The sequence below is a fragment of the Corvus hawaiiensis genome, chromosome 2 (genome assembly GCF_020740725.1).
Source record: "Corvus hawaiiensis isolate bCorHaw1 chromosome 2, bCorHaw1.pri.cur, whole genome shotgun sequence".
Taxonomy (NCBI): Eukaryota; Metazoa; Chordata; class Aves; order Passeriformes; family Corvidae; genus Corvus; species Corvus hawaiiensis.
In genome coordinates, this window is record NC_063214.1 from 86,445,747 (window position 1) to 86,517,835 (window position 72,089).

The 72,089-nt window shown below is 37.9% G+C and overlaps 1 long non-coding RNA gene across 1 annotated transcript; it reads left to right on the forward strand.

Moving 5' to 3' along the window:
* Positions 1–5,263: 5,263 nt before the first annotated feature.
* LOC125321684 lies at positions 5,264–57,379 on the forward strand. Its single transcript, XR_007201645.1, has 6 exons — positions 5,264–5,327; positions 19,098–19,157; positions 24,128–24,195; positions 39,874–39,957; positions 55,302–55,732; positions 57,166–57,379. It is a non-coding gene; the product is annotated as an uncharacterized LOC125321684 (long non-coding RNA).
* Positions 57,380–72,089: the final 14,710 nt, after the last annotated feature.

Genomic DNA, 72,089 nt, shown 5'->3' on the forward strand with positions numbered 1-72,089 from the left:
AAGAGAAAAAGAGAGAATAAGGTCTGGAAAATGATGTTTTGAAAGCCAGAAGAGAAAGAGGAAGAAGTGAAGAAGTTGATGACTAATAAGGAAAGGGAAAGAGGAAGACAGTGTGCACAAAAAGGAAGGACAATAAAGAGAAAGGTGAAAGAAGGAAACAAAAAAAAGGTGTAAGAGTATGGCAAGAAAAGGATAAATTAGATTACTGTCCTAATGGCAATTCATTTCATACTTATAGGTCCTGTAGGAGGGCTTTAGGAGCAATGACTTGGTGACTTGCTGCTCTTGCCCCAGCCAGAAGGAGAGCAGGCCCAGGCTTGGTGTTGCACAGACGGCCATAGGCTGAGGAGCCACCACTCTGCCCCATCATTTTCTATGTCGCCCATCACAAGAAAACTGATGGATATGGATATTCACTGCTGCTGTGAGGGTCCCTGAAGAGAGCCATTATCATGGCTTTTCTGTAGAAATCACCACCCAGCACAGGAAAAAGGTTTCACTGTACCTCTACACTGCTCTGGCCTGTCTATCCATTGTAATGTAAAGCAAGGAGAGAAATGCAACCCTTGTGGCAATTTATCCCTGGGAAAAGGCCAGAGCCATGTAGTACTTATGTACTAACTGAAGATATACAGGGTCCCTAGGTCTGCTGCTGACCCCCATATGTTTAGGTTAATTTAATTCATACCAAATATATAAGCAAATCTTTAATCTCACTTAATTCTGCAGTGAGGAGACTGAATCCAAGTTCAGACCCTGTGGATCAGCAAGCAGATGGACTTACTTATTTTACGATTGCAGTTATTTTAAATATCCGTATTTTCTGAGGTCTCTCATTTCACTAAAATATTCAGATTTTATTTAGAAGCAATTGGAAGAGTCCTTCCTTATTAGAAAATCTCATTTTCTTCCCCCTAGATGGAAGCAGTTGTTTCCTTAGTCAGACAATAAAAACTCAATTTTTGCTTTAACAGCATAAGCACTCTATATAAACTTCAGCTTTTTCACCACTCTATTAGTGAAACTAAAACATCTTGCAGAAGGAAAGGGAAAACTTACTAGGCATTCATTTTCCCTCCAGAGAAAAAGGTGCTTCATTCTATAGGATTTGCGTCTTTCTGAATGTTAAACATTTTAACAATGCAAACAACACTATCACCATCTTCACTAAGCAGTCTGATGATGCTGGAGTTTTATCAATAGCCCACCAGGAAAATCACCTTTTCTTTTGTGTCAACATTAACAGAAATTTTAAAAAAATCAAAACCAAAACCAAAAAATATTTTCTGTATACTTTTTATTCTGAAAATGTTCCAAAAGATAAGTTCACACCGAAGAAGGTCACCATTTGTGCACTTTTTGGTAATTTAGAAAACCATAAAATGATTTGGCTTCCTTAGATGGTGATTTTGACATTATGCAAGGAAGGAATATTCTCATGCTAATTGATAAACCTAAGCTATTCACAAAAGAAAGCTCCCTGAATAGTGCAAAAGTTGAGTTGCTAGTGGATTGAAGCGGGGGAGGGACAAAAGCTCGTTTAAAACTAGTTTTGCTATTCCAAGGTTTTATGAGTCTTTGTCTTGATTTTTACCTTCTTTATAAGTAAAAATATTTATTTTAGACTAAAACATGCTAAATGTCAGATTACGCAAGAAGGCACCTTGTGGTAAGCATAACAATCAAGTATAAATATTTGGAGAAATAATAATTAGTTGAGCCATGGGACAGCTTGAAACCAACTTTCATTGTATAGAGGTCTCATTTAATATGACAGCTGTTTTTTAAGTGCATTTGTGAGTTATGTTTTGCCTTCATAGAGAAGAAGGCATTTTTTATTGAGGGGGTTAGAAATAGTTATAATGTCTTATAACAGTAAATCAGAAAACTAAAGAAATATTTTTGAGGTACAAGTTTGGTTTAATATAAGAATCCACTACCACATGCTGTTCATTATCATAATAATTTTTGCTATTAGGATTACAGTACAGAAGTTCCACCATATGAAAGGTAAAATGCATTTATCTTGATACAGTGGAGGAAAAGTATTCTATTTTTTAATTAATAAAATGATAATGCTATCAAGTTGTAGACAAACTATGGGAAGATAGGGCAAATTGGATAAAGGGTCATCCTCACAATCATTCAGTCTACATACTAGTGCAACAAAAGGCCTCTGCAGCATTTTCTTCCCATTTAAGATCTAATCTGATGGCTTTAATCATTACTTGTCTTTTGTAGACACTGTTGCCCCTCTGTACATGGTAAATTTCAAACCTTGGTAATAATTGGGGAAATAAAGGATTGCTAATGCAATCAACTTTATATTCATAATGCATGAAAAAATTCCAACAGACTTGAATAAGCCCTGGATCAGGTCTATATTAAGGAACTCAGTATGATCAGGCCCCAGTCTTACTCACTGACTTCACTGCAGTCATTCATGATCCATGGAGTAATTTTTCAAAGTGCAAATAACTGCACTTAAATATAAGACAAAATATTACATTTTATTGTAGTACTTTCCCCTTACCTTCTCCCACATAGAATCATTGAATCATTAAGGTTGGAGAAGACCTCCAAGATCATCGAGTTCAGCACCACTATGTCAACTAAACCATGGCACTAAGTGCCATGTCCCGTTGCTTCTTGAACACCTCCATGGATAGTGACTCCACCACTTCCCTGGGCAGCCCATTCCAGTGCTTGACCACCAGTGACAAAATTCTTCCTGATGTCCAGCTGTAACCTCCCCTGGAGCAGCTTGAGGCAGTTTCCTCTTGTCCTGTTGCTGGTTGCTTGGGGGGAAACACCAACCCCCACCTGCCTACAACCTCCTTTCTGGTGTTTGTAGAAAGTGATAAGGTCTCCTCTGAGCCTCCTTTTCCCCAGGCTAAACAACCCCAGCTCTCTCAGCCACTCTGCTATATTTTTTATCTGAAATAAATGTGATTTCTCATTTGCAGCTGTGACTGATACACATTCAGTGGCCATTAGGTCCAGCAAGAGTGACTTCACAATCAAGTCATCAAATTATAATACTTCTCCCATTGAAATAAATGACAAGACTATATCTTAAATAAATGAAAGCAGGTTCTCAACCTGTATCTTTCACAAAGGAAGTATCTTTAAAAATAACAGACACGTGTACCTTAGCTTTTAAAGCACAGTTTATGGTTACTTTACATTATGCACAATTTTTGAAGTTAGAAAGCTGACAATAGCAACTGCTATACAGATGGCACATCTGATTCCTGGTATAACTGATTTTCAAACAAAAAGAGACGCTTTCAAAAAATAATACAGAGGATAAGAGATGATACCTATATATCGTATACAATACCTAGTGTATACATACACAATCAAATCCAGCTCACCCACTACTTCAGTAGTGGCGCTGAAGTTAATAGCATTAATCATGTAAAGAAGAGAGCAATTTCATGCTATACATAAACAGGCATAAAAGTTTATAACTGATTTGACATTTATCCTTGGCAGGGAGGATGAGGGAAGGAAGGATACCTCTTATCAGAACAGGCCAAGCTTTAATTCCTGAAGAGAAACACTATGGAATCCATCAAAAACTTAATTGTTCTGGGCCTAATTATCACTGGAGTTTCTGTAATTCATAATCAGTAACACTGGAAAACCCTGAATTCAATAAACTCCATGTTTCTCTACAGTACTTCAATCAATTTATGGCCAAAGCCAAAAAGATCCAAGACCACAACAGGTGCCATGAATGCTAAGAGAACTCTACCTGATCCCACTCAAAAATCTTTGGATCCAATGCATTGTAAAATAATGACAATTCTTGAACATATCTATCCAAGTTATTAAAAGTAACATTAAGAAACTCTCAAACACTTGAAAACAGAGCTACAGGACACATTTTCTCCTTGTCCTGAGAAGAAAATTACTTGACTGGAATAGTGCATGTCTAGTATGTATCTCGGAGTATTTTGTATGTGAAAGAATTGAGCATGTTGGTTTTGTGCAAAGAAGATCTAAGCTTACATAGACTCCATATTGTAATTTATTTTCTGCATCAACATGCAGGAATTCTGTGTTACTATTTTATGGGGAAATTACTAAAACAGGAAATTATTTTTTTACATAGGATTTATAATCTGTTTGAATATTTAGTGGGTAGCTCAGAGAATATTTATATGTATATATATATATATATATAAAAATACATGTATGCACACACATACCAAGGCTTTTAGGTCAGGTTGAAGCAATGCATAAATGAGAAACCTCTAAGTGAAACATCTAGTTCGTGGTTTCTCATACTGCAGTATACATGAACTTTGGGTGAACAGTTATATGCCCTCAACTGCTCTTGTACATAGATGTGAGGAACTGCTGCTGCTGTTGCCACTTTTTCACCACGGAGTCAACAGAGTCCTGACCCAAATTTTGCACCATATTTAATTCATGCCAGCCCAGACATTTTCCTTAACCAGTCCAGTGTTTTTGGCATTGCTATGTTTATGCCAGCCCAAACATCTTCAGTAGACTTTTAAAAAACAAATAAGAAAATAAAAACCTGAAGCAGGTTTGCATAGTTTTCTGGGGAGTGAGGGTGAAATCTTGGCCGTATTCTGCTAACAACAAAACTCACAGAGGTTGTTAATGATGCCAGAACACAACCATATAAGGCGTATTCTGATTGGTACAGAGGGGTAGTGTTCAAAGGAAAGCCTGAGTAGCTGAGTGCCAAAATAAGACTTAGAAGTTGAAAGATATTTTTGCTCACAGGCTCAAAACCCCAGTACAGTCAGCTAAAGGAAAGAACAAATAGGCTATCCATGGGCAAAATTAACCGAGACCTGCGACATTTTATTCTAGATGAGAGCTAAAACTTACTCTGCACTTTCCATTAATAACCTCTGCCTCTTTGAGCTTACAGAAAAAGAAAACCAGACAGCATACACTGGTGAGACAAAAAATTATTTACTGTTATAAACAAACATTACTGCCAGTATAACATTTCCCATTGAAGAAAAGATTCTCTTTTTCTCACTAATTTTTGCAATACTGGGCAAATATTTAACGTCAGTACCTAGGTAGGTATCCACTGCTTCTTTTCTAAGTACCATGGAAGAAGAGAATATCACAATTTAGCATCCAAACCCAGAGCTCTGTCACTGGGGAAGAGGCCTGAAAATTGATAGAAAGCTGGCACCAGCACAGAAAGCTGGTCACGGGAAATCTCTACGTAGTCACTTGCGCACTATTTCTGCCCATGGGTCCAAATCCAGCAGAAAGAACACCAGCTCCAGACTCAGAGCTCTTTGGGCAACCGGATCCACAATTTTAATGTAAGTCCTGATTTATTACCCTAATTCTACCTGAGCTTCTTACATAACTACATGGCTTCAGGATGCGAACTGGCTCATCCCTTTCTGGTTTACAAAAAACAACAGATGAAAGTAGAGCGTAGCTGAATACATAAATATGCCCAGAGTGCATCTTCAGGATCCTTTCTATGGCATTTTTTTCATGGAAAATGAGCATTCTTTTGAAGAAGTGCTGAACTAGCAAAGATAATAGCTGCAGGCTGGAAAGCCACAGAGGCCAACAGCAGCACAACCGCCCAACCAGTTAAACTGTTCTCCTATAACAAGAGCACAATATAGATTTGATGGAATGGGGTAAATGCATGACTAGGAATAAGAAGTTTCTTGGCTATTATGGATCTCTTCAGATAAGAAAGTATGTATTGACTGTTTGACTGGGGAAGCTTCATGGGACACTTTTTTCTCAAAGACACCAATTGCCATTTTTGCTGTTCTAATTGTTATGATTTAGTAGAAACTGTCAAACAGCTCAGCAAGACACAAAACCCAGACAGAACATGCACTTTGCCCTAAAAACCTTGAAATCTAAATGAGACAAGCAATGCTGTCCAGACCTATAATGTACTAATCCCCCACCAAAAGACATTAAGGTCAAACATTACAGTGCTTTTTGTTTGTTTGTTTCTAAAACAGCATTTAGGTGGTTGATTAGCATTGTAGAGCAGTTACTCCATCACTTATATCATTTGTACTTCATATACTCAGTATACAATGAAGGTATAAACTGCTTTAGAAAGAAAAGTATGTGTAGCAAGCAACAAAATACCTCCTTCATTTTAATTGTATGACCACAGCAAGGTTTCATTTCCTAACATTCAGCCTTCACATCTATACTGGTTTTAAGCTATGTTTTAGAAATACAGAAAGCACAAACACTAGTCAGAAAAATAAAATCTGAACAAGTGTACACAAAAAGAATAATTTTTATTGGGATCTTCTTTTTTTTAATATTCCCACACACACACTATTTTTGAAATTAATTTGGTTTGGGGTTTGTTTTGGATAATTTTAGACCAAAATAAATATTTATACATTTTTAATCATTTCTGCATACATTTCACAGTAAATCCAGAAAATATGCCATTTTAATGGTCACACTGAACAGCTAACTACCAGGAGAAATCAAGCCTGTCCAACCTATACGCGTGCAATTTCAGTTAATGCAAACATAGCAAGAGCTATAGGCTAAGCATGTGCAACAGTAACAGCAAAGTTAAGGACACTAAACTCCCTTACATGATAAGGCAAGCTTGAGGTTTGCTTTGATCCATAAGAGATGAGTTGTAAAAAGCACTTCTGTTCACTTCTGTTCCCCTGCTCAGAAATGAAGAATTCCTTTTGCTGCATTATGCATAACATCATTACAGACAAGGTACAAGTCAAGAGCAAGTGGTTCAGATATCCTACCAGCATACTAAAATAGCAGTGGGACTATAAAATTATTTAGGTACTATATTACACAGCTCTTCTTTAAATACCACTTACGCTGCCACATTTGCCAGGAATCTTTCTTTTTAAGTGTTCTAAATGTAAAGTTTCTGGTATCTGTTCCCTGGGGGCAACTTCAACTAGAATAGGCAGGTTGGTACAGCAGATGACTATCTGCTCCGTACAAACTAGGTCTGATGTACTCTGTAGTGATAAAAAGCTCCTTATCTGTTTGGATTCCAACCTAAAGGCAATTGCCATCCAGGTCTTACAGTGAAAGATAATGTGGTGTAATTAAAACTCACAACCTACAGATACAGCGTGCCAAACATCACTTGCTTTAGTCAGTACTGGACATTTTGGTTGCAAATTTACTGTGAAGATTTTTGTAAAAGAAGAATAAATCCTGTTTAGGCCTTTCCCTTTCCTTTTAACATTCACAGCCTCTCTCTCTCTCCCTCTTTCTCTCTCCCTTTCCCCCCACCTCCTTTTCTCTTTTCAGATACACTAGCGAGACACATTTAAAACACTTCATGAACATGGTCTATATATAACAGCCGTGGTTTTTGCATCCACTTGCAAACTTTCCCAAATTTATTCTAGGCACTTGAAGAATGACAGTTCAAACATTCAATGGAGATTTACTCAATTTTAGCAATAAAATTTAAAATCCAATTTCCACTTAGCATGCCAAAGCCTCGCACAATTTTTATGTGCTATTGAACTGGGTGAACTGGTAAATTAAACTGTGATTGAGAATGTTCTCAAACAGTGGGACGCAGTTGCCTCTGGGTATATGTGTGGTAACATTTTAGTTTAGATCAGGATGCGCTACTAAAGCAAATCTCCCAGTAGTTCCCACTTCCTGCACTTTGGTTCACATCATGTTTGGAATGTGCAAAATGAATTCCTTTCAGATAAAAATAAACCTGGAGGAGCAGTCTCAGTCTCAGAGGGTATCTAATGCACTTTGACTGCTAATGGGCCTTCTGTCTGCAGAAGTAAGCTAGAGCTAGGCAACAGTAAAACTGAAATGCAAAGACTTTGAATGCCAGTGTGGATGTGATCCTCAGCAGCAGATGTTTTCTGCCATAGATCTGTTCTTATTGGGCCTTCTCCTAATATAGGCATTTCCTAAATTGTCAAACCATTTCCTGGCACACTTTTGGCACTCCACACACATGCCATCCAGCACTCATACAAAAATTTCCCAAACCAGCTTGGGAGTATAAATATTCCCAGGACCATTTTCAACAGGCACTTTTTCATGCAGTCATCTAATTTCAGAGAACGATGGAATTTATTAGAAGCAACATGGTTTGTTTTCTAGTCCAGCAGCAGAGCCTGGGAACATTTTCAGGCACTTCTAATTCATTGGTATAGTGGTCCCTCACTACCATGCAGTTGTTAGTCTCTCATGCAGAAACCAAAGAGTGGACACTTTGGTCTCCACCTCCTTCCTCAGGTCCTTCAGGCAAAGGTAAGAATGACTGCTGCAATAAAGAAAAAAGGAGCCATGTGTAGAGCACCTCATGTCATATTCAGCTATTTTTTTCAGTGTTTCTATTATTCTTTCTCAAATCAACACTCTCTGACAAACTTATAGCTGTTAAGTCACTCTGTTAGTTGCTGTGACAGAGGTCAGTTCAGTCCATTCAAATATTTTGACTTCACCGTACAGAATTACAGAATGAAAAACATAACCAACCATACTTAAGAACTCGGGGATTTTCAAATGGGACTTGGAGTTATCTGTGTCCTCAGAGTCCTGTATGGACTAATCATCCTGCTCACGTCAGAAACAATACTGAGTTTTCAGTACACAGGCTTGCAAGACTAGCAAACTTCTACTAATTCTCAGTGGTCCTTCCGTGGTAATCAGGAGCTTCCCATTTGCATAGGCCTTTTTTGAAAGGTCTGAGCCACACAGATGTTAACACCCAATGAAAACCTCCCCAACTGGTAATACTCATTTATATTCACACTTTAAACTGTCTCCACACTGCCAAGGTTTGGTCTCATTATGACTCTCCTGGTGCCATCATGTATCACATCCATCCCACAGTCCTTCATAGTGCCCTATTTAACACTTCCTCAGCCTTTTGCCCAAAAGTGAGAAGCCTGACCCATCTCAGCCTTGCCACAGAGCGCTGTATCCCCCATGACAGCCTGCTGCTACTCACCCTGCAGTCACCATAGTGGGCTCTCCAGGCCCTTGGTTAAGTGCCTCAGATGTGATGCCTTTGAGATGGCACTGCAGACCTCTTCGTTTTGACAGACATTTGAGATGGACAGAAAGAAGAATGGTCTAGAGAGCTGAAACATATACTACATATCACGAGTCCCTGAGATCGTTATTTAGTTTTGTAACTTTGAATAACTAGTAGAGTTCTAGGAAGCATGGGATGGGATTTGATATGCTTTTTGAATCACATAAATGAAGTTTGTCAGCTTGACGTAGGGGCGCACTTTCAGCAATGCCTGAGGGACTTGGGAGCACAAGTCCCACTGACTTAATTAACGAAGCACATTAAAAAAAATAATGAAGGTGTTCATTTCCAAATATTTAAACCCAGGTTGAAACATAGGTGGTTTTCATTTAATTATATAGCTGACATTTGTTCATCCTGTGAAAGATAATGTCAGCATTTAACTATCTGTTAGCTGTTTTTATAACTCTCTTAATAAATTATCTTGTTCCAATTTTTTCCTTTATCTGTACTACCACAGTTACTGAGAATTGATTGCCATAGAGGCAGCTTATTTTTTGTATAAAGTACTTGATTTAGTAGCAGTAGTTATTTAACAACTAGTAATTATTTTCATTATGTGCTGGCTGCTTCTCATATTTATATTTTGATGCTGCTGCAGGAAACCCTTTTCTATTTAGATGGGGGAACCTATATATTTATACAGCCAGGAGATTCTGACCCATAAGCAGGTCTTTTCTATTCAGCTCCTAACCATTCATGAAAGAATTCATTAAATTTCAAAAGAGAATAGGAAAACAAACTGGCTTCTCCAGAGTAGCAAACGGTACAATTACAAGAACTCTATTTCAAGACAGACATAAAAAGCAATCATAAAGAATAGTAAAAATCATACTCCAGATGATTGTTTCCCATCCAGATGATGGGAAACAATAGGCTCTGTATTGTGTATATACTCACTTCTTCATCTTGTAGACTGATGACAATACAGGACGTGAGGCTGGAATTTAATCTGGAAGTTGTCATACATGACTTCAAGGTCATTATTATCTGTTTAATCTACTGAAGTACTAAAACACATTTATGCAAAACTACGTAATCCGTTAAGAAATGCAGGATAGTGAGACCACCCCTCATGTTACTTGTATACTTGGGCAGAAACACAGGTATCCCTGGGTTTGCCATATCATTATAGGACATTGCCACATTCCTCCAGAGGACAGTTCAGAGCAGAAGCCAAAAAAACCCTATGTCAACCTGCAAAACATTAGAAGCGTTTTTCAGGAGGCCCAGATGCAATTCCATGTGAGGACAGGAGGGGGCTGGAACAAAAGAGGAAAGAGGAATGCTGTTCTTCCTCCCCTTCCTGTGGAGCACAGCCCAAGTTGCTTTGTACTGCCCCTTTATGAAGGCTCAGCCTTTCTGCTGCCTCTGTATGGGAGAAACTTTACAGAGGCCACAGGAGAGACACAGGTTTATATGAGAGATGCAAGGCTAGCAAAACCAGCACAATGCGGCATCTCTCGGTGCATCTGTGTGGCCACGCAGACACTGCCTGCCTCCACGTGCCTTGGCCAAGCCCAAAGCAAGCATGGAGTTACACCAAAACCCAGAGGGGACACAAACTGTCAGCTGACACCAGAGGGCCTGGGCCTGCTGCACATTACAGTTGTAGACCTGTGTTTTGTTTGCTGCAGTAGTCAAGCTTAGACAGGATGTAAGCATGTCCTAGATACGCTGTTTCCATTTCCTGTTTCAAGGATGTACCATGTCCTGAGTTTTCCTACAGAACTGTGCCATGGGAAATTAGGAAGCAACTTAGCTCACTACATGATGTAGAGCATATACAGCTATTTTGCATCTCCTCTTGACAAACTGGATTTGTTTGCTTGTTCTGCCTTTCTCAAAGTTCAATCATTCTGCTCAGCTAAAACTCCCTTAAATACACCTCAGTTTTATTCTCAATGTAGACTGCAAGATTGCAAAAGGGATGAACAGGAGGCTTTGCTGCATCCAGACCTATTTGAAACTCAGCAGTTTCCATCCTCAGATTTTTATCAGTGTCCTCGGGTTTAGTTTCTAGGGGGTTGTCTCTCATGAAACTCAGTTTGAACTCCAGGCTTAAATAAACCAAAATAGCTCCAAGTGTAGCACAGTAAGAAAAAACCCTGAACCTTGGCATGTTAGATATATGTGACCATAAATCAGTCAATATTCACTCAAAATTAGCCAGAAGTTTATTTGAAAGGTTCACAACTTTAGCTAACCTTTATGACAAAGCTGGCAGAGTTTTCAGAATGTGTGGGTGCAGGTTTTATAATACAAGCTTTCACACCTCAAGTCATCACCTGCACTGTGCACTCTGTACATGCATTATAAAGCAAGCTCTGGTTCTGGGCTCTTTTACTATGAGATAAGACAGATACTCCAGCCCCTTGGAGTTGAGTTACATCTCTGAAAAAACATCCTGCTTAGAGCATTTATATGCTCTTCTTAAAAGAATGACTTGAATTTGCAATGAAATTCAAGCTTGTTCAGTGGATCATAATTCTCAGAACTTCAGACTTGCTTGGTAGACCATAATTCTCAGGAGCAGAGTGTGTATTTGGACTGGCTTTTTTATATAAATATGCCAACTCCAGGAAAAGGAAATAGAAAGTTTTAAAACTAAAACCAACATCACAGATTTCATTTGACTGCAAATACTCTTAGATATAAAGACTATTCTCTAAAAGCATGATGATTTCAGTTAAGTCCTTACTTTAACTTTCACGTTCATTTTTCTAGAGAAAATTGTTTCATTTTCAGAATGAACTTGCCTTTGCAGCTGCTTTTATGCCTGCAGCTTTGTGTAATCTGGAGTTCCACTTATTGAAGGCGGATGTTCTCTTGAGATTGGTCTCTCTCAGTTCCACACAACACCCACTTGACATTTGCTGAGGACAAGAAATAAGGCAAAGGATATAATATGGTTAAAAGTCAAAAGCTATAAATACTTTCAGCCTTTGAAACATTCAGCATCTTAATATGGTTACATACAAAGTTCAAGTAAAAAGCACTCAAGGTTCATTTTTCATGTGCTTAGTTTGTGCTCTGAACTAAAATAATATTCAGAGTTTGATTTGCTGATCATTTAATATATTTATGAATAGATATCAACACTGAAATGTGAAATCAGATTAATGTCTCTGCATTAATGTTAGGATTTTCACTGCTCTTGTAGCAGTTTCTCACATTGGCCAAAAACTACTCTAATAAATCTTTTATTTTTTCACAAACTGAGATGGCTGTTAACCATTCACCAACACTCAGATCTACAAATAGTCAAATATCCATCTTTTGTTCCTCTTAAAATCAAAATAATTTAGGCATCTTTAAATTTAAGTCCCTTAATATCTTTCTGGATGCAAACTCTCAGTTCCTGAATAAAGGTAAGGAGAAAAATAGTGAGGTTGGTAGAGTCAAGCACAGAGAGGGAACCAAGGCTAAGTGCAAGAAAGTCGTGGAGCACTGACAAATGGATTACATTATCACTGTTTGCATAACATGAACATTCCCCTTGCACACATGCACAATATGCAAAAAAGAATGTGAAAGATGGTCAGCGGTGCCTATTTAACCTTGGTCCCAATTTGATACCAATTTACCCTGCACCCACAGTGAAAGGGTCTTAGAGAAAGTGGCTAGACCGCAGATGTTTAAAGGCAGAGCTACACAAGGCAAATAGCCAGGGAAATTCTCTTGGGCCCTAAGGGGAAAAAAAGATAGCACTCATCTAAATTAGGTGGAGGTGTAAGTCATCCAGCAGGTGGGTGTGAGGAGGGAGTGGCTCATGCCTAAGTCTCTCCCTAAGAACCCAGCTGTCTACTGCCAGCACACTGCAAAGGTATTTAGGTGTCTACCACCCCTTCCAAGAAATTCAGTTTAGGGTCTATAATGCATCTAAGGTACCTACCTGAACTTTCGGTGTCATGGCCATCTTTCAAAATATTCTGGGAAAAAGAAATATCTTTTGTCCCTACATATTGTCAGACTCAATTCTTGAATTCTGGTACAATGTGGGAAATGATGGGCATTGTTTGAAGGGTAAATAGAAGCATTATATTCTTTGTGGTGTTAAGTAAGTTGTGCAACTTTGCTGGACTTGTGCCAGAGCTGAGCTCCAGTAGTTTATGGAGGAGCTCTGTTAGTTCTTGTAATGATAAAGCAGGCTAAATGAAGGAAGCATTCCTGTTTCTGGCAGGTACATTCCAAAACTGGCTGCATAAAATCTACTTCTGTGCAGATTCACCCTTGATAATATCTGAAAAAATATTTTTTTGTCAGCTACTGTATGTGTCTTTTCACTGGGTGAGGGTCTCTCAAAGATTCCTGGAATGTCTGGTCATGAAGTGACAGACCAAAGCTATTTGATCCCTCCATTCTCCTGTTTAAGATTGTACGTGCCATATTTAATACCAGTGATAAGATCGTACTTTCAGTTAAGCCGTGGCCATTGTACTTGAGAGTTAAGCATTTAACCACATAGTTTGTCTGGAGTGTTTGACAGCAACACTGCTCTTGGAAAGAGATTTCTGACAGAGATATTTTAGCCATCATTTTTATTATGAAACCAGGCTAGTGTCTCTCACTGAAAGCCATGCTAGGAAAAAAAAAAAAAAATTAGAATGAAGACGGTGAAAGGAAGTACACATCCAGTAGATGGCTGAGCAGCAAAAACCCACAGAGCTGAATCCCTGAGCAGCTGTTTTAGGAAGAAAATTCCTGGGTTTACTAATAGTGACTCAGTTCCAGTTCCTGTAAACGTGGAGAGCCCTACTTCAATTAGTCTGTCAGTGTTGTAAATTCAATAGCATGCTCACAGCAGGTCAAATTGACATAATGTTAAAACACAGGTCACTCTACTATGCTAAGACTCCCAGTGCTACTGACACTAGCTGAGATGACCTGGTGCTTGCATACCAGCAAGTGACACATTTTTAGAATAAGTCTCCAATATAAAGGGCTTTTGTGAGGGGAAAAAAAAGCTAATTAGTTACCTCAGCAGAGCAGTAGGAGGAATAGAATTCATTGTTTCTGTGAGACCACGAAAGTGCCTGTAAGGCTTTTTTTTTGTTTGTTTTTAATATATCTATATTGAAGCAATTTTTTCCTCAGTCTGGGTATGTGCAGTCTAAATCATTTTCTCCATATAGTAATTTTACTCTGCTGAGAGGCAGCATCACCTGGGGAGGGCTAAAGAACTGTATAAAAGCGAAGTCATTTTCTATGTCCAGTTTTTTCACTTAAAAGCTTGATAGTGCCCCTTTTTATCAGACTTTGTTTATTTGTTTGCTTTTGATTTCAAAGACTTTTTAACATATTTGGACAGAAAAATGAAAACAGCAAGGGTTTGATAATTGCAATCTTTTGCAATCAAATTTATGACATTTATAAATATAGATGCATGGATTAAAATTCCTAGACAATGGAATATTGTTATTGGCCAACATCCTAGGCTGCATACCTGGTATGCTGAGGTATAATCAAGCATTGGGTAGGGTTTTATGTGTGAAAGCAATGCTTGACTGGATTTAAATGGTTTTGATTGGAGCCGATATGATGCATAGTTGGACATAATGTTCATAATTGCCTATTTTTCTTGGCAAACAACAAGGTGCTTGATGATTGCTCTCTGAAATGTTCACATCTATTTCTTTGTGAAGTGTACCACAATTTAACAGGAATTCTAAACAAGTGTGTGTTGTAGTCCTCTGACTTTGAGAGAATGCACTCCTTATTGACTTAATGTCCTCATTACAGCAGAAGTGAATGTCTCCTACGTCAAAGTTGAATCTTGATCTGGTTTGAATGGCAATTTCCACAAATACCTTTGCTCTTTGTATTGTACTCATCTTTTTTCTACACACGCCCTAATAACCATCACCAAAATTCAGTCAAAACTGCAAGCACTCTCACGTGTGTTTCTCAGGCAGACTATTTTATCTTTTTTCATTGGTGTTTGACACAATCCAGAGGAGGTGTTTAGAGATAGGCATCACAGAACTCTAATGACTCCAGCCAATTTTACACAAATGTGCACATACACACACATTTTTGCTCCCCAAGACACAGCTCTGCTTCAGAAAGGCTAATGTACGCTACCTTCCTTGCAAAACTTCTTTCCAGGTTTAATGCAGAAACATTTTCCAGACAGGAATTAAGAGAAAGACAACTGTAGTCCTCTTCAAGCAAGGCTCCTACCATTGCAGTGACCCTGTAGAAGTACTTACAGGCCCTCTACAAATGTTGAGTATTCAGGAAGTCTTGCCTGTTCTGTTTTATTTTAGGTTTCTTTCAGAATGATCTGAGGTCTCTATTGTGTTTATTCACATTTGCCTCCTTGGATGTACCTCACAATGCTGTGATAAGAGGATTCCTCATTCACATAAATCTGCCACCTGTAAGATAGTGAAATGACTGCAATCAGGATATATGATCATTTTTTCCCCCCAATCCTCTCTGATAGCAGCTCTCAGTACTATTTGTTTCATCTCTCTTTTACATGCCCTTTATTTCACTTACATTGATGTCCTTAGTCCATGCCAGCCTGCTTTCTTGATCCCCTGCTCCAGCTTCTTCTCCCAGAACTGAAAAAACAGCTTACCAACTGTCCTACCCAATTTAGTACAATTCACACATTTTTCCCTGAGTTTGGACAAATCGCAGGTGTTTCCAGAGAGACAATATTTCACAGACCTTTGAGTTGGCTTGCGCACGTAGTCGTATCAGTCAATCTTTGATATAAATGCGAGAGCCCCAGTAGACACAGATGTCAGAAAGGATTCAACACCATAAGAGACTGCTCATGTGCAAAGTTGCTTGAGGAGAAAAGTTCCACTCAGGATTTGGTGGGACCTTGGCACTGAATAATCAGATATTACACATCTATTATGCTTCTCATAATAAGTAGGCAGAAACTCAGCATCTCTCCCCTACCTTCATAACTTAGAAGTTGCCACTTCCAGGGCAATGTGTCACAGGGTTTTGATAATTTTCTCATTTTTCATACAAGAGAGGCTATGGGGAGAGCTGACATGTAAAACTGCCCCTTGAGCAGAAGTGAAAAACCTGCCCGGCTGGAAAACCAGATCTCCTGTTCTTATGAGAGAGCATAAGACATCACGCAGTCCATCTCTTAATGAGACAATCAGTCTGAGCATCAGAGAAAGCCAAACATTCCTCAAAAAAAAGTCATTAAATTTCTACTGCTCTAATGCGAGGACTTCCTGAAGACTCTACCCTAATGAAGAGAAAGCAAGCAGACTGTGAATTTTACAGCATAAAAAGCGTCGGTCTAAAATGATGGAGGAGACACCATTAGGCTCCTGAAAAGATGGCAGTCAAAAGCAGTATTTCTGGACCATTGCCGGCTCACGAAGAACTGGGAGGCATTGCTGGCTGGGGTGCAAGAGCCATAGACTGAATGTCCCTCTGTGTTTCCCAACAAACAAACTTGCTTCCACACAACCCAAAATGATGAGCTGACAGAGGGAAATGTCTTTTTTGTCTCCATAATATTCCTCTTTTTAGGCCACCTGTAGGGAAAGAGGAAAGTCCCTGTTGTGTGGGGAGGAATTATTTCTTCAGCTAGCAGTGTGCTGGTGCCCCAGACACCATTTAGAGTATTTAGAGTGTGCATTTAGCTTTGCTAGAGTTGCTGCATTTGTGGTACATTCCTCAGTAGAGCTGGGGAGAAGGAAAGAGTTCCTAAAACCATCTAGTAATATAATTTCTAGTCATATAGCCAGAGAAACTTCATGAAATTTACTTATGGTAAAGCTGAAATTCAAACTATAATCTAAAATTCAGCAAATTTCCCTTTAAAAGACATGGACTTCACAGCCTTTCCATACTGGGATTTGGGTGATCTGAGATAGCTCTGCTCCAGTAGACCCTAAAAGCAATCAAATATTCCCCCACTCATTTGTCATATTTTTAGTGTGTGATAAATTAACACACTGAGAAAATTGAGCAAACCACGTTTGCTAGTGGTTTTAGACCTGCTTTCTTAAAGAGGAGTAAGAAGCTGTGCAAATACACTTGCTCCAGTGTGGTAAAGATGGTTGCAAATCAGATGGTTCAAAGCTAAGAGTGTCTACATGAGTTTACCACTGATTTAAGTTAATTAGTTTAATGAAAAGGTACAGATTTGCATAAAGATGAGCTTTCACCTTTCCTGCTCCCAAACAGCTGTGCTTAGTTCTGTTTTATGGATAAAAGGCAAAGGAGGAGAAGGAGAGAAGTGTCTTTGAGATAATCTTATTGGAAAGAAAGAAAACAAATGTATGCTGTGCTTACTCCAGCTAGTCTCCACCCCAGGAGTAATAGTTTGAAGTGAGCTTTTATATAAACAATAAACAAGTTATTCCTGGAGCATTTGCTTTGAGCTAAGACTGTGTGTAAGGGATTGGCTTTGAAATTGCTGTCAAAGTATCTACCTTTCAAAATTAGACTTTGCATCTCAGGTTCATTAAGATAGCCTTGAGCAAGAGTCTTTTATTCAACCTTTCTTTAAAGGTATGAAGCGTGAATTTGATAAGCAAAAATAACTTGAGTGCAGAATGTCTAAAAATGGAGGAATTAACCACAGTGATGTTTATGCAGCCTAGGAATGGATTTCAACACATCTCTTTAACACCTATCTTCTTGCGGTAATCTCTCCTTCCTGTTTGTATACTCTGTTCAAAAGATTAAAATTAAGGCTTCAAAATGGGGAAAAGATAAAATGGGATCTCTAGTACTGGTATACATCTCTTGTGAATCATTTGCCAATTTTTCTCCACAGAGAAGACAAACCTACCATCTTGTCCAAAGTTCGAGATATGTACTTGATAAGATTTTATTTTCTCCTCCGTTCTTCAAGTCAGCTTGAAATCAATCACTTGGACAAGATGCAAATTATTAATCTTGGATAAGGCTTGTCACGAGTACATGGAGCAGATATATATGTGCAGTAACAGCAAATCACACTGTTCCTGAGAGCATTTGATAATATTATAAACCAGGGCTTTCCATGGATAGTTATGAACAAGTACTGTCTGTGTACAATTCGACAGAAACCCCAGAGGAAAAACTGTAAAGAACATAAGCATTAAAACAACAAAAGCAGAATAAATAACTGAGTGAATTTCTTGAAGCATTAGTAACTTGACGGCATCTACTTATTCACAACAAAGCCAGGACAAGTTCAGTGTTTTCTGCTGCTGTACTAAATAAAAAGTTGATGCTAAGTCTCAATACTTAAGAACAAATGACAAACCTTTAGAAAGTGCTCTAGTTCTAAAATGTCAAAAAAAAAAAAAGAAAGTGATTTTCAAATCACATAGTGTAGTGTTTTCTTTTAAGGGAACGTGATCTCTGGTACATTTAATAAAAAGCTGCATAACAATTCTTCTTTAATTCCCTGTGATTTCACCTTAGAAATGACTGCTCTACTTCATTCACCTGCCATTACTTCTAACCACAAACATATTAAGTTATAAAAAGGAGACAAATCAAGTTGACAAATAATTTTTAAACATTTCTGGAAGGTGAGAAAAAATGAGTGAAGAGATAAATTTTCAGCTTTGAAGTATCTATCTCATAATTTTTATATTTTAATTTTAAAGGCTATAAAACAATACCATTTTTCACAAAATGGCCCTCACTTTGTGAGTGACCTTAAGGTAAACAACCAAGCTACTAGTATAAGAACAGTTGTTCAAAATGACAGAATCAGGCTCCAACATTTCTCCAGCTGCCTTTAATTTCTCTTTCAGACAATCAAGTATTTCAGATAACTAGCATTTTGATATGTCTTTTGTGTTGTTTGCCTTCTTAATTAAAGAGAAAAATATATTGGCATTCTAGAGTCAAAGAAACACTTCTTAAATGAATCACTCTATTTAATAAAATGTCCCCTTGCAAACACTGTTTTTCTTGATAAGTGCATGCACAAATAAAAGGATGGAAAAGAGTAATTGTTTGGTGGAGATGTAAGGGCACACAAAGTGGTTAGCTCTAAATAACCTGGTCATCAGTCCAACTAATCTGCTGTGGTTTGTTTTCACAGCTTTGCTCTGAACATCAGTGCTGATGGTCTGACACTCCCTGCAGAGCCTGAGAGCGAATGGTAAGTCAAGATACCAGCTGCACAATGCTTTACCTGCGATGCCAGAGATTTGGAGGAGGGAGAATAATAATTTGTAAAAACACTCGTAAACTTCACTGGATTTTTCTTTCTTTCTTTCTTTCTTTCTTTCTTTCTTCCTTTTTTTTTTTTTTCATCCTGCAAACTTCTTGTCAAAGTTGCCAAATATATTACAAGGTCATTTAATGAAGTGGAACTCTTTTTTTCTTTCTTTCTAATTTTAAATCAAGCCTGAGGATTTTTTATTTATTATTATTTTAATTTCAAATCTGCAATGTTAATATGACAGATGAAGAGAATCCAATTGCTCTCAAAGGGGCTACACACAGCAGAAGATCCCTAAAGGGTCTGTGTTACCTATTCCAAAACCTGCTCATGCAACACTTCCAGTCCAGGACAATCAGCCTGATCACAAATCAGCCTCGACTCCAGTGAGACCAAGCTCATTTTCTGAGCCACACGATGCAAGAATTAACTCTGCAGAACCCTACCGCAGAGCTGATCCTGCCTTTGTCCTTGCTTTGCTGCTTGGTGAGATAAAAGCAGCCAAATTGCCTGAGTGAGATTTTGCAATCTATTCAAAGCAAAAGATTATCTGATAAGAGCTTCCTACCTAATTATGCTTTGAGGCCTGACCCTGTTTGGTGCTGAGTGTTTCCTGCTTAAGGTCCATCATCTTCCAGAGAAAGCACCACTGCTCACTCAAACACTGTGCTACTGCTGAGGTCAAATGGGACTTTTACTGCTGTGACAGGCCTGTTCTCAGGGTGTATATGGCTGGTTTAGATGGCTTCCTACTCAGCGTGTTACCTGTTATCAGTTATACTGACAGACCTAATTGTGCCCATTCATTGCCTATAATATCCTAAAAACAGCTGTAAAGGGGCAGGCAAAAAAACCCCACCTATCATATTCAACTGTGGCCAACAGCAGGTGCCTAGAGAACAGGACTAGAATACAGTTATAGTCCCCTTATTGACTTTCTCTTCCTCCATAAACTTGTGAAAGACAGCTTTCCTAAGCCACTCCATAACTTCACGTTGAATACTATAGGTATTTTTTTCCACATGTCTAATCACTTTTCTGAAACCAGGTAATCTTTCAATCCACAATAATTCAAGGTGCCGAGTTGCACAGCTTGTCTACCATGGAGACAATCTCTCTTTTTTGTTCATTTTCAGCCTAACCCCTGCCAGTTTTATTTGTTTTCACCTAGTTCTTGTATTAGGAGAAACATCAAATAAATTCTAACACAAGTTTTCTGGGCCATCCATTTTTTCCAGAAATGATTCATATCCACTTAAACAATTTCTCATACTGAAGAATCCTAGTCTATTTAGTTATGTGTTGTATTAAAGTCATTCCATGCCTCATCATTGCTGTCATCCTTTCCTATACCATTTTGAACTTTACTGCACTGGTTTTGACTTGCTATTCAATTGCCCATTCAGTGTATTCAGTGAGATACTTCTACACAGAGAGAAAATTTACTTTTCTTGTTTTGTTTAATAATTTAGGATCCATTTTTCTGTTAGTTGTTCTCTGTCCAGATAATTATGGCTATGTTGAAAGATACATGATCTAGGAGAGACCCCTAAGGGTTTTCACTTGATACATACTCCTAAGGAGAAAACGGACATTAATTCTCTACTCTTTACTTCTCACTTTTTAAAGTGGAACTTAGGTATTCACCTCATCGTTCCAAATGGCATCTGATGTCCTTTTAGGTGCCAATAAGGTGTCCACTACAATGCTCATCTGTGCAGTATCTAACACCAGTTTGGATCTAATCCAAACTGCAACTGTAAATTCTAGGAGACACATGACCATCCGAGTAATAGGTGTTGCAATGGCTTTTGCTGCCATAGCTTTAAATCTTGAACACAGTGAAAAAATTCATTTTATGATTAAACACAGGTCAACATGCTGCAACAGTGGGCTACTCATGACTCTGCCACAGATTTGTGATGTGCAGCAAGTATTTTTGATACCTTTCTTGTCTTCACATCCCAATCATCTCCTCAGTATTTGTCATGTCTTTTAAATCTAAGGTCTTCAGGGTATAAACTTTTTTGTGTTATGGCTGTCTGTGACAACCCATACAGTGATTCTCGAGCTGTTGGCAAATCCTGGATGGAGCTTCAAGGTACTATTGCAATAACAAACATAAATAATAATGTGTATGAAAAATGTAAGACTGTGAACGACTTAGCATTGTTCACTGCTCTCTTTCATGATGCTTTCTATTAGCAGGAAGGAGCTTGATTTCTCTCACGTATAGAGAGACCCAGATAGATACTAGACTAGGCTTTTCTGCTATCTCAGTTAGAAAGGAGTCCTATCATGGCAGTCAGGCAAACTTATCAATCTAAGCATAGATTGGGTACTCACTTCACTGGGAAATACATGAGGATGGGACATTTAAGTTCCCAGGTTTTTTCCCTTGAAGCATTATTTAACACAGAAGTCAAGCCAGAATGATTAGTCAGGAGAATACAGACACTGCTGCAGTTACTTAACTGTGTGCGCATGCAAAGGAGGTGTATCTCTTTCTATAGCTATCACCTTGTGCCAGCCTCATCCCACCAGGACCCTCAGTTCAAGGATCTATATGTAAAATGAAGATCCAGAAAAAACAAAGAGAAGATTTTAATTTATTTATGTATTTATGTCATCAACAACATTGATGTATTCATTTACTTATTTAATGGCAGTAGAATGAGACCTGAATCAAAGTAAGCATCTAACTACTTGAGACCCAAGCCTGATCTCATCAACTACACTTTCCAAAAGACTCATCCAGTGTGCTTGGTGTCACCTGACTCCTGGAATGAGGTGCCTGATCATTTCATAGGAATGAGATTCTACTTCACTTTCTGGGAGTCAGTGGCTGCATTTTGTAAAGCTATGAATGAAAAAGGAAAGCAAAAGCAAACCAGAGATGTTTGAAGTTACATTTTCTAAGTTAGGATTTTTGTGTCAAAAAAGTAGGAGGCTTTTTGGCAATATGATCATATCTCATTCTATCAGATATAAAATCAGATTTTTAAATATATTAAATGTATAGTACATTACTTTTTTAACATTCATGGGTTTGATTAATGAAAAGTTTTTAATTCTACAAAGCTGAAAAGAAATAGTGTTTACAAGAAATTGTGATTTGTAGGTCAGTGGAAGATGAACACTTTCATTTTTTTATTGAGAGAGTTTCTATATGATCTCCTAAATTTCCTAGTACACTGCAGTGTAATATCTGGTTCTCAGATATGTTTTGTGACAGTTTAATAAGAGAGTGGAAGAAGCCATTTCTTGCTACAGTATTTTAGGAATAAGTTCACTCGTGCACTGCCTAGAGCAGGGACGAAAAAAGGGATAATCTGTGTAAAAGAAGATCAGACACCCAGTGCTCATCCTGAAACTATTCCCTTTGTATTGAAGGCGTGTAAGTGCTGCTTTAATGAGCTCTGGGTAGAGGTATTAGTTTGAACAAAGTGTTACTGAACAGAGGCTGCAAATAATGTGCCATTAGCTGCACTTCCATGAGAGAAGCTGTTTGAAAAGTAAATAAAAAAAAAATTATTCTAATGTGAGAGATTCAGCCTATGTGATCAAAAGATGCAAGTTTGACACTACATACTGAAAGTGAGACTCTGGCAGTAAGAATATTCAATAAGTCAGGAATTCTAGTGGGTTCTCTCTCCATATTGTATGGAAACAATTATGAAATTCAAATATTTGTAAATGACACCAAACTGCAGTCTTCAGTGTAATTTTTAGAGAAAATGAACTATCTTAATACTAAAAGTGCTCCTACCCTGCTGTTCAGAGAAAATGGGATAAGAAGTTCCTACAGTGTCAGCTGATTCCTGCTTTGTTGAACAATATTGAAATCAGCTTGATTTTCCATTGATGTTTTGTTTTTCTAATTCCACTTAAAAGAGTAAGTGCTGACAATGCAAATGCCAAGCTTATGGATAGAAGGGCTGAATTTACTGAATTGCAAAAAACCCTTGGCTTCATACAGAGAGTGGTTTGTTTGGGTTTCCTCTATTTTTTGGGTGGGTTTTTTTCTGAATTTTGACTGGAAAATAAGATTATGGATTGGAGATATTTGGGTCCCATGAGTGTAATTCTGGCAGCCAGTAACTGGACTTAAATAAACAGGAATGCAGCCTATAAAGCTCAGCCATGATATGTGTCACTATTCAAACAATTTAGATGTTGTTTGGATCTACTTTGCTGTTTTTGCCATGTTTTATGGAAGAAATTAGGGAACACAGAGCCTCTCCATTTCAAAGTCTTCTGGTTTAATGTAGCTTTTCAGAAAAACAAGCTTCTCTTTTCAAACAAGTTGCGGCGAGCAAGGAGGGAGACAAATAAAATTGGATCTTAATTGGGTTTTGTTTCTCTGAGAAAGGAAGGGTGGCAGTGACAAAAGACTTAGAGCTGATCTAGGATTTCTGATCAGAATATTTATTTACCATTAATCTGCCATCGTTTTTGAAAGCAAAATAAAAATTCTCAGCACATAAGCAAAACATTTCAATATTAAGGAAATTTAATAGCTCACTCGACCTAAGGAAATATACACACACACAGACAATTCTTGAGAGTGAGGCCATCTCAAGCATAAATGAGAAATATTATTAGCTATCTGAATCTTTAAGAGGGTTAAGTTAAGGGAGAAGTTCCCTTTCCAACACAAAAAGTTAACGTGGTGTAAGAACAATTTCCCTCTGCCAAAGGAAAAATCATTGGTTTCATACTTGAAAGTTACAACATTAAATTACACTCACTGACTACAGTAGCCTAAGATCAGTCCCTAAGTGTCAACCATTGTGTAGTCTGTCGGTGTAAAGTAATTTTTCAATCTTTCAATTAAGTGCACTGTATAATTTTATGGCTTCAGTCTGAACGCATGGTTCATGCACAACTGTGTTAAACAATGACAGGAGCAGCCTGGAATGAGGAAGAGACTACAGGGAGGATCCAGTCTGACAATGAAGCTGACATAGCAAAGGTAAAAGAGGCTTAATGTCTGACAGACACCCATGATTTTTAATTATCCTTTCCCGCTGCTGATTGTTGCAATCCATCTCGCCCCCACCTCTCCCTATCTCTACCCTCCTCTTTGTCGCATGCCTGCTCCCTCCTCTCTTCTCCACATCCTGAAATGCCCTTGCCTCTCTTTCCCTGCCTTTTCTTTGTCCTGTTTAACTGATCTCCACCTACCCATACCCGTATCAAACAAAATAAAAATGTTTGGAACTCACAGGGTGTTTCCTGACAGGCTGTTGCTCATTCCTTCCCTGTGACTCAACCCTTCTCATCCCCACTCTCCTCCTGTGTGGTGAGCCCTTCATTTCTGTGTTTACACCCTCTCCCTACACAGCTTTTGTATTTTCAGGTGGTAAACTCCTCAAGGCGAAGACCATCTGTTCCTTTACTATGCAATCAGACCTTTCCATGCATTAGCGTGTATTCAATACCAATTTAAATTACATGCATTTTCAAAATTAATGAGTATAGTTAGCCATTGTAGTACATAATGAACTTTATGGTATTTTTAACAAACCTTCTTAAATGGAGGTACATAGCCATAATGAGCAGCAGAGGATCACAATGTTCTCACATCATTCATGTACAGTAATAACTCTGGAAAATGAACATATCAAAGCTTTAGCAGATATTTCCTAACTTTACTGACTTACAGGAATTCTGGTATTCCAAACAGTCATAAAATTGGAAATATGACAGGAGACAGAAAGAAGAATTTAAAAAAAAAAAAAAAAACAAATAAAAAACCCAAGCTGTTCTGTGGGTGGCCATGGGTGAAATTTACAAAAGTAATAGACAGACTCTTAGATGTCTATCCCACATTTTTTCCAACAGTTCAGCCTGTTACTGATGTATTCAGCTTGTTGAGAAACGGGAAAGAAAAAAAAAAATGAAGAGTGAGAGAATGAACTCTCTAAAATATTTTGGGGACAACCACAGTGATGGAGTGGGTGTATGGGCAGGGTGAAAAATACTATGGAAGTATTGTTGTACACACTCTGCTACAACTAACTGAGTATTAGGCACAATGAATACACTGTCAAGTATAATGACATCTTCCTCCTAACTGACACAGAAAAGCAGAGTCTTTCAGAACACATTATTACACTCTAAATCAGTCTCCTTTATGATAGTCATTACCTAAATATTTCACACAAGAGATTTATTCTATTAAGAAACACCGAAACTTATATAAAATTAATTATATTTTATTTAAGTTTTTTTATTAGTTCTGATTAATTAAAGTATTCTTGGACTTCAGTAACTTCAGGCTGTTTAATTATTCAAACGCAGGCTTTTGATTATTCCATTTCTTTGTCTATTCCATATATGTGGCTTCCCCTTTTTTACATGTATAGATTGTGCAAATATGAATAAGGAATAAGGTACCAGCTATGGCACATCTAACTAATAGTTGTACACCATAAAATGTAATCATATATGGAAATATTTCAGATGCTGCATATAATGTTTTAAGATCCTCCTAGGTGATAGTCACTACCTGACATAATGTTCTCATCTTACTGGTGCTTTTCTCTCTCTCCTTTTAGGCTCTGCAAACTTTCTCACATGCTGAAAGCTAAATTCACACATAGAGGCATTCTTTGTGCATCAAGTACTAAGATTTAATTGCTCAAAGAAATGCATATGAGTTGGGTATCTTTGGTCTATTCAAGGCACCTAACTTCGCAGACATGTACAGTGTGGCATTTTAGTTTATGAGCATGATTAGGGATTCAGCTCCCCCACCCTCTCATTGTCCAGATTGCTGAGAACCTGCCTCCCTAATATATCAATTGGAAAAAGGTAGTCACAGGATTTAGTCTAAATATTGTATATGGACACCATATCCAAAGGGGAATATAACAAGTTAACTTGATTCTCCTTTGGCATGTTTATAAGAAGATGCAGTATGTTCTGTAATTAACAACAAACAGCAGTTATTAAAATCCACATGTTGAGGGGGAAAAGAATCCCAGACATCTTCCACTGTTTTAACCAAAACATTTCCACTTTGATTTTTTATATCAATCTCTTCTGCATCTATGAAATTTTTGATAGTTCCATTCTTGAAACATCTAGCTAGGAAATAGGGAATATTTCCTGGGAATATTGCACAAAGCCCTGACATAATTTTAAAGAAAAATAATCTGGTCTTGTATATTGCACTGCACAGAAGTATTGTAAACTATCACATAATCCAAAACCAAGGTTTTCTGCTTTTTTGCTTTAAAGGAAACAACTGATACAAGTCTTGAACTTTACCATGTCAGAGAGACCAGATTCCTTACTGTTGTGAAGACTGGTTGTTCTAAAGAGGCTGAACAAATCGATGATTTCTATGAAAATAATTTCTAGTGAAGAGATTTCCTCACTTGGATTTTCTCACCAGAGGAGAGAACTGTAAATTTAAAAGCAAAGATAAAAACCACTAAGGAAAAGAAGCAGAAGCATCACTGAAGAAAATCAAAACAAAAAAAGAAAAGCCTCAAAAAACACAGCACAGAAACAAATGCAGATCACTTCAGGGATATGCAATTACCGATGAAAAGCACTGTATTTTTTTTCTACAGTTATTTGTTTAGGGAAATAGCAGTAAGCCACTATATTTTTAGGGAAGAACAAAGAGCTGCAACTAATGGTCCCCATGGAAGACTCCTGTAGACTGTAAAAGTCTGGGAATAGCTGAGTTCTTGACCATATGTGCAATTTTGTTGAATTAAACTTCGCAGCTATGAGAAGAAATGATCCCATAGGAATTACCTATATATAATGTCAATAAAGACTAAAAGGCTACTTCTATAAGACAGTCATTTGCATGTAGTTCAAAATGGCTTTTTATGAGAAGAACCTTACAAGAAAAAGCCGCATTAGAGCTCATGTTCCTGACACTGGTGAACTGAGATACTGGGACTTAGCAGTAAAATACTTGTTGTTTAGCAGTGACTACACAAGCTGAATGTCTGTTTTAAATGAGGTATAGATCTTATCAGTCAACTGTGTTGCTACTGTTGCTGCATTTGGGAAAATTACTTGGAATGAATTAAAAAAGAACGGTGTTTTGAATAGCTGTGACAAAGAAATCGATTAAACTTTGCACAACTTTTATTATAATTGATGCAAAATTAAATAAAAAATGTGGCCTCTGACACAGAAAGTCCTTAGCCACACAGCACTGGAAACTGAGATACATAAAGCATCACTCTACGAACAGTAGGTAAAGATAAGTCTCTGGCTTGAACCAGCACAGTTTTTCCTATAAAGCACATCTTTTAACAATGACAAGAGGGAAGTAACACTAGTCAGTGAAGCCTTGTATCCAGTAAAACTGATTTTTTACTTACTGCATCCAACTGTGCATGTCAGACTCTAAATGTATTTCATTTGGCAAAGCACTGGAGCTGTTATACTCTCTCTGAGCCAAATTCTGCCCTTGGCTTCAGGCACACAACTCCCATTGACTCCAGTGGAAGCTGTACAGAAGGAGATAGATTGTGTAAATTAGGCATGCTCTTGAGACGGTGGAGGGAGATTCACAGCTGAATCCCAGGATAGGAGTTCACCAAGGGCCAGCAGAGTCAATCTCACCAGTCAGTCCTTCCCAACTCATCAGAGCAATGGCTTGAAAGATCTATAAAATAAATAGCTCATACACACTGCTTGAAAAATAAAAGGACTTTCTCAGCTTTTGATGCAGGCCTTCCCTTCACTCATTACTTCAGAAGCAGTCCATCCTCAAAGAGTTTTGTTTCTGTACTGAAATTGGTGAGAGGTACTGCTATTTCCTCAAAATTGTTCCACCCACATCTGTCCAAGACCTTTCTTACCTATACAGCCATAACTCACATCATCCTGCCACCAGCTATATCCCTGCTTTTTTCCCTGTCCTAGTGCTGGTTATTCCCCTTGACTTTTGATGCTTGTTTGATGACTTCTGATTTCTTTTTCTTCCAGAATCAGAAGATTTAATTTTTTTATTTTCTCACAAGTTTAGAGTAACACATTTTGTGTCGTGAAAAGTTTAACAGATGGATGCTTTAACTTGGACCTCTCAGTTTAACCTGAGTGACAGGGAAAAGGCCTCTAAGCATAATGGAAACAAGCCCAGCTCACTGCAGTTCTCCCACACCCATTTCTTTCAGCAAAAAACATGCATCTGTTCTAAAAATCCCCAAAAGTCATGAAGAGTGCAGTAGGCTTACAAAGAAACAAGTACCAGAACCAAATCAATAGCACCAATTCCAGTTTACATTTTTATGCACTTTCAGTGCAGAGATAAAAATTCTCCTTTAGGTCATACACACAGATCCATTAAAGGTCAGATTCTGCTTTGATATTCACATACCAGATTCTGCTTGTCTTGTAGATGAAACACATTTGTTTAACAAGCAGATGAGAAGGCTGCAGCCTAAATTTTATGGGTCTATTTAGTGTGTTCTTCTAAGGAAAAATATTTTTCTTTTTTTTTTTTTTTATTTATAAATATTGTCCCACCAGAAGGACAAGATGTACTGGGCAGGTATTTGCAGAAAAAGAATTACCTTGTTAAACTAGCACAATGTAAATATGTTACAGACTTAGACCCGGAATGGCTTGTGAGAAAGATAAAGCATAATAAAAGGGAGATAAGAGTGTGACGGAAGAAGTGAGTGACTAAATGACTGAAGTGTGTTGGGTTTCTAAGATACCAGATAGAACTGTATTTCTTCCGGTGATTTCTACAAGTTAGCAGCAGTTTGTTTGGGCGTTCCTGCCTCCAACTATCAGACCCTGCTCCATTTTCTAGCAGGGAAAGGGAGTGAGAGAGGGGAAGATCAATTTTCAGTTCTCTCACAATGACTGTTTTGGTCTCCAGAAAAACCTGTCCACCTCTTGCTGCTGACAGGAACCACTGTACATGTATGCTTGGTGACTTCATAACATTAGTGCCTGGCCTGTTATATAAAGTGTTTTAAATATAAAACAGTAGAAAATATAAAACTTTCTGTAAGCAAAGAGAGAGGTCAGCCATCTCCTGTTTCTTTGTTTGACAAAAGCAGCCTTCAGTGAAATATCCCAGGATCCAGTTGTTTTCTTCATCTAAGAAATGTCTAAGAAAGAACTTGAAACATCTGAATGTTCTGTAAAGCCACAATCTGTCCTGCTGGTGAACCATGGACACACCGTCCTTTTCTCTATTTCTACTAGGATTGCTACTAATGGGATCTTTCAAAATATTAATCACTAATTACAAAGTTCCTATGACTAGTCTGCTGGTTTCACACATACACATGAAATCTACTACTGACAGAGTTTTCTAAGTGATTCCAGAGATTTTTTTTCAATGGATTTGTTAACAAAATTGCTGAAAGGCAGATTTTTTTGACATTGATATTAGTCCTTTGTTCAAATGAAGACATAGCCACTTTCTGTTGTGTTCCGTATACTGAAAACCCCCTACTTATAAACCAGATACATGAAAAACAAATTTTCTTACAAATAACATATTTTAAAACCTCCTTATCAACTCTGAAGGTTCAATGGAGTGAAGAGATGCCTGCCAGCTCTGTTTTGATGAAGCATTTTCTTGAGCTATCAGCTATCAAGGATCATCTCAGTACTCCAAACCCTGCTGACTCGCTCGTCATCTTTCAAAAACTTTCAATCCGTCTCTCAAAAAACAAACAAACAAAATTCTTCCTTGTTCCTTGCAAATAACCAAGGTAGTTTGGTGGAAGATTTTTACAGTTTTTTAACTCATTTAGCTACTCCTAGACACCATAAGAAGCCAGTAAGTCTTTTCAACACATAGAGCTCAGCAGAAAGAGGTAGAGACTCCTTAAATTCAAGCCATTATAACCCCCTGCATTTCTCAATTTACATTTTATACAGAGAACGAAAATCTGACCTGAGAAATCACTTTGTCTTCCAATTCTCTTTCCCCTTTCCACTTCTCTTTAATCATAAGTCATTCTTAAGCAAAAAAATTAAAAATATGTTCAAAGGTAAATATTTTTATTTCACTTGTTTGATCAATCTCTACACAATTTAAAGATGATAGAGATAATAAATGATAGAATAACAAGTTCCTTACTTGTTTTACTTATTTCTGCTTATTATTATAAATGTATGAAAACTACGTAAGTAAGTGAAATTTTGTATGAAATAAGAGGGCAGAACTAACATTTTATAGATGTCATGGGTAAGGAACCACCCTTCTTTATCTGGAGTTTGTTAAGAAAAGTGCAAGAGGTATTTTACATCAGGAAACTTCCCAGATAAAAAAAGTATCTGCAGATTAGTTATACCAAACCTTAAATATCTGACTAGGTAAATGGAACAATTAATCCCAGCAGCTGCTTTTCACAAGTAAAGCTTCTTTTATCAATTTTACAACCCAGACTTGCTTAGACTAATTCAAAACAGAATCAAACACAGACTAAATCTAGTAAAAAAAGACATTTTCTATTAAATGTCTTCAGTCATAGAATTAAATAAAGAGTTAACAGATATTTTCCCCTTATGAATATTTATGAATACCCTTATTCTTCTAAGGGTTGTTTTGGATACTTTAGTGCTTTCCCTCAAAGCATTCTCCTTTCCTTGCTAATGTGGCCGGAAAAATCACTAGCAATTTTAGTCACCTTTTGTGTTCATAAGTGCTAGAACCCTGTTGAAGTTCACCTGGTTCATTGTGGCTTAATTCCTCATTGGTAATGATTGCTGTAGGAGCCATTCTCTGGTGGGTTAGAGCCAAAGAGATCCAAGGAGGAAATGTTAGTGGCAGCCACGTTAATAAGGGGAGTTTATACTGAAGTTTTAGAGGGAATGTTGGTTGTTTGGGGTTTTTTCTTTTTTTTCATAGCAGTAAAGGCCGGCACTTAGAAGGCTAATTTGGACAGCACTGTGAACACCAACCTGTTCGTAGAAATTTACTTCTCTAAGGTCTTTTCCATCTCACTGTTACTGATTTTTTTTTGCTTCCATTGTGCATACCATATGATTTGTAACATGCAGTCGCAGCTGAAGTCAAACCCTGAGAGCTGCAATTGAGTTGAAATAACTGGATTTTGCAGCCACTCAGTAATAATCTTGGAGCCTTCTGTGGCTTAGAGAAACTTGGTTTCTCTAAAAGAAAGAGAATTCTTAGAGCTCCACTTACAGCAGAAGCATTTAACATTTAACATTGCAGATCTTAACAGAAATTCTATAAGGTTCTTTCCCTCAAAAATGAAAGAAACATAAAGGCTAAGTTCGATTTTTCTTTACCAGTTTATGCAATTTTCAGAAAAGATAAACTTATTATTAATTTCTCAGTAAAGTAAGAATAACATTGTGATGGAAATGCATTGATCTATTTAATGAAGGATTGTAAAATCAGCATCATTGGAGAAACAAGGATTATTGATTCTTTTAAGTAAGATTTGAAGGATTGTATTTTTTGCCTTAGAATTAAAGGGTGTCCTATACAAAAAAAAGGGACCTAGCAAAAAACTTTGTAAAAACATTTGAATACTTAGATACAGCCATCTGTACAAAGAGAAATGACTGTATATTGCAGCCTAATATAAGATATATCTCACCCTAATAAAGAAAATAAAACACTTGCATAAAAATTAACAAGAGCAGCACATTCAGTGTACACATTTCCTTCCATGATTCATAAAGGAAATAGACACATATGCCTACCATATTTACAGCATATGCTGGAAATCAGACAAAAGCATAAGGATGGAAACAATCTTGCAACACACCAGCTTTCTCCTTCTAGTAGTAGGAAGTCTAGGATTTGCAAGGCCTGAACAATTAATAGGTTCTGTTCATTTTTGACTAGTGAACAATCAGTAGACACCACCTGGCTTCTGCTATAAAAGGCAGTGCTCTTGAAAAGATGTGGAAAACAGGAAATAATTAAAAACAGACAAACAAACAAAAAAACCCACACAAAAATCCAACCACTGATAAAATGTATTGAAGTCTTAAGGGATTAAACCTAGAAGACAGCGTTCCTGCCAAAGAACTGCAGCAGTAGAAAAGATTGCTTGTAAGCAGGAGGTGTTTATTTTAGGACATATATTTTGAATACTTCCCCAGAGAATTATATTAGCTGTAGTAGCCTCCTCAGGAGTCACATTCCCTAAGCATAGCATCCTTCAAGTTTTACCTAGGTTGCAATATGTCAGAAAAGCTTTCATAAAACAGAAACTTTGTATCCACTTTTAGGGCAAGTGCTTCTATTTGCAGAAAAAAAAAAAGGCAGATACAAGCAATTTTGGAGATGCAGAATACATTAGGTATTACAGCACCTCCATCAAATTTTAAAAGGCCAAGTATCTGCACCAGCTGGGGTGCAATGCCAACAAATTCCTTCACCAGCTGACATGCCCGACATGCTGTCTGAGCATTGGCACCTTCCTCTCTTGTGAATCACTATGCCAAGTCACAACGAACCCTGTGCTTTCTAGGATCTTGGAGTTGCTATTACTTTCTTGGCTAGAGCAGCAGGACCTGGATTTGCTCCATGAAGTCCCCTAGAAGGAAAGACTCAGACCCGAGTATCAGCTGTTCACCACAGACACGTCCAAGCAACCCAGACTGTTTGAGGGAACACTATCCTGTCATAAGTCTCATTTTCCCTTTTATTTGAGGCTTTCTTCGCTCCCCTGAGAGTTTTTTACTACTTCTAGCATCCTCCTCTTTATTCTGAATTCATTGTTCCAGCAGAAGTCAGGTACTTTACAGCTAGAGTGCAAGGTACAGGTTCAGTGCGGACATTAATCATGTAGTCCTCATTGGCCTGGGGCCACCTGGCCCTACAACAACAATCTGCCCCTTTCTAATCTGTCTTCCCTAGAAGACTCATATCACTATCACCAAAGGGTTTCTGGTTAGCATGTATCAACATGTACACTATTTTCAGAAAATATCACATTAACTTTTCTTTCTGTCCCAGGTAAAATTAGGCCCCCATGGCCTTTAGGCTTTGTATAGCTGAAATTCTGGCAACATTGTCCAGACTGGCCCTTCTGTCTATCTCCTGTGCTCATTAACAGTATTTGAGAATATTATCTGATTATATTAATTTCTGTAATATTAAAGATAACAGAAGAATCTAGAGAGAGAATGACTGATACAATTTATGGTATGGGTTTGTACTCATTTTACTTTGCTACCTAAGTTCTTTCCCACTTTTCTCTTCCAAATAATGCAGTCGTGTGGCAGAAGGTAAGACATTGCCACCACCTACATTTTGTGACAAATTCTAAGTTCAGGTGTAGTCTCAGAGGAGACAGGTGGAAAAAGGAAGGTGAGAAAGCTTTTTAAAAAATATTTCTTGGGGGGAACAATTAATCATCTTTTACAGGTGCTCAAAGAAGAGAAGCAGCCTTACAGATCATCATTCTTTATTAAATCTCCACTGTGAACTCAGCTGCAATCTCTACAAGGAAAACTAACATTGCTTTTACCTACAGGCAGAGCTACTGTGAGCCTTCATTCAGGAACTTGAGTGGTACATAGAAACCAGTAGAGAGAACTGTGTGATGCAAACTCTTGTGGGAACGGGGGTTAGCTTTTCACTGTGCACTTCCAGAGGCTCTGGGTAAGACCACAGACTGGATTCCTCCTTGGATTCTTCCAGCAGGGCAACTTCTATTTAAATCTCCTGTCAAGCTGACCAGTCAAATCAAGATCAGAAAATCAGACCTAATCTGACATAAGTCACACCAGTCTAGTGATTCCAATACAGTAAAGGAAAGAGGCTCCATGGACATAAGACAACTATTTACCAGAATCACCAGTTACAACTGGATCCTGGAAAAATTACTTTAGTAGGGAATGACAACACTGTCCCAAATGATTAAGCCATTTCATACGCTGTATTCCAGGCCAATCTTTACTTTGTTGTTCGGGTTTTTTTATGAAAACCAGCCTTTTCAACTGAGGTTTTTTGAGAGTCCATTTATATTGTAAATGTTTGGTCCCCAACACATTCTAGTGGAAGAAAAAATCTAAACACTTTTAAATGAATGTATAGAAAGGTGAACCCTCCATTTCAACATCATCCTGCCAACAAATATGGAGTATCATATTTTGTTACATTAATCCTAGACTCACAAAAGCTACACATAAATGTTTCCATATGGTTTCCAAATAAATCTCCCATATCCCATATTCTGTAAATTGTTCCCTCAAGAGGTATAAGCTATGGAAGGTCAGTCATCTATTCCAGCTCTCATGGAAGCACCCACCAGACCTGATTTTCTACAAGCATTGTGCACAGAAACTCCACTGAAGTCAGCATGTCCCAGAAAATAACAGTCACCGAGCTGGTGTGAGCACAAAAAATCAAAGCTACCATCTTTCACCCCCAGACTGAAGTTGTATCCAGGTTTTTCTCCCCCTGACATGTTAAAATTAAAGGCATCAGATGAGTATGCTCTGGCAATAGCCAGCGAGTTTACAGATACTGACTCGTGCACCCCAACATGATCTCCCAGGGCAGCAGCTCTGACAAGATCCCTCTTAACCTGTATCTGCACTGGGCTAGTGGTAAACCCCTACTCTGGCTGCAATTTCAGTCTTCCCTTATGTATGCTGTGGGACCATTTGTAATGTTTATTTATAAATGATGAATATTTCACCACAGTTTGTTAATGCATTAGCATGGAAGTAATGTGTGTGAAAAAGAAATTTTTAACAAGCCTTTGGCTTGTGCAGCATAAAACATTGTCTCATACCCGGTCTCTCCATAGAGGTCAGTTTCTGTTTTAAATGGTCTAACTACAACTCCCTGTGTATAACATAAAAGGCACAACCCTTACAAATGCAGTGAGTACTCAGCCCACAGGATGGCTGGAGTAGCTGAGTAAAGTGGCAGTTCTTTACAGTCATACTCTCTGATATAACTCATTATAGTAATGAGTCACTTTAAACATATATTCCTATAATTCAGGGAAAAGTTTTCCAGTAGAACTAAAATTCCCTTTGTGAATCTAATGTATACGAGATAAGGTTCAGAAACTTTACTTGCAATCTCATTATTTTTCTCAACAAAAAATGAGCATCTGTATAGGTCTGCACATAGATTAATGTTTTCCTGACTTTCAGCATTTTTTTTAGTATGGAAGCACAAGAAATACTTCAGGAAGGGGAAACTAATTTGGCTTTATTTCAAACTGGAAGGGTTTTTTCCTCCCAGAACAAGATTTAAAATAAGTGCTGGGGAAATGGTTCTCTGCAAACCTGAGCATGAATACGAACTGTGGCTTTGTATTTCCTGATCAGGATGGAAAAAGAAACATGGACCATTCAGACCTAAACCCTAAAATTAACTCAGAGAGCACCATTCAAAAACACTTCCTTGAATCAGCAGGGGAGAGGGCAATGAAAGTCTTGATGAGAGTTCAGTGAATAAGGAGGAAATAAGGGAGGAATGAGGGAAATGACAGTGAACCTTCCACCTCATGCAAACTCTTTTAATTCTCCTTCGTACGCATGCATTATAGTTACTAGTACAACCAATTTGCAAGGAAGGATTTAGTTACCCCAAACAGGGACATGCCTTTTGCACAACACTTTAGCCTCCTAGGCTCCTGCACTGGAATAAGCACCATAACCATGCTCAGGCTTTTAAGTGGAATTTGCTTGGAAAGGCAAGAATGATAACAATATTACCTTAGTCAGATTTATGAAAGACACCTATCTCCACAGGACACTATTTGTGATATTATTATACTTAACACAGGAGAGTGTCTATAATTGCAAATTCTTTATCAATATTTTTGTTATTTAAGGTGTCTTGGATTAGGCCTGCTGTGAATAAATTATAAGGTTAAAGGGGAAGTTGTTTATATCAGTGACTAGACCAGATTATTACACTGAGAAATGGTCAGCACATCCTGTTATTGCTACTACCAGAAAAAACATTGCACAAAAAGAACTAGACAGACCAGTTGCTTGAGTTCTCAAAAGGTTTTATTTTTAGCCTAATGACAAAAATGTCTGTGTTTGCACAGGAAACAAGAATGATTGATACAAGGGAGTGGAAATAAAATTCTTCATCTAATTTTCAGTGCTACATTAAAGACTCGACTCCTGTTGTGTCAGAGGAGCTCTCAGTGACCCTTAGAATGACGATTTTTCCACCAGACCCCCCCAGTCCCCCACTTTTCTGCTCTTGAAAGCTCCTACCTAGACATCAATTCCTTGTGCAAGTTAGAGCATTTTCAGAACTACTCTTAGTTGTGCCAGTGAATAATGATGCTACAGAGAACAGCTGGCATAGCTGGAATAGCTTGTCCTTCCCTCAAGGCATTTCAAGTTGGCCCTGTGGGAATGGAGGCAGAAAGCAGTTAGATGTCATGCTGTTCCCCAGTGGAGTCTTTTGCTGTTGCTGTAAATTACTTTAAGCACTTGTTGTTACAGTTGTGCAAAAGGTACTCATTCAGGGTTAAGGGCATGGATAAAAATGTAATCAACCTGGACCAAGCCATCAATACCCACTTTCCAAGGACCTCAGTAACCACATATTAGGGTTACCTTCCAGGTATTAACGACAGCTCTAACTTCTAGATTATTTTTGCCCAAGCTAAACTAACATTTGAAAACATGCTCTATTAGAAATATGGGTAAAGTCCTGCCAACATTTACATGAAGATGAACATAGTGCCAGCACAGCTAGTGCTTCATTGAGCACAATAGAAATAAAATATCTCATTTCTTTTATTGAAATTAGCATTATGCTTCCATTCTGAATTTTCAGAGAATGTTCATTGTTGTTAATTAAGCTACTTAGTAGTGTTTTGGAAATGTCCTAAGGTTTGAGTCAGGAGCAGTGCCCAGTTCTGCTGGGCAGTAAGTGAACTGAAATTAAGTGAAAAGAGCTGTTTCAAAAGAAATACTAGGATTTGCTCTTATATACCTGTTGTGGTTTAATCCAGCAGGCAGCTAAACACTACAGAGCTGTTCACTCATTAATCCCAGTGGGATGGGGAAGAGAATCAGGAAAGGTAAAACTCATGGGTTGAGATAAAGACAGCTTAATGGGACAGAAAAGGAAGGGAAATAATAATAATGATAAGAGAAGCAAAACAAGTGATGCGTAATCCAGTTGCTCACCATGCCCCGACCAATGCCCTGCCACTACCCAGGCACTGGGCCACCACCTCTCAGTCAGTCCCACCTGGTTTTATTGTTCACCATGAAGCCACAAGGTATGGGATATCCCTGTGATCAGCTGGGGTCAGCTGTCCCTGCTGTGTCTCTTTCCAGCTCCTTGTGCACCCCAGCCTTTTTACTGATGATGGAAGGAGAGGCAGAAAAGGCCTTGACTCTGTGCAAGCACTGCTCAACAGCAGCTAAAACATCCCGGTGTTATCAACATTATTCTCATCCTAAATCCAAAACATAGATCTGTACCAGCTATTAAGAGGATAATCATCTCTATCCCAGCCAAAACCAGGACAACTCTCAATATCCATAAGATTAAAAAACAGAGAGCTGGGAGCTCATCATTTTGGGGTTATTTCCAGTGAAGGAACTGAAACATCCAGGTTTGTATAAACAGAACTAGTGGTTGGGGATTTCTTAACTCCTTTAATGTCCTCCATAAGCTGATAGTTGCTTGATTTAAAGCTGACATGGAGATTTCAATTAAGGTAGCATTTGGGGAGTTTCTGTTGTTGCTATCTTGACCATGTTTTTAAAAAGCAAAATAGTACGACTTCCTAATTCATTACAGCTATGATTCTGTTTCTTGTGCATCTTCATTCTCTTCAGAAGGGGAATGTAATTCACCCTCAGCCAAAAACCTCCATTTGCTTTACAAGAGCCACTTTATTGTGGGAGTGCTGATGCTGATGGAGGAAATATTTCTCTCAGCCTGAAATATTGGGACTTTGGGTGTGCAAAAGAGACAGGCACAGATCTGTGCTGTAGCTGGCAAAAGCACAGACAGGATAGAAAGAGGCTGGAAGTTGAGGAAGGGCATCTCAGAATCCTTCTCCTTAGCTGGTAAAGGAGTTTTACAGTGACAACACACAGCCTTGTCCATTCAACAGCTGAAATAGCTTACACAGAAATTTACATTAACACTGACAGAAAAGAGAGGGGAACAGTCTTAGCAAGGCAACCCCATCCTGCTTTTTTGCCCTGCAGTTCCAGGGCTTCACAGAAGGCAGGTATAAATGACATGTACAAATGTCTTCCAATATGCTGGGACAGACTTTCAAAAGAAGACATGCTAATTTTTCCAAAACTTCCAGAAGACCTTGGAGATGAAGGAGACAGAAGTATAAACAATTTGCTCTTAAATACAATGTTTGGGCTGGCTAAAGTCCTCAAGCAAAGTTATTCTAACCAATGGTGAGAAAGAGATTTTAAGCCATTCTTCAAAGTTCAGGAAGTGATGGAGACCAAGCTTTTTCTTTTTGTCTGTTTCTGACTTTAAAGGTCTGAAGAGAAATTGGCCAACACTCCCATCTTGATCCCACTTCAGTTCAGAGGGATGGGATCATCCAACAACAGGAACCTCTCGCGTGTTTTGAGAAATCAAATTGAATTAATAAAGCTAGAAGAGCACAGCAGCTCTGTGCACTATTTTCTTTAACAACTGAATGACTCTGTGGTTAGTTTATAAATCTTAAAACCCTCACTTCATTTAAAAAGATTGAAAAATACAGGGACACTATGAAAAGCTAGATATATAAGTACTTCATACACTACATTATTTATCATTAAAGTTTATTAACTAAAGCCATTTGAAAGGCATTTTTTGGAGCTAAAGACAAGAGTGAACTGAAAATTATGCAGGTACATTATTTCAGCCGAGAACCTGAAACTAGGCAAACAAAGAAGGAATTCTGGAATACAAGCAAACACCGCAAGTAATTTAAAACCAATATACTGTGCTTACAAGCTCTGTCTAGTTTTAAGAAAAAGAAAAAGGGAGAAGATAAGAGAACACAAGGAAGAGGAAATAAGATCAGATTATTTGCTTCCTAGTAGTAATACTTTTCTGTTTGTCCTAAAAAGGGTATTCAAGCTTAACTTCCAAGTTATGTCATGTGACTGCAAGCAATCAGGGATGCTTCAGGACACTGAGTCATCATATCATGGGCTGGGGAAGAAAGCAAGTCAGAATGGCCTTCTGGGAATATTATAGATTCCAGCAGCACAACACCCTGAAAAGGATATATGGAACCTCCATTTTTTTTTTTTTCTCCTCTGTTAAACAACTTCAGAGATACTTTTTCTCTGTTTCTCTGAGCAATGTCGTGTCTGCCTTACAGCTAGTCCTCAGTCATCTGAAGATTTTGGTAGGTAGCTTGTAAAGTCAGTAACATTTTCTAGCACAGTCATTGAAATTTTCACCATGTTAAGACAGTACATTTTGTCATTAAAGTAAGATAATATAGATCAAGTTTCTCTGATTTAAATCCAGAACAAATACTGGTCAAAGATAGAAATCAATGCCAAAAAATAAAAAGTTCAAATTTCACAGACAAAGTATAATCCTATCTTGAATGAGACTTATGTGCTGTATTTCAATAGCTAACATGGAGGTCTTGTTTTACCAGTGCTTGAATGCAGTGCCTATATACATTCTCATGCCAACATCATCTCCTGGAATGCAACTGATTTATATTTGCTTTTCTCCTAGGCCCACGGAACAGTGTGGAAATGTCATAGTTTCAGCTGCAGCAACAAAGTATGAAGAGGAAACACTATAAAGAGGAACAAAGAGGTGGGTGATGAAAGATGAGGTGCTCAGGCAGAGCTGCAAAGAGCCCTGAAAATGCATCTGCTGAGTAGATGTAAGAAGCCACATGATAAGATAAAGTGAACAGTGTGGGGTAAAGAAGTAACAGTTATTAAAGAAGCTGAGATAAAAAGAGCATAATTTAGAAAATTAATTAAATATCCTAGGGGTTAGACTGAGACTGGAGGAGGGGGAAAAAAAGAAACCCGTAGAGTCAAAAAAAAAAAGGAGGTGGAGGTAAATAGCAGCTGTGGGAAGGGTTGGGAGTACTGATGATTACTAGGTAGGCTTTTAAATTTTGTGCCAGGCTCTGTAAATCTTCCCTTTTACCCTGAACCCAGAGGTGTGGAAACTTGAGTATAAATTCAGAAGTTTGGATACTTTTCCAGATCTTACCTAAATCATATAAACCTCCTTATATGTAGCATAACTTAGCCAGAAATAACTTAAGAACTCATTTTTTTTTCTGATGCTACTTAGGACAGCTGGATGGATTATTCGTCCTCAGTAATACTCATGGCAAATACAACCTTTTTTCTGTTTGAGAATCATTTGTGAATAGGCTTTAAGTCTGATCTCCAAAACGTGAAATGCCTCTTGATCTCATTGATTCCTCTGAGCCTTTTTTTTTTTGTTGTTATGTACCTACTGTCTGAAATTAGCATTTGCACAAGTTAGGTGAGTGGACTCTAACCTTTGTCAGCATCATTAAAGGTGGTTTACATTTGACTACAATCAACCATGAGGAAATATGTAGATGACCAGTCTCAGTCCTTCAGATTTCTTTCACAGGCTGTGCTGTAAATGTTACTTGGGTGTAACTGATACCTGCCTGAGTCTGCAAAAAGCCTGAGGCTATAGAAGTGTGATGGCACTCTGCTTCAAGAGGAGTTAACTAATTTGGTTTAATGCATCAACATTAAGTTTCTTTCTACACTGTTCAAAGCGTGTTTTGCAAGGAGGGAGAGCATCTGAACACCCAGATCCATACAGACTTCTCTGAGCCTCTGTTCTCTTCGGTATGCTTTTAATAACACCACGGAAGGGGTGAAGAGTGCAATTGTTCTTATTTTCCTGAAGAGAGGGTTCAACTTTCAAAGGTTTGGGAAATGCCAACATGGGGGTTCAGACACTGCACAGTTTAAGTATTCACTGCCTCCTAGTTGGAGCATGTTATTGGTTAGCTAAGTCACGGGATATTCTTCCAGCTCACTAATTGGGTTAGTGTATCCTTTTAAACAGAGGAATAATGAACGCTCTTGTTTGTAAAAGAGTAGCCTCGTTCGCATGCAAATACGGGTATTCACACAAATCAGCCATTCCTCAAACCTCCTCAGGAACAAAAATCTTTCTGTCTGAAACCGCAGGAGCAGCCGATAACAAGGGGCCTTGATATGGAGAGATCAAACAGCCATTTCAAATTCCTGTGAATGTTCATGAACACTGTTGTTCAATATTCACCCAGATCTGGCTTTTTCTGCATTATGGAAAAGAAAACAAAAATTAAAACAGGATGTAAAGGAATGAAGAATATGAAATGATAGTGTTTTCAGAACCAATTCACATATTCTGGTGTAGCTGCATTCAGGTTGTTGCCTTATTTTTGAAAGACAAATTATTATTTAAGAAATAATGTAAAAACACTTTTTGGGATTGATTGTTTGTTCCAAATGGACATAGCTCAAGCCCAAAGAACAGATCCAATAAACATGAGGTAATCCGTAATTTCAGATGCCTGAAATTTCAAGATATACAGTATCTAAGCAGATGAGAAATAACACTTGCCATCTGAAATTTTACCAGAAATTCTTCGCCGATTCTCCAAGACGACTCAAAGGATGAGTTATGTCCTCATCTGGCCACAAAAATAGCTGTTTAGCCATAAAGTATTATACAAAAGTAAGTGAAAAGAAAAGAGCCTTGCAAAGAGTGACAGCTCCAAGGGTAACTTGGCACCCTTTCCTCACTCTGTTTTTATAGCTGTAGGAATTCCTTATTACTTTTTCTCAAGCTGTCATCAGAGCAACAGAACCCGCTGTTATTTGGGTTTCTCTTCTCTTCAGATCACAAGAAAGGGATGTAATAAAGGCAGGTCATGAGCAATAGGTTGTAATCTATCCACAAAATGGCCCCACCTTGCTATTTGTTCCCTTGTATTGTGTTCGAACAGACTCCCAGTAAATATGTCTGCTTCACATTGATCATCACTGATAGTAACATCCCTAATAGTGGCTCCATCTTGACAGAAAAATGGCAAGTACCATTGTGCTCCAATGGTTTTTTCTCTCTCTACAGCCACTGCAAAACAAAGCTGTTAATTTATCTGATGAAAGACATAATGGTGAATGTTATGTAAAACCCAGATGTTTCCCAACTGATTTCTTAAATAGGAGCACATAATTGTGATGATTGGAAGGCCATTAATCCAATCTACTTGGAAGCAAAAGAGAAAGAAGACCTCAGCTTACGCTTTCACTGTGACTAGCTTCTATGCCTAAAATGTCTGTTGTTCAGCTCACTGTTTTACAAACCTAACCAGTCAAATAATTCCCCCAGTTCTTCTCCATCTGTTTTCTCACAACAGTGCTAACGTTCACTTAAATAAGCATAGCAGCATTAACCTTTTGAACTCTTTGTCTCTCAACTCTGCTCAGATCAGATTTGCGGTCTAGAAAGTTGACTCTTCCCTCAAGTTTGACAGATTTTCTTATTATCCCCTGCTGACCTGTAGAGAATTGCACAGGCTCAATTGCTGAGGCACCTACAAGTTTCAGATGGACTCAGCCTCTCTGTCTGATTGCCTGTCATGAGAAGCGTCAGTGGTATGCTTCTTATTTCAGTTTATTACTTTCCTCTCAACAAATATAATGAATTCTTTTGAACCCTTGTACTCTTCTTTTTAGTAGGCCTTGCGTATCAAATTTTCATCCTCAATGCAAAGACTCCTTCAGAAAACCTCTTCAAGAAAAGATTTTGACAATACACATAACAGCAAGCGCATTAATATGCACTTTACACAGATGTGATTTTACTGATTCTGCCGACAGTAAACTGCATATAAATCACATAAGCCATTACCTATTTGATTCAATCTTCCTATTTGCATAAGTACTACTAGTACTGTATCTAAGGCAGATAGGTTAGGCTTAGATAGAGCAAAATGTTGATGAAGATGTCTACTCTTCATGCATGAAAACTGTGGAAGGAATTATGACCCTTATCTAGAGTATAGCTGAAGCTTTGGATAGTGCCATTTAACGCACAGGCTTATAAGTAGCTAAAAGCATAAGCATATTAAAAACTAGTTTGGATTTTAAAAATTACATGTAATACCCCAGGTATGTATTTTTAACCCCTAATGCAAATATGACTTAGGTCAGCGACTTTTCTCTGCCATAGGTTGATTTCTCCTCTTTCACTGGCAGCTCTGCTAATATGAATTACATCACACTAGCCATGTGAGTTACCACAAATCAGCTGGCCTCTAGTAAATTGGGGTGAACTTTAGACCAAGAAAGTGTGTTTTAGATAGGATTGGTGATGCTGTTTGAATTATGCTCAGACAGAGCCAGAAGTATAAGCACTCAGAAAGCTATGGGCAAACAGTGTAGGTATGACCTTGGAAGAGTGTTTGAGGGAGGAATATAATTGGAAAGAATGTTTAGAATATGGAGCAAGAAAGCTGCTAGCTGCTCATTTCAACCCAGTTTGGAAAACACACCTCTGGTATACTTCTATAAATTAACAGAAACAAGAATTTTTCTTTGTCGTCTGAGGACAACTGTCAAAATAAGGGCTAACACTAAAAAGAGAGATCCCAATAATGCAGTATAATGCATAAACAGTGTAGAAGAAGGAAAAAAAATATTAGGAATGTCACTCATCTGGCTACAAATTTTAGTGTAATTATTCCATTGTAGCAATCTCTGTTTTCTCTGATGTAGGGCTTGTGCTCTAGTTTCTCTGTAGCGCCCACAGAAAACTTCCCCCTGCCCCCTGGTTTGTTCTGATGAGAAAAAGCTGTGAGAATGACTGTACAGAGATAAGAAAGGCCAAAATTACAGACAAGGTTGAGCTTGCTTAGGTGGTGTCATCTATAACTCAAGGATTTAAGTGTGAAAACACAAATATAGACAGGAATACGCTTAGTGTGGTGAGGTACCAGACAGGAGTCCCAGGCTGAGTGTATCATGCGTGTCATTGCTGAAGACAGTGACGCCTCTCTGGTGCTTTGGGGCCTGGCAAACACTGGTCCAGACAGTAGCAACTCTATGGTTAACTCATTCACCAGGGCGATGAGCACATAAGTGCTTAGCCTAGCACTTAGCGATTCCTAGCTATCTTTTGTGCGTCTCATTCTGTGAGCAACTGCTTTAACTGCAATGAACTGCTTTGTTCATGGCATAAATTATCCCTGTAGAAAATCTTTGCATTTCTCTAAGATGCCTGAAAAAACCAACAAAATAGGAACCATAAGAAAGACAAAGAACAGAGAAAGAGCAGTGTAATGACTTCACTGTTAGCCCGGTGTCCGCGGTGTTTCATGCAATAGGGCTGACACACTGCAGGAGCACCTGCTGCAACTGCAATACTTACCAGCACTAGTACCTCATGTGGCCCAAGAGGGCCTGTCGTAGACCACAGTGGCTCAATACCACTTGCACAGACAAGGGGCACAAATGCCAGAGTTTAGCCCCGCAAATGCAGACTACAATCCTCCCCTATTATGCAGAGCTGCTATGACGTGAGTCAGAAAGTGATTCCTCAAGGCACGGTGAGACAGCTTGCCGGCTGCCATACGACTCTCTGTTGGAGCAACTGACAGGGAAAATCAGACACGAGTTAACTGAGGCACTGATCCAAAGCCCCTTGAAACACCTCGGTGACTCTCCTGGAAATAAGATGTAGGAGCTTTTCAAAAGATTACCCTTAATCTGTCACAGCATGCAAAACAACTTAATACATTTATCATTTTTTTTCAGCTAGTGAATTCAAATCCCTCTGCAACAATTTTACTAGCAAGTCAAACTTCTACATAGCAAATGTCTGTCCTAATTTGCAAAAGGTGGGTCCTTTTGTTACTGACTTGTCCTGCAAACACCAGTCCTTCTGTCAGCGGGAGTTTTGCCACTGAATCCAACAGCAGTAGCTCTGAGGGACCACAGGTCTCTATGTTTCTTTGAAATCTTAGTTTATACTACCATGTTTGATCTAGTCACCTCTCAAGCACCGGCTGAGTCACCCTCAAGCACCAGTTCGGGTCAACAGACACAAGCTTGCTTCTTAACCTGGACCCAATGCACCATGGACTTCTTTTAATCATTTAGCATCTTTTCTTCTCGTGTTATGTTGAATGCTGGTCTTCTGAGCAAAGTAAATGAACTGTCTTTTGTGCTTTTTGTGATGATTTTCCGTTTGTGCTTTAAACAGCAAATCAGTCCTGTCAGGCTTGTGAAAATACTTGACACACAGTACAAGAGAAATCTATTTTGTCTTTCATTTTCTATCCTGTTTCCCAGAAAGTATCAATATTTGCTTTTCAGCCATACTGTTTGGGTATTAAGGTATTTCCTTCACCATCCTCAAAAGCTGATTATTCTAATACAGCTCAGGAAAAGTCTAGTAGTTGACTTCTTTCAAGTCAGAAATACACAGTTTTATTTTTAAAAATTCTGTTAGATCATTTGGCTTTAGATATATTCAAACCAAAGTCACCTTAATACTAAAAATCAAATTGTCAGAATTAAAAACACTGGCTAGCAATTATTAAAGAACAGTAGTTGCTTTGGAGTAAGTGCACATTTCTCAGTGGCCAGGTATAATTTTGAAGTGCTTATTATCCATCTGAGCATGGAATTTTTAAATATCTTGTTCTTATATCCATTCTATTACATCCACTCTTTCAGCAATTTCCTTTTAAAATTAGATTTGTGCTAGGTTTCTCTCCGTTAAAGCAGTGAACCAGAGAACTGCAGTAATATCTATTGCCTCTCACACTGTATTTAACCTTATATGTGTATTAGATATAGATTAACACCTTGTTTTGAAAAAGCTTTTGTTTTGTAGAATTTGGCAGTTTCATTTTAGAAAAACTAAATCAATATACCCTTCATGCTTTAGGAAAAAGAGGAGGATGTTTTCAGTCTTCTCCCTCACAGGCATCATTCTCAAGTTTTGCCAGTGTGACTGGGCTAATGGCACCATTGTGATCAGTGTTTTTACAGTATAATGAAACCTAGTTGAACAAAATGGCTTTTTTTCAGTCACATAAATCATTATTTGCAACATGCTAAAATGTGACAATATGAACCCTTTTCCAGTCTAACAGACCTCTGCGGATTTAAAAATTTAATTTTGAACTCAAGAACACAATCTCCAGGAGGGTATTCTATTCTGGAAAATTTGTATAAGCCAGGAGGCACACCACTTAGTCCCCTATCAAAAAGAGGAAGTGGGGAGGCCACACAAAGGCAATGTGATTTCTTCAGGCACTTTCCTGGGCTGCTTGGTGGCTGCCACACAGTGGTGGTGGCTAAACTGGGCAGATGTGCTGTGCTCCGGCACAGGTGGACACAGCATCCTCCCATCAAGTCATGGTAATTAAACCAAGCCCTTATTTTCAGGCCCATTGTAAGTGCAGTGAGAACATAAGGTGAATTCTGAAAATGCTGATGAGGATATGCTGACACCAGTTAGAGAAGGAATTGCTTGGTGGGCCAGCTGAGACAAGGAAAGTGGGGGCTGAGTGGCACTGGAGAAGGGGTCAGCTCCCCTTTGCAGGGACTGGGGCCAGAAGAGCACCCCTGCTCCTCTGGCTGCAGCCCTCTCCTCTGCTTGGCTCAGCTTCTCTCACTTCTTGGCAGCCACTGCTGCCCCATATGTAAGTTTTCTGTGCTACAGTGCAAGCAGGAAGGGAGGAGGGCACTGAGGAGAGAGGAGTGTCATGGCAGGACCACCCAGGTACTTTTCCAGGTGAGGAATCAGGGGGAGAAGAATCTATTTGCCCCGGGACCCAAAACAGCTCTTGGTGTGGGTTCTAATAACACTGCTGGAACAACTAAACCTGCAAAGCATTCGTAAACACACAGGCTTATTTATTTATTTTTTCCTTTTTACTGGCTTTGTCTTTCTTTCCTTCATTTTTTCCTTCTTCCTTTCTTTCCTTCCTCTTTTGCTTTCTTCCTCTTCATCTCTTTATTTTTTCCTTCTTTCTCTTTTTTCTTTTGTTCCTTTTTTCTTATCTTCTCACTGTCTTTCTCTTTCTTATTTTTTCTCTATTTTTCTGTTTCTCTCTCTCTTACACACACAAAAACATACACACAAACACAGGCCACTTCTCCAGAAAACACTACTCTATACTTTGATGGCAAAAAGCACCAAGGATTCTCAATAGCATTAAAAATGGTGCTATTGCTCCACCAGTTTAATTCAGAGATGTTCTCTATAGAAAAACTGCTATTTTTAAAGCATGGTTACATAAAGAGTTCATTGCAAAACAATCCAGAGTGTGAGTTTATAATATCAGTTTTGGGGCAGAAATTGTCTTAAAACAGCCCCTTTAAACCTTCATAGGCCATGATTAATAAAAGTTGCTGTTGATGATTGCAGTAAAACACCTTTCCTTTTGCTTAGAGGAATCATGCATGAAAAGGCAGTTTCTTCAGAGTAACTTGATGTAAATTCAAATCCTTGACTATCTCAGAGAAATCCTCGATTATCTCAGAGAAATCCTCGATTTTCTCACGGAAATCCTCATAAAGTAAAATATGTAGTACTCAACTCCTAGCAGATCCTGGAGGCAACATTACCCTTCTTTTCTGATAAGTTTAAAAGATGTTATTTTCATGATCTTCAATCATTGTGGTGGTACCATCTAGTCACTAACTTTGGAAATCATAACAAAATATTTACAACAGCATAAATTATTGCAGAAACAGATAAAAAAGAGAAGTTGAAAAAAGAACATAATTTTAATAAAAATCTTTGGAGATTTTACTCTCTATTTAGTAGGAATTCCCATTTCAATTTTTTTCTAGTATCAAAATATTTGGACAAAATATTTCATAAAGTTAAAAAAAAAAATAATAATAAGCCCATTATTGGGGGGAGGGATTAAAAAAACACACCAAAATTACATACTTTGAAATATTTTTAATGAAATTATGAAAAAATCAGAAGTGCAAGCCCAAGGTTAATTTTTACTATAGTAATGTAGCTTCCTCAGAGGTGTAACTTGCTCTCAAAGTTAAATAAAGGGGTTTTTTTGACCAAAGAACAAAACACCAGCAAAAGGATTTTATAATAATGTTCAAATTCAACACTAAGATTGATTCAATCTAGAATTGCAAATAACACACTGCTCTGAATCACTTCTGAAGCAGCAGACGTATTTGAATCTTCTTCAGTTTAAAGGGCTGGAGCAAAAGGTACTTTGAGGTCCTTTCCATCACTGCATTTTCATGATGCTGTGATCAGAAACATCCATAAAAGCACTGCTCCATGTGACAGTGTATTGTCTTCTTTCTTGGAAGACAAATAATGCAATCCTAGTGCCAAGTAATACAATATCTCAGTATCGTCTCATGCTGTCTCTTTTTTCATTTATTGAGCTGGAAGACACTTTTTTAGTACATCCTACAGTAGCAGGGCAAGATCTACACAATGGGTGTATATTGTCCTAAACCTTATATAGCAGAGTCCACAGTCCCTCTAGGAAGCCTATTCGAGCCTCTTTTGGTTCTTATAGCCATTCTATTTCCTCAGAAATTGTGAAGGAATATATTTCACATCTTTCCATCATTGGGTGATTTTAAACAATTAATTGCCACCATCTTTGTAACATCTTTTGCACGTTAGAAGATAATGTAATCATGTCCCTCTTTAGTCTTTCCTATTTTAGACTAAGCAAACTCCATTCCCATCATCACAGGATAGCTATCTAACCTCTTTTTCTTCTTGATACTGTTTTATAGATTCTTGACAGTTTTTCCTGAAGTGTGACAGCTGCCTAGGAAGATGAGACTTGGGCTGATGAAACTTAAATACCAATGGGAAGTAAATAATTACCTGCCCTTTCATGGGCACAATACTCCAATCAGTATATTCCTGAACAGAATTCCTTTTTTCTTTTGCTGTAGTTGCACAATGGATGCTGCAAAGTTTTGTATTTGATGAGTGCTTGCTGTGGGATATTGCAGTGTCCTACCGTCACCATTCTTCAAAGAGCAGTGTGGCACAGACACAGTGTCTATTTATGGAGACAGGACTCCTGCTATGTAGAAGCTTGTGTGCATGTGGGTCCCATCCGAATGTGGATTTGCCAGAGTCATGCACATATACCAGAATCCATGGAATTTCTCCTGACTGCATAATATTGACATAAATGTTACTAAGTCTTATTAAGGTACAATATATATGATACAAGATAGCCTTCTGCCTTCTATTTTGTGGATTAATTGCCAGCTATTTAATCCCTTTTTCATATTTGGTGGGTTTTTTATTTCATTTTTTCCTTCTTCCTAGGCATAACACTTTATTTATATTGATAAATATAGTTTGAAAATTTAGTTTGAAAATTGCTTTTCACAGTTTATCATGACCATCTTGAACACTACTACTGTCCTCCGAAGAGTTTGCACATTTTTTAGTTTATGACACTACTAAATTTCTTCTTAAATCTGAGTTCTTAATTAAACCATGAAGCTGAGCAAGGTCCAGGACAGAAAGTCACTACTGTTTACTTGGATAACAAGTATTATTTGCAGATAACAACGTAGATAAAAGTATGTCAGTTTGGGGCACTGAAGAAGAGGTAATGTTCATTGACCATAGATGTTTGGAGGAATCATGTTTATGCCAATTAAAGAGTCAACAGCCACCAAGCAAGAAAAAGCATGAGGAAAGATAAAAAAAACTACAAGAAACAGAACTTCACACCTTGGTAAGAAACTAGAAGACCTGAACAGGAGGAAAATCTAGTGAAATCAAATAATAGCAAGAAATAATAGTAAGAAAGCAGCAAAGGGAATTAGAGAAAGGCATCCTTTACTGCTGTGCCTCACATGTTTCAAGTTGTTTCTATAGTCACAGAATAAGAAGGTCAAATCAGATCAAATAAAGCAAGGCAGAACTGAACAGCACAATTAGGCCATAGTGAAAAAGTAATTAATTTTCCATCCAGTAGACATTGCATGTTATTTCTTGGAGCTTTATATTATTATCTAAATAATAGACACTAGCCAGAGAAGCAACTGACAATGAATTGGGGAAAACCAGCTAAAAAGCCACAGTCGGGCACTGGTGAGTCTTACCATATTTATGTTAACTGACCAAGAAACTGGAAAAATAAAGAATGCAACACAGTACTAAAACAGAGTAGTACGGAAAAAAGTATTAAGCTACCAAGACAGGTAAAGTAGCATTCCCTTTGCTTTATCCTCTTAGCATTCTAATCTTTTGACATAATAATTATGATTATGGTATATATCCTGTACTATTGATAGTGTTGGTACATCAGATAACACTAACTCTTTATGGAGTCTTATTTTGACTTCACGACCCTTCTTCCCAGTCATACATTTTTCTCCAGTTTCTTCATAGGACATGATATGTAATTCACAATTACATTCACAAGGCATGTGGTCTTCCCATGGATTTGTTGGTCATATATCTTTCTAAAGTGGTTCTCTAAATAAGCCAACTATTTTGCAGTGCTGAAACAAATCCTTGGTAAACTAAATGACATGGCTCTCTGGAAGTTTGTGGACCTTCTTAAGCTATCCTGCATGACAATATAACTCATTGTTTGAAAAAGTGTGCTGGTTTTGGCTGAGGTAGAATTAATTTTCTTCAGAGTAACAGGTATGGGGCTATGTTTAGAGTTGTACTAAAACCAGTGTTGATTTTATGTAGATGCCTTGTGCTATTGCTGAGCAGCACTTGCACGTGTCAAAGCCTTTTCTGCTTCTCACCCTCCTCACCCACTTTCCTGGACATGGCTGAACACCTGCTCGCCCATGGGAGGCAGTGAATTAATTCCTTGTTTTGCTTTGTGTGCATGCACGGCTTTCCCTATTAAACTGTCTTTATCTCAATCCATGAGTCTTCTCACTTTTTCAATTCTCTCCCCCATCCCACCAGGGGCAGTGAGTGAGCAGCTGAGTGGGGCTGAGCTGCCAGCTGGGGTTATACCATGACAAAAGGTACACCTGTCATTATGGATTCTTTTGGATATGCTATCCTTAGTAACGTATCTTCATTCAGCATGGCAAGAATTGGTATACAGCACCTGAAAACCAGTAGCACCACTCCACTGCTGATGGAAGTAAAGACCAAAGTAGTGTGAGTCAGCCTCCCCAACGAACAATTGTCTTTCTTCAGAAGCCCAAATTATTTTGTGTTATTTACAGCACAAGAATGGCTACCGAATTCAAAGAAAGTTTAACAAATCATTCCCACATCAGAGAGAAACCATGCTGTGGTTATACTACATGAATTATTGTTACCCCAAGCCAGCCTTGTATCTGCACTGCACTATCACTCAAAAGAATCACTTCTAAACAAAAGCAATTCCTTCAGCTCCATCTGCCAGCCCTGGAATCAAGAGGGTTAAAAAAGCTATAATCTATTTCTACCAAGTGAATAGAAAATTAGGATCATTCACTTTTTTCTCCCTCATGCATCCCTAAGAAAAAAATTATTTCACTGGAAATTATGATTTCATCAGCTGAACTGAAAATCAAGAAATAGACCACTTTAAATATTCACACCACCTTGATTAAAGCAGGTGTCTCCAAGCTCTATTATTGCAAAGTGATTGTCAGAATTTCCATTGTAAATCTCTTCTCTCCTTTTCACTGGTTTTATACTTATGCCTTGGCTACAAGAGCACATTCCAAGCTGGAATTTAGGCTGGCTGATTATTAAAAAGAAGAGAATTTTCCTTTACAAATTCTATTAAAAGAATTATAGGATTAATAAAATGTTGACTTTTCAGTATGGGGGAAAGGCAGGGTTTGTTTTTTTTTTTACACATACTGGTCCAAAACAGTAACCACAATCTGGTAGAGAAAGCAGAGCTGAAAAATTGACACATTTCCCCAGATGGCAAAGGAATTCTCTGAGCTAGCAACCCGTTATCCTACTTTAATCTGCTTCATTCCTTTCAACTTCTGGAATGGAACAAACAGTATGGGACAGGAAGGGATGTAGTTATTCTGATTACAGAAATCAGAGGCCTCACGATCATACCATTCCTAGTCTTTTATTATGTTTATTCTCCTGGTAGCCTGTGAAGTACAAAAATGCTTTTGTTCATTTCATAGATAAGAAACAAACATAAGAGATTTTCACCTAATAAACTGAAGGTTAAACATCAAGACAGCACCCACTTCTTGTGCTCAGTGTTTAGGTTACATTCCAGCTAATAAAATCAATTGTCCCAAGACACATACCCAGAGACATATCTAGGCACTGAATATAGACTGTAAATGCTGTTAAGTGAGTACCAGCATCACAGCACCCAGCGACACATTTTTGGCCTGTGCCTGGGCATGGCTCAGGAGTTAGCATTGGCCAGAGACAATTCCTAGTAGGAGAGAAAGAAGAGTTTAATAGCACTGGCATTAGCTGTTCCCTGTCAGCTGGCCAGAGAACAGTCCCAGACATGTTTCATTTACTACTGCAGAAGTAGCCAAAATGGTCAGCACCAGCTACTACAGTGCATGGGAGCCATGGCTTTGTGCTGAATTACGTCTGTGTTAGCAGCAGCCTTTCTCAGATTTCTCAGAACCCCTCTCAACCCATCATATTCCTCAGCGTTTCACTGTGGCTGAGAGTGTGGTCTTTACTCCTTTTCCATCTATGTTAAGGCTCTATTGATTCTACTGATCACCAGTGTAGCAGCAATTTTTAGTGAAACTATGATAAGTGAAAATTCATGTGTATTGATACATGGGAGGAGGAATGTAACTGCTCAAAGGAATTGGCAAATAAGACCCAGACTGCTTTTTCTGTGCACTCTCTGTAACAACCTTTCATAAGTATTTTATTCTCTTTTAGTAAAGATTCAGTGTTACAGGTCCATAAAATGAAAACATGTGTTCTCTTTAATATGCATTCAGAGTGAGAATCGCTTCACTCACATAAAATCTGATAATTGGACGTTATATAGGGAAAGTCTGAAAAAAGAAATGAAGTATCCTGTGAAGTGGCACTAAAGATGTTTCGCAATCCTAACAGCAGCCACAAAAATGTCTAAGCCATCATCCCCCGCTGGCTTGAGTAAGCACTACGTTTTCCTTACATCTGCATGTAAAACCTTTTAGGACACAAACCTACAGCTGACTGAAATAAGAAAGAAAAAAAAGTAGTGTAAGAGTCTATCATTAATAAAATCCACTGCTCATTCTTTAGTTTGAAAATTATATTCAAAGGGTGATTTTAATTATTAAGCTTGCATGTGATTAAGTGGCGTTGGTGACATTGATTTAAATATAGTTTGCTGTTCAATCCTTTTTAAAGATCTGCTTTCACACAGGAGGGAGATGAACTTCAGCTTCCTAAAATACTAGATGCACACAGAAGGCTTCCCTTCCTCCCACAATCTCCACAAGAGCTGGATTATTTAACACTGGCCCCAATGCAGGCATCAGAAAGGGATTTTTTTTGGTTTTATTCTGAATTCTGTGTACACTTGGTAATATACATTTCATTTAAGCTTTAGCATCCCAACCTACAGACCAGTCAACACTGATGGGAGGCTTTTATCATTCTAAAGAGGTTGAGCCTAACACTGCCTCAAAGACAGCTTTCAAAAGGAACAGAATGAAAGTGATGTCAAATTCAAGCCCACAATTGGCTCCAGAAGACCGCTGAGTTTTTTTCTTCTGCCCTCTAAGGTATATAACAAGTAGTATGAAAGTGCCTTAATGTTTAAAACACTAATTTGTTTCAAACTACAGCTTTGAAAGTACAGGGCTGCAGTTTCTATAATGTCATTGAATTCTCTTTATGATACCATTGTGGAAATATTGATGCAGCAATAACTCTCACTAGGATTACATTCTGGCAAGAAGCAAAGCAAAATGCCTGAAGTGATCCCACTGTGTGTTAATCACATAGTTAATTTGTTAAATTTGCATTTCATTTGTTTCTGTAGCTTGGCAGAAATTTTATTGATAAGAAATTTTCTTATTGTTTTGTTTTGGGTTTATGTGTTGGTTTTTTCTCCTTTGTCTTCCAAGCGATTCTGCAGTGATCAATCTATTTTCTGTTCATGACTGTCATAATTACTGACTGAGAATGTAGCTGAGTAAGAAGAGTTAATGATAGGGCATAGTCTTTTGTGTAGTCTCTTGTGTAATTGTTGCTTTTCTGAGTTCGTAGGTTGCATGCAATTTGCTTTGGTTTTGATCTTATTTTCTTGTGAAATTGCTTTAAGATAAGCCTTTCAATGGTTGGGGGGGAGGGTAAGTCTTTCTTCTTTGTTTGATTAATTTTCATCCTCTTGATTTCCTTATGTTCCTTTAGAGCAAATGATTGGGGTGAGAATTCTAATATGGGGCCAGGTAGAGAATCCGGCTCTCCTGCTCCCCCCAGCTGTTGAAGAAAAATTGCAGTAGTAATTCAACGGCATCAACTCTGAAACGTACCTGGCACTTCTCTGGCCAGACACCTCACTGAATTAAAACCCATCTCTTTTGAAAAAGAAAAATATTTGCATCAGGACTTAGACACACAGAAACGACAAAAAATCCTGGGTAGCAACAGCTTCAACCCCATGTCTAACCCAGAATAATACATCACTCCATAGGAGAAACTAAAGTTACACCAAACATTTCTCACACAGCTTGCAGCTCACTGGAGCCACGCATGAGCATATCCTTGGCTGGATCACAGTCCATATAAAACACGGGGTGTTGCAAAATGCCTTAGAGTAACAGAAGAGAAGAACTCATGCATGAAATAGCATTGACACTAACTGATTAGATTTCATAGAAAGTATCACTAAATGTCCTACAGAACAGAAAGTCCTTGCTTACGCATATGGGATTCCTATGGAAATATGTATTGCTTATTACCCTTCACTTCACCTAAAGGATCCATACTGCATTTTGTTTTGCCTTAAAACTGCAACTGTTTTTCAGAGACAACTCCAAAAGACGGCACTATATAATGAATCACCCCTCAGGTACGGAGTTTTGATTGGAGTAAGATCTTGGGACAAGCATTTATCAGAGCAGGAAAGGGAAAATAAGTTGCAACAACAGACCCAGTGTCACCGGGTCTCATAGAGACTTCTGATTTTTCTCTTTTTTTTTTCTCTACAGGAGCAGTCACATACCCATGAACGTTTTTCCAGACAAACTGAGATAGCAATTGCCTCCCTGTTTCATATTGACTACAGGAATCTTCTTTGGATAAACACAGGGTTTCATCTTTCACTTGTTCCAGACTTCTCTTGCAATTATTTTCACTACTTCAGTCACTGATATTCCTTCTGACACTGACTAATGGATCAGCAAGCTCAGTTTCCATAAGCACAACTGTATTCCCAAGCAAAACTCTGTTCCACTAAGGAAGCCTGGAGATAATTTTACCACTCACTACTGTGTCTGGGAAGGTAGAAACTGTCAAACTCAAGTCAATATTCAATGCTGTGGCATCTCTCCCACAAGAGTATTGAAAATGAGGAAAACTATAGAGAAAAGAGGAAGAAAAGAAGTCCATCTATGTGTCTATGGCATTCCTTTATTCACAGGTATGACACATGCCTGCAGGAGATACTAGATGCTAAGAGAAATCCATTAAGACCTTTCAGCAATTGGAAAGGAGATTTAGGTGCACAGCAAAAGTGTGCCAGAGGCCCATGGGAGGGGATAGTGGAATAATAAAGCGGTATTCTGGGTTCAGCAGTAGCTGGGGTTCAGTCTAGCTGTTAGCATCAATGCTGATTGGTATCAATACAACTTTCAAAGTCTGATGCCACATTTTACTGCAATACAGATATAGTGATTGTAGTATCACTGGTGTGTAATCCCTTTTGTCCACATCCAGATTCAAACCAGGAATAAAGTTCTCTCTAACCTGGGCTGTGACATAGATCCCTGTCCAAAGTCACAGAAACAAGTTCTGAAGCTAAGATGCCAAATTCAGAACTGCAGTCTGGCTAGAACTTAAGTTGATGGAATAATTCAGACAGAACGCATCTAATCAATCAAATGATTAAAGAAAGGTCAATCCAAAACACAAACAAAAAACACTACCTATCAGTCCAGTCACAGACAATTGTATGAAAGGGTCCAAAAAGGTTCAGTATTCTTGATTTTTGAATGCAAAATATAAAAAGATAAAAAAAAAAAAAATTCCACATTTTGTTGTATTGCCCCAAAAGCAACAAAGCTTTATTATTTTAATCTTTTGTTATTATCAGAACTACCCAAAAGAATAAAACAAGAGAAGAAACTCTTTGTCCATGTTCATAGAAAATATGATTAAAGAAGGATTTTTAAAATAAATCATTAGAAAGATGTCACATTTTAGTCTACACTGGAAAATGTCCTACAATATCAATAGTAACCCTATTTTTACGATCACTCTGTAATGAAGGATGTGCTAAACCAGTATATTGGGAGAAAAAGTGTCCACTACTTGTAAACTCATATCTGTTGTACATAGAAGAAAATGCCCTAAAGAAAACTCCTAAAACATAGTTAATTAACATATAAACCACAAATGTCAGAGTGTCATAAATATTCAAGTAGTGATGGATAGTGGGATAAACCCTGAGTGCGTGCCATAAGTTTTTTATCTCCATAGCTATCTTGAGTTGGATATTTACAGTAAATTACAGCTGCACATGCTTTACTCCAGAGCCATATGTTTTATTATTCAACCAGATGTAAGCCATAAAACTGTTTTATCTATTTTGCGGTTCAGCGTAGTACTAATAAAATAAACTACAAATACCTGACTTATAGCTTTGCTGGCATTTTTGCACTCCAGTGAAGTGCAGTGCCAATGCCTCATGCAGTGAAAGTGATCTAAGAAAATCATATGTTCTTCCCATTTCTTATACTTGCATAAGGACCTTAAATATTTGAATGAACAGTGTTGAGCTATAACTTGTTCTTTTATTGTTTTTTATCACATGGGCTATCACCATCACTGATAATTCATTTTTGTTTCCTGCAGATTGGACAGAACTTTCTAAGGCGCCTGCACTCTGTCTTGGCATCTACATCATTGATTTTCCTTAAGCACTTCAGTGTCGCATCAAATTACTAGAATAGACTTACATCCTAGGAAGGACAAACTTATATATAAAAAAGATAATGTTGTAATTAACAAGACATTCCTCTGTCTTTCTTTTTTTTTTTTTTTTTCATCTATCATATTAAACCTTGGACACAAGAATCAGAAAGTATGAATTTATCTTGCCACTATTTTAAGCACCTTTAAGCACCTGTGAAAGCTGCCTTAAGTGCAAATAAAAATGTTCTCCATTTATGTCAAGTGTGTTGGAAGACAAATTCAGCTTTCATATAATCATTTTTGCCAAAAAGAAGCAGTCTCAGAGGTTTTAGAATCCTATTTTTGGTGTGGAATGTGACCATAAGCAACACAGTATATAACCCCAGTTAGAAAAGACATAAAGAATGTTGTGAAAAGATTGCAAAATGCAGCCAATTTTCTGAAAGTTTTTAGATACACTGCTGGTCTTGGACTAATATGCTGTCTCAAGATTGTCATGGACATCTGTTAATAAGTCTCTCTAGCCCAACAACATTCATTTGACCCTCAAAATGCATAACCTTAGCAGACTAATGAGGAACTGAATGCTGAATGTTTATCAAAGGGGACTCTCTTCCATTCCATCCACCTCTTGCATACTTTCAAAGAATTAATCTATTTTAACAAGGGACCCTCTCCCTATTCTATGGCCCCAATTCAACCTCTAAAACAGGGGATTAAATCCAACATTCTGCAAGTCGAAATTAAAGTGGTCTTGGTTGTTGTTTTTCAAGCTACTCTGAGTGTTAATTGGGATAAAATCTGCAGTTTCTGGATTACTATTCACATTTCGATTAACAGAGGAGGAAAACTTTGCCAGAAGTACCACAAGGACTAAGGAAAATTAAATCTTTTAACCCTTTTTCAACACAGTGAGCAGGTATCACTAAGAGGAACACAGACAATTTAAAATGCTTTGATTTCTGTGTACAGAATAATAAAGCTGAAGAAAAAACAAAGGACTGTGTCATATTTACTCCTCAAAATCCTCCAGATTTCATTATGATTGATTAAAAATAATTGAGCAGATGTTACAGGCAGTAGTGCTTTTAAACCCTTTGTGCTTATATTTAAATCTGATATAATGCAGATAAAGAAAGTATGAAAAATTTCATATCGTGGTCTACAAGTATGTATAAAATGTAGGAGCTGTTTAGATACTTTCTTAGGTCCAATGCTTTATCATTTTTATGTTGCTGCTGAAAGGATAAGGTCTCAACTGTGAGTTCCTATGATAAACACATTTTCTTTTGGCTCGTGAGTCATAGACAATGTAAAAAGACATTTTGCTCTCAAAAAACCAATATTGTGAACATCTGGTTCATACCCTTCTTAACAAAATTTGTTCCACTGCTCTATTACATATAAACATCTGTCATTTATATCAAGCAGTTGACAAATGCTCTATCTTGAATTCAAAGAACTGTAGTGCTATATCGTTAAGTATCTTTTTTATAAAAAAAGAAAACTGTTTGTTTGTGTTGAAGACTGAATTCTACTCAACAGAGCTGACTTTTTTATCAAATGAGAAAATGGGTTAAATTCATATCAGCAGTCTTAAATTTTCTTTCTCCTGACAACTGTATGTAATTACTGTAAATCACTCTTCACATAAAAGACAATGACATGCTACTGGCTGACACTATGTGGATACTGTTTAGTGAATGGCTTTATCTACCTAAAAGACTGAAAATTTTGAGAAGTTCCAGAGTTTTCCAGATATTTACTGTTTGTGAATTAATTTCTTTTTAAAAGGCAGTTTTCTGCTGTTTTTCAGCACTATGAGGTTGCTTTGTTCCTTTGCTTTGTTTGAAAAGGATGACCACATCCATGAGCATGAGTCATACATTCTAGGAAACATTTTTCCTCCAGAGGTGTGGAATTGTTTCTGCTTCTCCTTTTTGGAATTTGGAGGCCCACAAAATCAAAACCGGGGGCAGCTATCACTCATTTTTGAAGCGTCCCAATGAGAGCAATACAAACACAATGAGATCACTTGATTTTCCTTGAGGCCAGACGGCTGTTGTGTGGTCCCCCCTGCTCTCTTGGAAAAAGCAACCTCTTCTACAAGGATAGGAAAAACTCTCAGGAGGCTTCAGCCAGGGTCACTACAAGATCCTGTCTCCTTGTGTATTTGAAGTCAGAACTGGGACCCAAATAGGAAAGGCTTTCTGCCATATTGTGATTCATGACTACAGGAAAAGAATCCAAAATCTAAGTGTGACCTCCAAAACCAGCCGGTTTGAGTAGAGTCCACTATTAAGAACAAGTCAAGATGTGTAAATGAGGTGTCTCTTTCTCTCCATTGACTGTACAGACTAAACAGAATGTCACCTGGCAACAATTAATAGAAAAATGGATTGCATTTCCTAAATGAGGTGCATAAAGCGGGCAGTCTGCACCTGGCTGTATGAGCTTTAAATTTGCCATCTTTATTCACGATGTATGAAGTATTTTTCATAGCTTTGCAGGACAGGCATTGCACAAGACATTTGTAACTAGCTGAAAACAAAGAAACCCTGTGATTCACTGAGAAAAAGGATATTTAGTTAGATGCATGACAGACCCAGAGGCAACTTCAGAGCTGCAAATGCAATTACTGCTGGCCAGAGGCATTTGCTTTTTACTTAAAAAAATAAAAAAAAAGGTCTGTTCTGATTTGTCTGATTTCTGTCCAGAGGAGAACAACATAAAACATGTTCAGTCTTAGGAGATCTGTAAGATCCTCCCTAAAAAGAGAACAGATTTGGAAAGGATCCTTTTACCTACATATGCAGCATAAAAAGATAATTTAGTCATCCTCCTGCCCTTATTATAACAGAATGAATATTGCTTTTTCATTGCAAGATGGGCAAAAAATATGAAACAATTTGATATGCAGCCTGTACTAACATTGGTAAGGCCAAATCTAGTGTCCTAATGAAATCTATTGAAATATAAAAATGGTGTGTTTATTAATAAGGCAGAACATTATTAGATTTTCTTATTGAGCTAGAGCATTTCAAGGCCATTTGGGGCAGGGAGAGCGAGCAATGCCTTTACAGTACATTCTTTGTTTCCTTAACACTGATCACCTGTCATACTTGATTCCCACAGTGGACCTTTTATAGCAATTTGCTATTCTGACCTTTGCATACATTTTTTGCAAGCTTTACTCTGGGACCGTTTAATCTGGGATGGGTGGGCATATGCTGAGTAGGGTAGCAATGAGTAAGAAAGGATTACATTTCAGTTGTGAACTGGCTGCATCTCTTGAACCATTCATTACCAGACTCCCTAACATTTGGGTTTTCAAAAGGTGATGATTTTTTGTGTGGAAAAGGGTATTTTGTTGGCTGGACTCCACTGAAGCATACTTTCAACATTAACTCCCTATTGGCAGCAGTTTCTGCTTATGATTTGCTTTAATGAACACCAGTTTAAACTGGGTTAATAATAAAGTCTGCTGGAGAAAGTTTAAACCCCAGCACACTTTATACAAGCCTGACCCAACCAGAGCTCATGTACTATGAGCAACTATGCAAAAGGACTTTTCTGGGTGTGGGAGTTGGATATGGTGGATATGGTAAGAATACATGAGGGAAATTAACTTTTTTTTCATTTCTTTTTTCTTCCTGTTACCTCAGTTCTCCATCTCCCTAATCACTGCATGCACCCACACCTTCTGTCTCTCTGACTCTGTGGATGTCTCCCATTTGCTGTGACCTCTTCTACATCCTCCACTGATCTCAGTTCCCTCATGCTCTATTTACCTCCACTCAACATCCTGATCGCAAAGCTCTTCATTGTCCACCAGACATGTCTTTTCATCTTCCTCACATATTTCTGTGGTTTCCTAAATCCTCCCTCTCACATCTTAGGCCAAACAGCTGGAACAAAAAAAAAGGAGCAGCTTCTAATTGAAAGCCTCCAATTGTAAATATCATATATTTAAAAACAACTTGTTGAATGTTTCTAATTAAATGCCCTCATAATACTGAAAAGTCATCCTTACCAAAACCTACAGAAAAAAGTCAAAGCTAAATTGTTATGATTATTACTGATGTCATTAACTGAAAATACATTTTTCATTAAAACTAAACCACAAGCAAGTATTATAGGACCAATAGCTTTATTCTGAATTTTACCTAGCTACACAGAACTAAATTTAGAATAAAGAATTCTTTTCATATTCTGGAAAAAAGAAAGTAGTTGTGATGAAGTTTGTGAATCAGCAGGCAATCAGCTTTACAACAGGACACCAGCTAAACCCCTATTGATAGAGTGCCCATATCATTCTGCATCTGGTTTGTATCAGTGTTGCATTTCTAATTAGACCTTGCCAATCCATTTGTCAGTACTGCTCTAAAAGTGACACGGTTGAAATTTTTTTTCTATAGAGATATCTGCCAGGATTTCATGCATTTTGATTTAAAATAGGTTAAAGCAATCATGGATTGTGGAATTCTCTTTGGGAATAGTAACCATTAAAAACTGAAGACAAAATTGAATAGGTTAAGCATTAAATATGAAGGGACAGATTTCCAGATAACAAAAATTGTTACTATTATTCCACTGATACCATTAAGGCTGTATTGATCCAACTCTGATGAGAATTTCTTGAAAAGTAGTACCACATCCTGCAGCCACAAGGAACACTGGAAAAAACAGACCTGTCCCTTACCAGAATCCACTTTGCTTACGAAAGGAAGTTATTTCTTTGTAGCTTTATATTAAATTTTATTCTTGTGAATATTTCTCTCTGAGTTACCTTCAACTCCCTTGGAGCCTTTTCCCTTTGAAATGCAAGGATCTCAGTGTTTCATTATTGCAAGGAACAATTCTTTTATGCAATTTAAATGTATAACTAAGCACTTGGATCTCAAACCTTGGGAGTGCGGTATTGAAACAGTGAAAGTTCTTTCTTGAATACATAACCCATTTCAATTATACATATAGTAACTCCATTTAGTTAAGAAAATAAAGCAACACATTTTATTTGCTAGTGTGCTATTTATTCTTTCTTTTCCTTCTTTCTACTGCAAACATCTCTCTCTATGTACTGCCTTGTTTAGTAACATTAACAGATAAGCCTGTGTAGTCTGGAAATCCTTCCTCCAGGATAAGGGGAGAAAAAAGGCTGCAAAGGGCTCAAAAGGAGCTGCAAATATGGAGACCAGTCGTGATATTTCTAATGCATCAGCCATGTAATTGCATTAATTCAATACAATGATTAAAGAGCTTTGGAGCAATGCTACTGCCTCATCCAGACTGACTCTGATTAAGCCACAGAGTAGTGATAAAGTGTTATGGATCAAAGATGATAAGATATAGGTCAGGGAAGAAAATAGGTTCAAAAGATTTAGAAACATATTTAGATGCTCTGAGGAAAAAGCAAATGTGTTATATATGTTATAGAACAGATTGTTATGTGGCATTACAGATCTGTCATTAAATGCATACTTTAAGGGACACTGATAATGGATAATTTAAAGATTTTATTTAAAATTATTTTAAGGAAGAAAAAATAGTTTGATTGGAATTTAAACATCAGCCTCTTACACATACAACTTAAATGACTAAATTTAAACTGGTTAACTAGCTCAACTTCTGAATGATCTAAAATCATTGGTGGATTTAAGGAGGCATCACAGAGTCTGTATCACATTCCCCTATTAATACTAAAACTCTGCTGTTGACTTTGGGCAGCCAAATCACCCCAACTTGATTTTTCAGGGCTGCACAGGATTAATGATAATTGTATTCCTTCCTGACTACAAACATCTTGCTCAAAATCATAAAAATTAAAGCAGTACATTAAGCTCAAAAACTTAGCAGAATCACAAGTCCTGAAAATCAACAGACAAGACCAGGAACGTTATTTCAGATTCCCTTTATTTGCTGCCTGAGTTCAGAATAGTGCCTTCTTTTGAGAGGAAGTAGTCCAGAAATAGAGTGAGGAAAGGTGGGCACCTTGAGGAGCCAAGATATGGCTGGTGAATGTAGTTTCCTGTATGCATGAAATGGCCATGAAATGAGATGGGTCTCTGGAGAAGTCAACACGTAACTGGCATGCTGGCAAATACACTTTTTATTTCCTGTTTTTTTGTGGATAGAAGTTCTCTGGACTGTATATTAATATGGAGAGTTCCTAATATTTCCCAGTAAATTGCTTACCTCAGTATTTTTAAAAAGGATTCAGTGGGAAAGGACTACTGCATAAAGGAGAGAGTAGGCTAAGTCATGATGAGGGTTTATGAGCAGCCACTGACATAACAAAATTTATGTACTAGCAGCTGCTATAGGTGAGAATTTATATTCCAGAAACAGTAGTTCTACATCACATGCTTGCTCAAGGGTTTTCCAATGGAAGCTTCTTGGTTATACAGTTTTTCTTGTGATATATGGCTGCAAAAAAAATTACCAGAATCATCTTTCTTCTATTATTTACTTTACAAATTTCCAGTTGCTTCAGATCTTTTCAGGATACACTCTTCTAACAAATGAAGTGAACCTAAATAGTGGGGTTTTGTTTTTTGAGAGTTATCCATCAGTTGCTATTGTTGCATCCTCAGTTGATGCTAAATTCTGCACCCTTCCCACAGGAAGGGAAAGAAAGCGAAAAACACCATGACATAAAATTAGAATAACACTACACAGAAGGCCCAAAAATGAGCCATGTTTGAAACTGTTCAGGGAAGCCTGTGCCCATTTTAAAACCCACTGTTCAGCCAAGTACAGCTGTGATGTCTTTCTCAGCATACTTCAGCAATCCGAATTACATGTTCTAACTTTGACCAAGCTATACTCCAGGGAAACCTGGGGTCGGGCCAGTGAGGAAACCTGGTGTGACTGAGTGAGTGTGGGGTGTGTAGCTGGGAAGGGGCCTCAGTCCCAGCTCAGGTGGTTGAGTGTGACTGCCAGAGGGGCTCCTGGATTAGGAAGTTTCCCTAACACAGGCTATGGCTCACTGAAATTACACTGGTGCTTGCTACACTATAAGCAGTTTCTAGCCTATTTTAACATCTCTTCTAAGTAGCAGTCATGCTCCTTTAGATGTAGGACCTAAACTATGCTTTTTTTCTGACAACTGAAGGAGTATAGCACAACATAGTGTGGCTGCAGTCTTAGTCACTGCATAGGTGGGGTTTGGAATTTTTAACATTAGGTTTATCCCCTGAAATTGCTCCTATTTGGAGCTTTCTTGTGCTTAGAAGAGCTAATCCCACTGCTTAAAAGGCTGTATAGAGGAATACATGCTTTGTATATAATTATTCTCTTCAGCAAGATGCCTGGTGGAAGTTATGATGTTGAGACCTCAAGGCACTGCACAGCAGTTTTATTAATATCTGGGTGAGTACCTCCAGAAGCAGAGTAAAATGTCTCTTCCTAGTGTTCTCTTGCATGTCTCTCTGGTGAGTGAAGAGCTAATTTCAATCACCTGTAATTTTTCATTTTCCCACTGCATGTCAAATACATCTCTTATTACTTTTTTTTTTTCTTTTCTTTTTTTTTTCTTTTTTACTTTTGTTCCAGGCAGAGATGTTGGTATTGAGAAGATCAGCAGCACATGACAGAATCCCTGTTACAAGGAGGAAGAAAAAGTGAATTATGTAGTTAGCTATACTGGTCTGTAGGTTTCCATTAAACAGATGTCTCTGGCTTGCTATTATTCACTATAATTGCAGTGTCTGGAAAGTTGCCTTTCCCTTGAGACTAATCTATTTTAAGTTCAATGGATCAGGGGAAGCTTTTGAAAGATTTGTAAAATTCTTTACACTTGACTTCTTAAGTCCAAGGAAAGACAATACTATGTACTGTGCATACTTCTTAGTGAACAATTTATTAGAATATTTGTTTGAGTCAAATTCTTGTGTGAATTTCCACAGACAATGGATCACCACACACACAATTATATAGGCAGTAATTGTTTTCGGAGATGGCATTTAGAAAAAATTAGCTAATTTTAGTTACAGTGGTAATCATAATCTTTCTGTTTTTCTATATTACCCATGTTTTCCCACCAGCTATGGCAGAACTATCAGGGCAGTCAAAGGCTGCTGCAGAGTTTCAGGCTTGCTCTGAAGGAAAGAATGTTATACTTTAGGGCATTTTCAGCATTTTGTCCAAATACGTAAGATATAAATAGGCTAAAGAACTATTCCTTTAGCTCTTATTTAGGCTCATTTCTTCACAGAAATAGCTTAGAGACTATTAGAAGCTCTAAACTAATTTAAAACAGAAAATTTAAAAAACCTTTGGAAGAGGATACCCATCATGCCCTGAAATCTCTAGTGGGCAAAATAACATCTTTCTTGCCTACAAATTCAAACTATGGCAACCCCATTAAATACACTAACCAAATGACAACTGGAGAGGTAATCTTCTAAAATCTCATTTCTGTAGCTGTTGTAACATCTGTGACTACTGTAATCTCTGTTCAGGTCTCAAAATCAACCTAAGATTCATACAAAACATCAGTGGCATAACTACACCCTATTTACTCCTCTGAATACCATATATCTTAAGATAATGCATTATCTTCATGGTCAATGCCAGTAGAAGGAAAAAAAAATCAGTGGTTTAAATTTTTTTCATCTAAAGTCAAGAGTGACCAACATTGTAGCTTTCACTGCACAACAAAAAATGACACATAAGAGGAACAATTCTTGGCCCATAGCATTGACTACATTAATTCCTGAGTCAGAGAAAGGAAACAAGTAAAAACTATTATACATGTTGCTTAATCATGACTGGAAGGTGCATATCTGCCCTGTAAAAAGAACCATGTAAAAAAACCTAAGAATATTTCCTTTCAGTCTTTATAATGGAGACCTTTCAGACTCCATCTCGCTTTCCTTTTTGGGGTTGCCTAGGAAGACCATACAATAAGAAGCCTAAGGGATATTTAGAAAGCCTGGTGTTAAATATGTCCATAAATAGGCAGTGAAGTACATCACCTGCATTCCAGGTGATAAGCCTTGAAATGCACCCAGCCTTCTTCTAAACAGCTGTGCTCAAAAATAGGAGCACTGGGGGATACTCCGTATCTGGGGTCCTTTCTCTAGCACCTTAGCTTAAGCACAGCACTTATACCTCTTTTTGAAAGAAGAAAATTACTACACTGAAAGACTGATATTAAATCTGAACCTCTGAACCCTGATTTAACAAAAAACTACACCTTTCCTTCTCTTAGAAAGCACCACTGTACACCTCTTCTTGAAAGGGCACCGAGACTTTTGCCCTGAGGTGATGCAAAGGCAAACTACAACCTTCCACCAGTGATCTCACAAAAAAAATCTATATTCAACTGCTTTACACTCAGGCTGGAAAAGGCTGCATGAGCATGGCCAGTCTTGCCTGAGCATGCTGGTTACAGTCTGTTCTGTGGTGCCTTTGGCTGCTCCAGAGGCTTGCAAAAGGCACAGTATCTGAGTCAAATACTGAGATCACTGTAGAGGCATTTTCTATGGCCAGTGTCCCCTGTGTAGACTTTCCCAGCTTTCACACAGCTTATGACAGACTATGGTAGGAATGAGAAGGGTGCCTACCACATCAGCCCTGAGCAGTGGTAGCAGTCACAGCTGAACATCAGACCCATCACATTCAGGGATTACCACCATCAAACCCATAGAAATATGGTACTTGAATTTTTGGGCTTTCACAGGAAAGCAAGGTTCCTTCATTCCCCTGTTTGGGTAGATGCACACTGAACACATTTGCTCAACCTGTTCCTGCATTCCCGCCAGCAGTGCCTCACACAGCGCTTGTGCCGACAATGCTTTTAAAGGCATTCTTCCATTCCGTAAGCATCAAACTTCTTTGCAGACCATTCCTCCTCCTTTTCTTTTACGGGCGTATCCTCCGTTACCTCAACAGGTTTCTCCATATCTGCCTGTGTGAGCAAGCCAGACTTTGAGGACTTTGCTGTTCCAAGAGACCAGGATGATTGACTGCAACAGCAGTACAGTAATGGAAGGAATCACTAGGGGGATGTTGGAGCAGACAGCTGTTATATTATTTTGAACAGGCAGTTTTCCTTATAAATATTTACCGCATTGAAAAACAGACAGCTATTGTAGCAGCAATCTGGAAAAAATTTTGAAAAATGACTGGGATTTTCCCTGTGAGACCAACATCAAAAGCTGTAACTAAATATGCTTATGGTCCAATATTGTATAAAATTTGGGCTCAACCTGTATTTAGGAAAAATTTCAGTGAAACACTGTGTTTTTTATGTGAGGAGGTCAATGCAACTTTTGTTTGAACAAGTATTTCAGTACTCCTACCTATTGTTCACAAATTTTACTCAACCTGAGACACATGCCCAACAAAATTGGCCAAATGCCCCTTTGAAAAAAGGCAGCTTCACAGCCCTCATGGAAGCTGGCTTGGTTTACATCAGTGGAAGATTTGATCCAGAAGCAGAGATCAGTAAATTTATTAAGAAATCATTTAAATACTTTTTCTGAAACGCTGCTGCTGCTACTTTTATCATCGACTCCTGAACATCTTAAGTAGAATAAACCATTTCTAATGGACACACCAAACAAAGATTTTTTGAAAAAAAATCACACTATTAAATTTCAAGAACTAAATATTTGAGAGAGCCATAATTGAGTTGCTGTTGCTGATGTTTTAAAATTGGCTCCTCCGTTATGTAAAATGCTGTACCTATGAGATAATTGACTTTTCCTGTAATTAAACCTGCAATTAAAAAAATGTTATCACCACCTAAATAACTGCTAGGGAAACAATTGGATGAAAAGACGAGCTGCAAGCCAACGAATGGTCTTTTCTCAGAGTGTGAATAACAACAAGGTTTCATAGTCTGTCAGTCCCAGTACCAGCAAGCTTGTCTTTGAAAACGCTTCCATTTTTCAAGCTGTTAGAGGGATTGCTATAGATCCTGGGGGCATATGCCTGAAAGAAAGATCATAATTCAGCAATAGGAGGTCTGCTTATCTCACTCAACAGTGAGCTGGCAGAGGACGAGCCCCACGCTTTGTTTACAGGGGGAATAAACAGCATACCTTCCTGGTGCCTGCGTGGGCTGTGAACCTCCTCGGTACAGAGGTAATGGAGAGATGGAAGAGCAAGGCACAGACCACGGGGAAAAAACTGTCCATAAGTATGTAGGTGTGTAATTAGTGGGATTCTTCACACCTTCAAAAAAGAAAAAGAATCTGACTCGTCCTTACAGTATCCCTTGATCTCTTTTTTAGACTGTATTTGTAGGTTTCTATTGAAATGTCATTCAGGAAATACCATTCAGCTTCCCTTGACACACAAAGAGGGAGGACAGTATTAAGTGACCTGTGTGGTGAAAGGAAAGCTGTGACTCAATTTTATATTATTTCTAATTAAATTCAGATAATTACAAAAGAGATAGGAAATTGGGAAGAGAAGGGGAAAGAGAGAAAGAGGAGAAATTAGATCCTATTTATAACACACTTTTCATAAATTCTGCTATGCCTACTTATTTTGAAGTGAATTGGTCTACTTGTAAAATATTCCTCTACAGAAACCACAAAGGTGCAGGAGAGGTTAAACTGATTATAACAACACTATAATGATTTAGCTAGTAAGAACCGGTCATTTCACCCTTTTAGCAGAAATATATTTAAAATCTAATTACAATGGTGTATTTTAATTTGGAGTTACAGGTGACGTTCACCAGATAGAAAGATCAGTAATTACCCTAGCTGACTGCTACAAAACCAAGACAACCAAACCAAAGAAGTGTTCGCTGAAAAAGAAACAGAGAATTTAGACGTGACAACACTATTGTATAAAATAGTGATACACTTTGCCTTGACTTCTGATTTTCTCCATACATTTCTAAATAGTTTCCTGTTTGGATATTACAGGAAAATAGATTGAAATAAAAAGTATTATATTTAAATGCATCACCTTCTACAAACTGAAGATAAAAACTATTGTTTATATTCTGCTACCTATGGTCCAAAAGATAATCTGACTTGAACACGCATGTAAAGGTCTTTAAGAATTTGACAAAGTAAATATTTCTATTTTCCTTCACATTTTTTTACCCCATCAAAGCTAAATGAATGTAAAGCAGTTTTAACTGTTTTAAATAATCAGCTTGCCTGTCTCAGTTCTTCATGAAAGATAATGAGGTGTATTTGATCAAAAGGTTCATTAAAAATGATTGCATAAAAAAAAGGAAAGTCATTCCAAACAGTGTTGCTAATTGGAAAAGATGAGTTGACGTATGCCTAAAGTTTGGATCCAAGTTCAGAGTCAAAGAAAATATGCAACAATTTGTTTTCCCATGTGTAATAGTTTGTGTGATGTTATGACATTAACGAGTCCCTCAGTTATAACAACTTTCATTTTACTGTGTGATGTTGGAATAATTTACATTTTTCAAAATTACATTTGAGTTTCTGAGTATGAATTACCCAAGAAAATAATTTACTGTTTAGAAGTCGGTGTTTCTAATAACAAAACAAGTGTTGAATCACTTCATTTTTCAGCATCAGTCATATTCTTCATATGATTTCTGAATTGAGCATGTCATATCACTGATACCCCTTTTGAATTGAATTAGAGGGAAAACGGTAGCTGGAGAAAGTAATTACTTTTCATGTTTCATCTGCATAGCTAATGTCAACAGAGTAACAAAATACTATGCTTTCTTTAACTCATGATAGGCAAATATTGTTTGAATAGCCCTCCAAACCTCACAGAAGCCACACTTCTGATTAAGATTCGCAGAATTGACTATCATGTACCATCCTTACCTTTTCAGAGGAAAGCAAGCCTTGTCTTTTCAGCCATAATGAAAAGGTATTGCTGTAATAAGAACACTCACAGGTTAACATTTAAGATACTCAAAATAATCAGGTAAGGTAGATGGGAGGGTAAAAGGAGAACACAGAGTCAAAAGGAGATCTCCTCTGAAACCTACAGCTGGATTTCAGCCTATAGAGACAGTATTACAGAAGGAACATATGCTGACTAAAATTTACTTCCTCTGCAAATTACATAGTGCTTTCGAGTACAGGTGGGCAATAGGGCTGTGAGTTCCCCTCCAAAATCTATCCATCCTAAACACCTTGTCGGGACAGAATGAATGGCATATCTCACTCCATTACTCTACAGGAATTTTAGATAGCAAACTTAAACCAGACTCCTCACTTCTGCACAGCGGATGGGTGAGATGAATCCCGAGTCCTCTGAGCTCTTTTTGGGGGGTTTTGCAACAAGTCACCAATGTTCAGTTAGCTGCTCAGGATCTATGGAATAGATAAGAGAATGGGTTGGTTTTTAATGATCGGCTTAGGTGGGGCTTGGGGAAAACAGTCAAAGCTTCAGCTTGATCAAACAAAGTTGTGAAGGTACTATTTATGTTGTGCAGACAATATGTTTGACTACTAGAAAAGGAAATTATGCTTTTTTAAAAATTGCATCTCTGATATGCATCAGCTACCTTCTCTGTTAAATGTGTGCACCTTGAGGTTCTGCTGGATTTTTCAAGACTAACTTTAGAAGTTTGTAAAGTAGTCAGTTACTTTAGAAAGAAATGTTATTAACTGCTGAGTCTTTAAGAGATGGGAGTGTATTCTCTATCAAAGACTCTAATCAAGAAACAACAAAGAAAAATACTGGGAAGATAACATTTGTTCTGCCTTTTTCAAGAAGTTGTTGTATCTTATGTAGTAACAACTGATACTGTGAAGAAAGTAGGAAATTAGGTCACATACTATTTTTCAAGTTAAATTCCACAGGAAATAAAGTCAATTCTAATGGGTTTTAGCACCCAGAACCTGGCTGTTCATTACCTTGCCCTTGAGTTACGGTACTGTTTTGAATGCAGTTTGTACAAGGTAATGACGATACAAGACAAAAGAGTGTAGAGTTCAGTTATTGCATCCTAAAATTTTGAATCTGAAAAAGTCTCTGTATATACAATTCTTTCTCCCAGAATATTCAGAGAGGGCATAAATATTATCAAACAAGCATTAGACAGAATAACTTACAGGTAGAAATGGTACTGCTGATTCTTCTTTGAGGAAAGAAAAAAATATTGATGGAATGTATCAGTTGGTGTCAGTTGCACCACGAAATTCCAGAGTATATGTTTACAACTGAAATTTCTAAGAAATTTGTTGGGATCCAGGGAATCATTAAATATCCCAGGACCCTGTTTTGTGAAGAACTGCTTCGTATTACCCTTGCCCAAAAATTGTTTCTGCAGAGAAACATCTAGACAGTGCACCATTGTAGGCTGCAGATCCTCTGAAGGGGCATGGTGCACTGAATATTAACACCATTTCACACATTCCCAAGATGTATGCAATTACCTCAGGGAGAAGAGCTGGGAATGTGAGGTCTCAAGGGCTTAGATAATGACATAAAATAAATTGCAACGATTACCCATGTATTTTTCCAAGAGACATATTATTTAAAACCTGTCTTGGCTTTCGAGAATGAAAGACAGAGGAATGTCCACTTTATGAAATTGCTATTAATGTGTGACCTAGAGTTGAAGACAAGGTTAATTATGGGTTTTTAACAGAAGTATCATTCTGGTTTAATATCACTACCCAGGCCTTAAATATTGAAGTAAGTCACATTTTTCAGGGACAATTGCCTTTGAATGAAGAATGGCGGGGCTCTGATCTTTGCTGACCCTACTGACTCCCATTGTGTAATCCATAGCAACAGCGTTGCTACAGCAACCCGGGAACACATCGTAAAATAGGATAAGACTCTGAAATCCAATGTCATACTTCCATGAGATGCAAAATTGCAAATAACTTCCTAAATCAGATTTATTAAATGATTGATATATTGCATAGGAATTATACTGGGTCAAT